The 71,618-nt window shown below is 45.6% G+C and overlaps 3 protein-coding genes and 1 long non-coding RNA gene across 14 annotated transcripts in view; 1 reads left to right on the forward strand and 3 right to left on the reverse strand.

The window, feature by feature from the left end:
• Nucleotides 1-7,001: 7,001 nt before the first annotated feature.
• On the reverse strand, nucleotides 7,002-34,795 carry LOC120699009 (protein disulfide isomerase-like 1-4). 11 transcript variants are annotated; one of them, XM_039982846.1, is made up of 12 exons: nucleotides 15,030-15,293; nucleotides 11,622-14,097; nucleotides 11,283-11,448; nucleotides 11,051-11,169; nucleotides 10,865-10,945; nucleotides 10,583-10,672; nucleotides 9,907-9,978; nucleotides 9,748-9,807; nucleotides 9,589-9,669; nucleotides 9,386-9,517; nucleotides 8,258-8,320; nucleotides 7,004-7,334 (listed from the first exon to the last, which is right to left on the reverse strand). In XM_039982846.1, the coding sequence occupies exons 2-12, from the start codon at nucleotides 11,871-11,873 to the stop codon at nucleotides 7,173-7,175; spliced, it is 1,278 nt and encodes a 425-aa protein (XP_039838780.1). In that variant the 5' UTR covers nucleotides 11,874-14,097; nucleotides 15,030-15,293; the 3' UTR covers nucleotides 7,004-7,172. The 11 variants fall into 11 exon arrangements, with proteins under 11 accessions (XP_039838779.1, XP_039838778.1, XP_039838781.1 ...); XM_039982845.1 differs by lacking the exon at nucleotides 9,589-9,669 and having other exon boundaries at nucleotides 7,002-7,334; nucleotides 10,865-11,169; XM_039982844.1 differs by lacking the exon at nucleotides 15,030-15,293 and having other exon boundaries at nucleotides 7,002-7,334; nucleotides 10,865-11,169; nucleotides 11,622-11,860.
• A 20,924-nt stretch (nucleotides 34,796-55,719) lies between these two features.
• Nucleotides 55,720-60,575, reverse strand: LOC120699010 (LEAF RUST 10 DISEASE-RESISTANCE LOCUS RECEPTOR-LIKE PROTEIN KINASE-like 2.4). The gene is made up of 5 exons (XM_039982851.1): nucleotides 59,826-60,575; nucleotides 58,116-58,157; nucleotides 56,356-57,421; nucleotides 56,116-56,276; nucleotides 55,720-55,842 (listed from the first exon to the last, which is right to left on the reverse strand). The coding sequence occupies exons 1-4, from the start codon at nucleotides 60,568-60,570 to the stop codon at nucleotides 56,165-56,167; spliced, it is 1,965 nt and encodes a 654-aa protein (XP_039838785.1). The 5' UTR covers nucleotides 60,571-60,575; the 3' UTR covers nucleotides 55,720-55,842; nucleotides 56,116-56,164.
• A 2,484-nt stretch (nucleotides 60,576-63,059) lies between these two features.
• LOC120699013 lies at nucleotides 63,060-64,757 on the forward strand. The gene is made up of 2 exons (XR_005685160.1): nucleotides 63,060-63,144; nucleotides 64,539-64,757. It is a non-coding gene; the product is annotated as an uncharacterized LOC120699013 (long non-coding RNA).
• Nucleotides 64,758-67,584: 2,827 nt separating this feature from the next.
• Nucleotides 67,585-71,618, reverse strand: part of LOC120699012 (LEAF RUST 10 DISEASE-RESISTANCE LOCUS RECEPTOR-LIKE PROTEIN KINASE-like 2.1) — a 4,875-nt gene continuing 841 nt past the window's right edge. The window contains exons 2-5 of the mRNA XM_039982852.1: nucleotides 71,179-71,217; nucleotides 70,527-70,866; nucleotides 68,019-68,750; nucleotides 67,585-67,931 (exon numbers count right to left, since the gene is read on the reverse strand). Of these exons, the coding sequence (XP_039838786.1) occupies nucleotides 67,847-67,931; nucleotides 68,019-68,750; nucleotides 70,527-70,866; nucleotides 71,179-71,217 (1,196 nt within the window). The 3' untranslated portion in view covers nucleotides 67,585-67,846. The remainder of the gene's footprint in view (nucleotides 67,932-68,018; nucleotides 68,751-70,526; nucleotides 70,867-71,178; nucleotides 71,218-71,618) is intronic.

Consider the following 71,618-nt stretch of genomic DNA (forward strand, 5'->3'; position numbering starts at 1 on the left):
TAAGCTTTGTCCCATGCTTAGGTCGGAGCTAGATGAGAAGAACGCCTTGATTAAGTCTTTGGGGAAGACTAAGGTCGTGGAGTCTAGCCCACCTATTGACTGCTCTGTTTGCCCTGGTTTGATCTTTGATTTGGATAATCTTGCGGTAGAGAAAGCCAACTTGGAGAATGAGAATACCTATCTTAGGGTGATTCTTAGTTGGATTTCTGCTAGTGAGCCGCATTTGGGCATGATGATTAAGCAGTTCAAGCGTGATGATGGCTTTGGGGTCGGTTACACCTACACGAAGTCAGACTTTGACAGGTTGTATGGTAAGATCGGCAAGGTTGCTAGAGGTTCTAGTGCTCTAAACACTGCCAGTACGAGCACGCAGCCTTCGCTTGTTGACCCCGTGGATGGTGTGCTGAAAGAACCACAAAAAGCACCTCCACAGAAGCAGGTTTGGGTTCCAAAGCCCAATGAGCTGAGGAATCCCCTCGACATGCTCACTGCTACCGCAGCTCAGGTTGCCCAGAAGAAGAGGGCTGCTCCTCCCCGTCCGCAGGCTAGGCCTCCACCTCCCAAGAGAGAGGTGAGGTACCACTGTGAGTTCTGTGACAGAGAAGGTCACCTGGAGGAGTTTTGCTTCAGAAGGAAGCGAGCTGTGAAGCGTGAGCAGGAGAGATGGAACGCGGACATGTACTCTGCTCGGGTGCATGGTCCTCCTCGGCGTGGTGGTAGGCAAGATGCTAGGGTGCGTCGTGTAGGTGGAGGTCAGGGAGACGGTGGTGCTTACCGTGCTACAGCGGGTGGTCGCTTTGCCGATCGTGCTCCTGGTCTTTTTTAGTACGGCTATGGACCACGGGACCGAGGCTTTGGAGGAGGTTTCGAGGCACCACGCTTTCCTCGCGGTGGTGTGCGTCAGACACGCGGTAGACGGGACGAGGGACACATATTTGATCTTGCTAATCCTTCTGTAGAGCAAATGACTCGACACTGGTTTGATTCTCACTTTGCTAACCCCAGTGTTGAGACATTTGCTCACCCGTTGTCTCACTACTGATGTGCAGGTTGGAGGCTTGGAGAACAGGTGGATCATGGACTCCGGTTGTTCGCGCCACATGACCGGAAATGACAAATGGTTCTCCAGCCTCACCCCGATGCGCTCAAAGGAGTACATTGTGTTCGGGGATAATGGAAGAGGAAATGTACGTGGACTTGGCACTGTTCGAGTTTCTGGTCGCTTTACCCTGAGAGAAGTTGCTTTGGTTTCGAACCTTGGGTTCAATTTGCTCTCTGTTTCGCAACTTCTTGATGAGGGGTTTGAGATTCGCTTCAAGGAGGGCTGTTCGCTTGTTTTGGATTCCAGAGGAGATTTGGTTTACTGGATTACACCTCGCGATCGGGTTTTCTTGGTTGACTTCTCTGGAACTGCTCTTGGCCCTTCTCGTTGCTTGTTGGCTGGTCCTTCTTCTGATTTGTGGAAGTGGCATAGGAGACTTGGACATTTGAGCTTTGATCTGTTGTCGAGACTTAGCTCACTTGGCCTAATCCGAGGATTGCCCAAATTGAAGTTTGAAAAAGACCTTGTTTGCCATCCGTGTCGCCACGAGAAGATGATTGCCGCTTCTCATCCGCCTGTTAATCAGGTGATAACCGCTCACCCTGGAGAGTTGTTACACATGGACACAGTAGGTCCTTCTCGGGTGATGTCAGTTGGTGGGAAGTGGTATGTTCTTGTGATCGTGGATGATTTTTCTCGCTATTCTTGGGTCTTTTTCATGAGAACCAAGGATGAGGCTTTCGAGTTTGTTCGAGACTTGATCTTGAGGTTGAAAAACGAGCTACCCCAGGCCATGCGAGTGATTCGCAGTGATAATAGCACAGAATTTAAAAACGTCCGTTTTAACGCCTTTTGCAGTGATCAAGGGCTTGAACAGCAGTATTCTTCTCCCTACACTCCACAGCAGAATGGAGTTGTAGAGCGGAAGAATCGGACGCTGGTTGAGATGGCGAGGACGATGCTCGATGAGCATAGGACTCCTCGCAAATACTGGGCTGAGGCGGTTAACACCGCTTTTTACGTGTCCAATCATATTTTCTTGTGTGCTTTCATGCATAAGACCTCTTATGAGTTGCAATTTGGACGCCAGCCCCGTGTTGACCATCTCAGAGTTTTCGGTTGCCGGTGCTTTGTACTGAAAGAAGGAAATCTTGATAAGTTTGAGTCTCGCTCGTCTGACGGCATTTTTCTCGGTTATGCTTCTCACTCCAGAGCTTACCGTGTGCTGATTATTGATATTAACATCGTCAGAGAGACTTGTGAAGTCACTTTCGACGAGACTACACCGTGCAATGCTTCTGTCTTTGAAGTTGCAGGAGATGATGAGCTCGGCACCTCCATCTTTGAAGATGAGGAGGAAGAAGCTACGGAGGGTGAGGCTGAGGCTACCACGCGTGCTGTGGACCCAGTTGCCTCCGCCACGAGCTTGGACGATGATGACGGCCCCGATCCGACTACGTCTACTTCACGGGGGCTGATCGAGTAGGTGACTCAGGCTTCACCAGCTGCACCTGAGGAGACACCAGATTTGATTGAGGAGGAGGCGACTTCGACAAGGGAAGCATCACGACACATTCAGCGTCGTCATCCACCTCAACTGATGCTAGGTGACCTCAATGAGCGAGTCACACGGTCTAAGGTAACAAGTATCGCTGGCTTTGCTCATTCAGCGTTTGTTGCCTCTTTTGAGCCCAAGGATATTGGACACGCTCTTTCTGATTCTAATTGGGTCAATGCCATGTATGAGGAACTTGAAAATTTTAAAAGAAACCAAGTTTGGGTTTTAGTCGAGCCTCCACCTGCTTGTAATCCCATCGGAACAAAGTGGGTTTTCAAAAACAAGCAGGGTGAGGATGAGTTGGTTGTTCGGAACAAGGCTCATCTTGTTGCCCAGGGGTTTTGCCAAAAAGAAGGGATTGATTTTGAGGAAACTTTTGCCCCAGTTGCTCGTTTGGAAGCTATTCGAATCTTTCTTGCATTTGCTGCTTCCAAGGGTTTTAAAGTTTTCCAAATGGACGTTAAATCTGCCTTCTTCCTCGGGCTGCAGATCAAGCAAACTCCTCAGGGCACGTTCGTCCATCAAGACAAGTACAGCAGGGACTTACTGCGGAAGTTCGACATGAGTGACTTGTCACCTCAGCCCACTCCGATCAGCACTTCCATGGCGCTTGATGAGGACTTGGACGGTGAGGCGGTGGACCAGAAGGAGTACAGGAGCATGATCGGCTCTCTCCTGTACCTGACGGCGATGTGGCCGGACATTCAGTTCGGGGTCGGCCTTTGTGCGCGGTACCAGGCTTCTCCGCGCACCTCCCAAAGGCAGGTGGTGAAACGCATCTTCAGGTATATGAAATTCACCCCTGAATTTGGTCTTTGGTACTCTGCGGATTCTTCTCTGGTTTTGGTGGGCTTTTCTGATGCCGATTTCGGTGGGTGTCGATTGGATCGCAAGTCGACATCCGGCACTTGTCAATTTTTCGGTACATCTTTGGTGTCTTGGTCCTCTCGCAAGCAGGCTAGCGTAGCGCTTTCTTCCACAGAAGCTGAGTATGTTGCCGCTGCTAGTTGCTGCTCCCAGATCCTATGGATGAGACAAACATTGCTGGATTATGAATTGAGTTTTGGTAGGGTTCCCATCTTTGTAGACAACATATCCGCTATTAGCATTGCAAAGAACCCTGTCCTACACTCCAGAACCAAACACATATATATCCGGTTCCATTTCCTGCGAGATAACCATGAGAAAGGCCACATAGACTTGAACCATGTCCCTTCAGAGAGGCAAACCGCAGATATCCTAACCAAACCGCTTGAGCAGGACACCTTTGCTCGCTTGCGAGGGGAGCTTGGGGTTTGTTACCCCTTTTGATCGCTGACTTTTCTTTGGTTAGCTTTGTAGGTTTTATTTGCTTCTTTTCGTTTTCTAGGTTTGGTAGTTGCTTTGTGCATATGCATTGTACATGTTTGCATTTTGCATTGCCTCACTTGCACTAAAATTTTTGTATATATTGCTATGATCTTCTAGTCCCTGCTAGTGTCAGTTGATAAATTTGATCATGTATAGCTTACTCCACTGTGTATATGACATCATCTGAGTTAAGCTATTTTGATTTGAAAATCTGAAAACATGATCACCCTGTCTTGGCTACTAGCATGTTAGGGTGTGTTGATATACTTTGCTATCTTATTCATGCTAGTGTAGCCTTTCGTTCAGCAATTCATACTTGAAATGATCTAAATTTGATAAAATTGCTTGAACTGTTTTTGAAATGGTTTGAAAAGATCCAGGTGGGATTGCTTGTCGCACTGATCGAGCTTTCGGGACGGCTCACTTTGCACTTGTGAGAACCCGGGCAAGGCTGTGCATGACTGAAACGAGTGTCTTAAGCTTCTGATTATTTTTGGCATAGGCTTGGTCTCGTTGCTAAGTAAAGCATGACAAGCTTTCAACCCCTGGCATTAAGAATTTCTTGATATAATTTGATTGAAAAAATGAATGTTTGCAACGTGCTTTGGCTGTTTTGGCTCACCTGTATGAGTATGATTAGCACTGCTTTCCTTTCCCTACTTGTTAGTGCTAGATCACGGGTGATGCTTTTATTTCTCATAAACTGAACTTGCCTAGCTCTAGACTGATTTGATATACCCTGTTGAGCTAGATGCAGGTCTTGTTTATGGATGCACACGTGCTTGTGATTAGATGTTGCTCATATCATTGTATCCCTAAATGCTTTCACTTACACCTCCTGCATAGCATTCATTGCATAGCATCTGTTCAAGGGAGTCTCAGCTTCAGGGGGAGCTTGATGTGTGCATGTGCCAACAAGGGGGAGAAGGTTTTGGGGAGAGAAGTGATCGAACAAAGGGGTGTTTGATTTTTTGAACTTGTTGTGCACAGGGCTTTGAGAGTGCATCATTTTGTGAGCGTTGCACTTGTGAGAGGGAAAAACTTTTCTTGGGGAGTGTCTGCTTTGTTTCTGGCTACTGGTTTTCCTCATTTTCCCTCCACTTCCAGCATGACTGCATCGAGCGTTACCTCTGTCTTTGAGGAGTCATGTTTTGGCTTTTGATCGATTGCGTCGAGCCGTTGCCCTTGTCTTAGGGAATCGATCTGTGCTTGAGTAAGTGACTGTTCTTGCCTTTCTGAGCTTTTTGTCACTTGCTTGAGTTCTTCACTTTCTTGTTTCTATTTTATCACTTCTCTGTTTTCAGGTGGTGTGTTGACAATGCACTCATCAAGGGGGAGATTGAGGAATGAGAGTACTCTATCCTGCTTGTGATGAGTGAATTGTCAACCGTGCGGTGTGATCGTGCGCTTGGTCTTTGGATTGCAGGTACACGGGCATCGAGTGTCGACGGAGAGTTGCCGTGGAGGAGCTCGGGCCGGGCGGCAGCTGTGGCGTCCACTCCTGGATCGAGGGCGCAAGCGGCGACGGAAGGCGGGTTTCTTGGTTTGCGCCACAAAACCAAGGAGGCGGACGACGGTGGAAGACGCCAAGTCGTGGAGGCACGGGCGTCGGTCTCGGGACTGACGGAGGCGACGGGCGTCGACGGCGTCTAGGGCCTCGCTGCAGGCGAGGTGACGGGCGTCGGGCGGCGTCTAGGGCCGTCAGAAGGCCGAGGCTGGAACGACGTCTAGGGCCACGACGTGGAGGCGGGAATCTTCCCGCGCGTGAAGTTTTGACGGTTTTCTCAAAACCGGTCACCTACCCGGGTTTCGCGGACCCTCCAAAACCGCGGACCGGAACTTCGTCGATGTGGCGGCATCGCAGCAAAGACTTCGAGTCGAAGAAAGAAACTCCGCCGTCGATTGAGTCTGTACAGCGGGCTGCTGCATACCCGACCGGTCTGACCGGTCCCATGGACCGGTCTGACCGGTCAGGCCGCGGCAGCCGAGTATTTAAGTCGCCCCTTCTCCAGGTCGTGGGCTTTGAGTTTTCTTGAGTCATTTTCGTTTTTCCTTCTCCTTCCTCCTGCTCCAGGTTAGGGCCAAGGACTCCAACGCAAAACGAGGGTTAGGGTTTAGCTAATCTCTCAAATTAGTGGGTAGGATGATGGGCAGATGGCTCTAGCCTTTGTATAGGTGAATTCCTCTGAGATCAATGAATGAAATTTGTTTGAGATTCACCTTTGTGTGCTGAGTTCTCGTCCTCCCCCTCCTCTCTTGCGTTTTGGGTTTGAATTCTCCTCTTTTGCTGTGTTTTGTGTTTGGAGGAGACAACCCTTTGATTTCGTGCTTTGTTGAACTCTTTGTGACGATTCTGATGCATCTAGCTTAGTGCCAAACCCCCTGGAATCGCGAGTTATCACGGATTGGAGATTTTGAGTTCTTGAGAAAACCCCAATTCTCTTTGATCTTCCCTTGATTTCTCACGATTTGTTAATCTTTTGGGAAAGATCTCTTGGGGATATGTTCACGGGACAGTTGTGAATGTATCCTCCAAGTTTCGTTGGATTTGACATTCATTTGCTCGAGATTTGCCTTTTGAAACTTTGGTTGCGAGCTGTCTGGGAGCAACCGGTCTGACCGGTCTTGGTAACCGGTCTGACCAGTCCGGAATTTCAATTTCCAGCCCCAACCAGTCTGACCGGTCTAAGCTAGCGGTCAGACCGGTCTGACTCAGCAGTGCTACTGTTTGGGAAGTTTTTCCCTGTTTGGGAAGTTTTTCCCGTATTGCTTCCGTTTCTTCCTAAGATTTTTTGCTTAGAGATAGCTAGTCCATAGCTACTCTCGCATCCTAGGTTCGAGGGCTTGTGGTGATTTTTGGATATAGGCCGACGGATCGATTTTGAGAGAAATTTTGATCGGCTCTCATTCACCCCCCTCTGATCGCCAGTTTCGGTACCTCAAAATTTCATCTCCCAACTATTTAGCACAAGTCGAGAGTCAGTAACTAATTAAATGGTTGGCAGCGTACTGAGGTTCCGACTTCCGAGCTCCAGGGATCGCATAGATGAATAGAAGATAAACTGGAGTCCATCTCACAAGCGTGAAGCGTAGAAACATTGAAACAGATGAGGCTACAGCCGACGCAACAGGTAGCATGTCCTCGTCGACGACATGAATTTTCCTTGTTTCATTCTTTACATTTAAAAAAAAAACATTACATCAGGATGTTGCGAATAGGTTTCAGGGAAGCCGTGGGGGCTCCTCAATCTCCGTCTCCGTGGCCCCGTGATCCGGGCCCACTTGCTCCAACGCACTAATCGGCTCGAAAGGGATGCCAGCATGCTTCTTGATAAACTTGTAATATTCTACCACATCAGCCGCCGATGAGCCCTCGAAAGCGATCTGCCGAGTATAGCAAAACAAAATCCAAAAACTGAATCAATGAATGTTCATGCATTCTGCCTCAGGAGACCATATCCCCGAACGTCTCTGATAGAGCACCTTTACGGTACATATTACTATCAGTAATTACTGGTAGTACTAGTAATTACTACCATTGATTACCACCAGTATTTTGAAGTAGTAATGATTTTACTGGGGTATTTTCGGGAAAAAATATTAAATGATTTTGCGAATTTGTAATTTTGCAAATTTTGAATTTGAAATTCGTGATTTTGAAATTGATTTTTGTGAATTTCAAATTTGAATTTCACAAATTACGAATTTGAATTTTCTCGAATTTCAAATATACTGACATATGTGTAAATTACAGTACTACCCTCAAAATTACTACCAGTAATTTACTCGTAGTAATATGTACCGTAAAACTGCTACTCTCATAACCTCAACCTGGGCCTATCAGAGGAGCTAGGAGAGACAAATGGCAAGCAAACACAGAATCAATGGCCCGTCGCACCTCATGCCATTTCCAGATCTGCGCTGGTTTTCTACTGGATTTCCCATTATTCAAACCACTAAAGGGTGAACTATATTTGTAAATTTGAGACTGAGTACTGGTTGTGCTTAATCTCTATGGCTAAGTAAGTTGAAATGATTATGAGCTTGCAGGGCAGTACACAACGTAGGAATCTTGTTAACATTTTAGTACTAGCCTGACAACCATTTGAGTAAGAGCTAGAGATATATTGCAGCTAAGTCAACAAATTACTACTAACCTAGTCGAGTAACAATAGTTTGTAGATAGTCACAACAAAGTATAAAGATATAGATATAACTGCTAAGAATAATGAATGAGATTAATGGCTAAACTTAAGAGATGCATAGCAAAAATGACAAGTGGAACAGTCTGAGTAAAAATAACTTACAGGTTCAAAGCGTTTCCTCCCTGCAGGGTAAAAGAGGATCTTGAAGAATTCCAGGAGTCGTAACTGTAAAACAATGATAAAAGAGTAAATATGAATATATGCATATGGACATGCAGAAATCACATTTTCAGTGCAATATAATTTAGTAACGCAAGGAAAAATACCAAATTACATGGCTACAATAGATCCATGAATTCAAACTTCAGCACAACACTGTTGTGTGAAAACACCGGCCTTTACGTTTTCATCACCACTCTCTGGACAACTCAATCTTCTTGCATACTGTTAACATCTTCTCGAACCTTTTTGGAAGGAATCACTTTTCTAGGAAGCTGAACATTTTTGGGTAATGTGCCCAGGATTTTTTTTCACAACGATCTAATTGCAAGCGCGGAGCTCTACCAAAACTGTCACTCCAAAACTGTACTGTGCTGTTGTGGATAGGTGTGGTTCAGAGAATATTCGAAGGCTCACTTTAATGCTATAGGATTATGTGTAAATGGAAGAATTACTATGTAAACCATGCATGCATTTGTGTTAATGGTGGCGTGAGAATGCAGAATGTGGACCCTACATGCATAGATTAGTGCTGGTGGCTTTTTGGCCATAAGGTGCATGCAAAGTGAATGCAATTTAAGTGTCTTATTGCTTCCGTTGCTTGTCTTCTGAGTTTTCACCTCCCACCCATTAGATGCATGCAAAGTTAAAGCAACTAAAAATATTCAGTTGTTTTAATTTTGCCGTGTACTTCTTCATCACTTGAAGGACTACTTTCACTACTCTATAATGGCCTCTCCAAGAAACGTTGATGGTGGCATTCCCATGGTGATTCTTATTGCTACGCCCACTTAGTCTGCCATCCTTCTCTGCACGTTGTTTCTTGTTCCTTGTCTATCCCTTAACAAAAAATTGACATGGTGATGTGATGTCTATCTCTATACTAGTTCAATTTAATCGCTACTTATCTTCAGTCTTGCTTTTGATTTATGCCTTTAATTTATGGATTAAATTGTATAGAATATTTTTTGCTACATTTCACAGAAGATAAATCAAAGTTAAAAAAATACTAATTTAAAGGAAGCTGGTGGTAAATAGGGTAATCAAGCAAACAAAAGACCAAATACGAACCTTGGCACGTGGATGCCAGTTAGTAGCACCATTCATTTTGGCTATCACAAGGGAGTTGATGTCACGAAGAAGCTTGGCTAGGTTGTTGGTGGTCTTCATTGGTAAATCGGGATGATACATAGGATGGTATATCTGCAATTGAAAAATGTCACAATGGGCAAAAAAAGAAGTGCTATTTTCTCAAATATCTACCAAGATCATACCACCAGAAGGACATCTTTTGATTCATCCAAAACAATTTGATCTATATCATTGCCAACAACAATTTTGAAATCCTCATCATTCTGGGAACATAGTGCTGGATGTTTCAGTGAAGGAGAATGAGTGAAGAAAGCAGATATGAGGTAATTATCGAGACTCACAGATTCAGGTACTGTTCCAGATATAACGAGCTTGTCCTCCAAGAAATCTTGAGCGAATTTCTGTTATAGTCCAGAAATTAAAGATGTGAGTTGGAGAAGTTTTCTTGAATAGATATCCTAAATAAGTTGCCTATTGTCTAGGCATATTTAAGCAATAACCTTAATGGTGTCCAGTGACACCTCACTATCAAGTGGAATTTCCCTTTTGTCCTCTGTAGTATAAGCAAGAACCTACAGAGCCACATAGAGTTGAAATTCATAAAACCATGATGTTACCCAAATAAAGCCAAAAATAAATAGGAAAGCAACGTCCAATAATAATAAGAAAAAGAATAACTATCGGGCCTATGGATTGTCAATCTCAATGTACTCCGATCCTACTCTAGTAGGTTTTAAAAAAAAACTAGACCTGTCGGGGGTAAGACTGCCCCGATGGTATCGTATTAAGAAAGAAGGATCTTTCTCACGCAGGTCTAGAAACCCCCCGAACCCTCCTCCTCGATCACACACAGGGACTCAGCTGGCCGTGTGAGCTGTGGCGCGAGTCTTTACCTATGCTTTGGTACAGAGAGGAGCGAGGGGATTTTTTTTTGCACTGCTGCAGTACAATCGCTGTACTGCAGCGCTGCTACAGTGCCACGCGGGATCGGGGGCTCGAACCCCCGACCTGGGGCTGCCACCACCGGCGCCTTACCACCAGGCCATTGGCCTGTCCGCTACTCTAGTAGGTTTTCAAGGATCATTCTTTGGAATGAAATCAAAGTCAATTGTGGATACTATTTCCATGCAAGAATCTGATCTTGAAACAAAGAAGGCAAGCAAAATGAGGAATTACCGTAGTCTCTTCTCCAGTACAAGGAATATATAGTAATTTGGCAGCTTGTTTACATTCTTCACTGTCTTTCTCCAGAAAGAAAAATAAAAGCTGCAAACGAGTAACACACCTCATCAGCAAGTAGCTAAAACAAAAAGGACGCCAATAAAAGTAACAATAACAACTAGTACAAGGACAGCTAACGAGAAGTTGGACACATGAAGTTCAATATAGCACAATGCAAGGAAAAAGAAAAGAAAATAATTTCATAAATATGTTGGAGAAGTCAACAGAAAGAATTACCTTTCCCGTGAATGATTTTGCCGCTTCCTTAAAGCTGGGCAGAAATTTCGAAGACTCGTTTGCAACAGCAAGCAGTATAATCTGATTTGAATAAAGTGGGTAAGTATATATGTGGAGAAGAAGAGGAAAAGGTATTAGAGAATGCATAAAAGAGATCCAATTGTAGTTGTAGACAATGTGACATGCCAGCTTCTTGATCGGATGACCATCAAGAGATGAGACAGTGTTCTGTGTGAGTGTGGGAAGCAGAGGAAGCTTGTTCGCAGACACAAAATTGGCAATGGCATACCTCTTGAACTCCCCATCTACATGAGACAAAAATTGCATTATATACAACCCAGCAGTAAACATATATGAACAAAAAGTAAATCAAAATTATGGTATTGGAAGCCAATGTAACTTGGATGAAGACATGTACCATATAATGTGAACTGCTCTTCCTCTTTCGTGAGCAGTATTAGGCACGGGAGTTTTGCTGCTGTGTCAATGTGGAAAAGCCTAGCAATTTCAGGATTTGTAGTCCGGTAAAAGCTGACACGTTCTTCCATCTTTGCAGCGGCAGCAAGCTCATCACTGTAACAACCCTGTCGCATTGGGAAAGAACAGTTCCAAGAATTGAAGTATTCTCCAAGGTCTAAACACACAAGAAAAGAAAGGAAGTGCTAGCATACTTGGGTGTCGGATTGAGGCGGAGTATGGTAGGCAGATTAGAAAAGAACAGAGTGTAATGTAAAGAAGAGAAAGAAATGGATCGTACGTGTAGGGAGTCGAGGAATGCGACGACGACGGCATGGTTATCCTCGGTGAGTATATGCTCTTTTTTTTTCCGGAAAAAAGTCGGTGAGTATCTTCTGGGCGTGGTCAATGGCGGTAACGTCGTGCAGGTTACCTGGAAGTTTCCACTCACGGATGCTGAGGTGGCAGAGCAAGGCCCATAGATGGGTGATGAACTCGCCACCCTGCGAGAGTTGCCGCATGTGTGCCTCGGCATTGCCATATGGTGCCGCATAGACTAACATCCGGATCCACACATCTGCCAGCGTCTCCCAGGGGTTCGAGCGACGCATCAAGTCAAGGAGCGGACGGTCTCCACCGACACTAGCATGATTGTTAATGTCCTTGATCACGATGTTGCCACTGTGTAGCCGTGACCAGTATTGACGGTCTAACATTGCCTTAACAAGTGCATCCTTATCCCGAGCTTCCCGTGCTGCCTCCACAAAGTGATCGTACGCCCTCCTCGTATCCGGGACCGGCCCAGGGAGTAGCTCCGGCGCTGACACCACCAAGTAGGCACAATACTTGGACAGAGCATTGGCAACATACCGATGTTTCCGATTCTCCTCTCTTTCTCCTCCTCCTGCTGCTGCTGCTGCTTTCTTTTTGAAACAACCTGCAGCAGTTCCCATGCAGCCCATGCCCTTCTCGGCCTTGCTTGAGGCATTCTTCTTCCTTTCCTGTTCCTGCTCTGCTAGTTCACAGTACCATGTCACAATGCACCATGCCATTACACATCTCGTGTATCTGAAACCATGCGGTTCCGGTTCAAATTGAGGGGTATGGGTGTAGGGAAGAAATTCTTCGATACGTTGATCCTGAGCAAAGGATAACCAATCCCCTTCGGTTCTGTCGGATTTGATGGTACCAAGGAAATCAATAATGGATGCCTTCACATCGTCGTCCAACCTAGCGGAAGCTCTTTTGTTATTGTCGCTGCCGAGCAAGTCCCAGAGCACCTCCCAGATGTAGTCCATTGCAAGCACCTTAACCAAGCCAACACATCCCCGATAGAGATGGTCAACCATGGATTTCCCTCTCCTATTCCTCGCTTTACCTTCTACTTCCTTTTTTGCAGTAGATCTCGCTTCCGGTAGCATTGAATACTGGTACTGGCCGATCTTGCATTGCCAGAGGTACTTGTCGAAGCATTTAGTGCTGGTAGCTACAAACACTTTCAGTCTCATCCACAATACCAGCCAGTATCGCTTTTTACCCCTGCGCATTCTCATGTCATTCCTGGTGTATGCACAGACAACGGCAAGTCTTGCCCAGTTCGATGTCCAGCACCGAATCAACTGCAACAATTGCAAAAGAGCCAGGGACACCAAAATAACAAAAGTGATAACTAGATCTGCAGTTGTGGTGTGCAAAAAGTTGGTGCAGCCACCAGGACCAGAAGCACAATGGCGGCTAGTCCTTGTCCCAGGAATGGCTGTTGCTACCCCGACGAAACATATCCCAGTGAATGAAGCCAGTGCCCACAAACTAGCAGTTTTTGCTTGATAATAATGAAGGAATGCGTTACCAGTGAAAAACACATCGAACAGAAAAGCCAACTCTACCTCAATCACCTTCAATGCCCACTTGTAGTCGATGCCCTCCGGTGTTCGTGGATCAACCTTACGACTGTTCAACCCAAGAAAATATCGTTGCAATCTATGAGACAGACAGTAGGCAACACATGCATCATAACAGGATTGTAACTCATCCTTCTTTTCCCTTAGTAAGTCATTTACGTCACTTAAACGAACATAGGCAGTGTCCGTGCCAGATGGATAATCGACAGTAAATTCAGTTCGTGGCACATCTAATAAACTTGCTGGATCGGTGGAATAATCGTATCTTAAAGCCAATGTTTCTCCAGAGTCATATCGCTCATCTAACTGTTGTACCATGTTTCGCATTCTGCTTTGTTGCATAAGGGCCAATGACATATGAAAGCCTTTGATGAAAGTGACGGCAGCTAGCACGCCGATGGCCGTGTTCCCAACAATACTGGAGATGGCTGAGATACTCATCAGCAGGACATATCCGCAGTGGAGGCAAATCCCATATACCACCTTTGAGAGTGGGCCCTTGTAGTCAAGGCCGTTGTAGCTGGTTACTGGATCAATGCAGCCAAAGATGGTGAACAAGGACACAGTCCATATGGGATACACCTCGCTCTTCACCGATGAAGATTGCATTATACCAATGCTGTAGGTTCCAAGAGACAGAGATAACACCTGTGCAGCAAAGAAGCCCTTCTGGACTATCCAGCGATTGGACCAACGGCGGCACGACCCAAAGGCAATAAGGAAGAAAGTGATGATGATGGCCACAATTGCCAACACTTGGATACGAAGCAGTGTCCCCCTTGGGCTCTTCCACAAATCACTTAGATGATGCTTGGAGGTTATTGATGTTGCATTTTCTAAATGCCACACCATATTTCCCATCCGGCGATAATACACCTAAATAGGAAGGCATGTTGTAAAGCAGCGCGGCAACATAGATATAACCACAAAAAAAACTTTTCAATTGTTGCCAATTTCTTACATAATTACTAGTTTATTTTCCCAGCATGGAATAAGTGCTTATGAGCAGTACTTTTCTCCTATATCTGTTCTGTACAACACACATGCATTTTCAATTATCATGGCTGAGGAAACAAAAACAACTGACGGATCTGCGCAAATGGGTTGTGATACAACAGAATTGGCCATAACCAGAATAAGAAGAAAAATAGCACTGGTACTAAACTACTAGTTGAATGACAAGCTAAAGATTAAAGAAGAACACCGTAGGTGCTGGTAACGACTCAGGAAGCGGTGCTTTCTAATTTCTAAACAAAAAAAAAACTGAAAACCAAAGCAGTATCACCGATGCCTGCCATTGCAAACAAAGTAGTGCGACATGTTTTCAAATTGTATAATCGAGTCTAGTCGTAAGGGCACAGATAAGACGACTAATCCACTAATCGCGATTAGACTGCCCACTGGGACTGACTAGGCTCGACTAATAGGCCTGCTCGACAACTAATCGTGATTGTGGGACCAATATAGTATATAATGTACTGTATAAAAGCAAGCATCAAGGTAATATTGATGGGAAGGCAAATGTAGGATTACTAAAATCACGAACAGGGGGGGTCAAAGATGAGTAGTAAACATGAATGGTGATGTATACATTCAAAATACTTTCGTGATGACATGGGAAAACAAAGAACATGAATGTTTGATAAATCATCAGTGCATCGAATGTATGTGAAGTGGCAGGTTCAGGGTCTCAGGAGCAGAGCATCATGAGCAGAGTAGCAAGAGCAGAGCATCATGAGCAGAGTACCAGGCAGCAGCGCAATAGTAGGAAGCCGGAGGATGGATGGAGGTGTGACTTGTTCACTAACCTTAGCTTCATAGGATGAGCTCATCTTGGTAAACTAGTGGAGCTATGAGCTAACGGAGGAACGGGATCCGGCGGGCGGACGGCTTGGCAGGGACGGGATCCGGTGGGCGAAGAGCCGAATTACTTGAGAAGGGACGGCGGGATGCGGCGGCGCGGGCAGCCAGCCGCTGCAGAGCCGGCGCCCGGCGGTTGTACGGAGGACGGAAACCAGCAGCTGGGTGCTCGCAGACATCAGCAGCACGCACACGTCAAGGATGGTATCTCTTGAATACGGATATGAAAGATTTCTTGCTTCTTTCGAGCACAGGCTTTGGTGGCCGGGTGCCTCTCTCTTGTCTTTCCCCCTTACCCTTTTTCCTTTCGATGGTGCAGTAAGTTTTGACAACCAGTCGTGTCGAATATTTAGACACTAATTAGAAGTATTAAATATAGATTAATTATAAATTAATTACATAGATAGACTGTAAATCGTAAAACGAATCTATTAAGCCTAATATGTGTCATCAGTAGCACATTTTAATGATGGGTTACTGTAGCACAACAATGTCTAATGATGAATTAATTAGATTTAATAAATTCGTCTCGTAATTTATAGTCCATCTGTGTAATTGATTTTTTAGTCTATGTTTAATACTCGTACCCAAATATTCGATGGAACAAGTTTCGAAACTTTCTCAACCATCTGAACAGATCTTCTTGTTGGTATTGGTATTCCTGTACTGTATCCATTGTCTGCGCTCAAGGCGCTTAACATGGGCAGCCCCGGGACAATGACACTCACCCTCGTGGCCAGGGGCAGATCCACGAAATAAGGATAGAGGGGCCGACCACTGTAGATCCGCCAGGATGCTCGACCGCCCGCTACGCCGCGCCTGCGCGCAGCGCCCCCTTCGGTCGTCCGCATGCTGCCATGCCGGTCTGCACTGCTGCGCCCTGTGCTGGACTCGACCGCCGGCCGCTCGCCCTATCGCCCTCGGCCTGCTGCCCCGCTCGTACTGTGCCGTGCGCTCGAGCAGGGCTGCCGACGCCAACCAAATTGCCGCCGCTTGCGCGACCGCCAAGGCCAAGCAACTGAGGCCTGAGGAGCCGATTCGCCAAGCCGCCGAGCAGTCGCCGCCCGCCGAACACCGGTTCGGCCACCGCCTAGGCTAACGCATGCGGCGTGCGGAGCCGTGGAGAGAGCGAGAGGTGGAGACTCGGAGAGAGACAGAGAGTCCGACAGGCGACAGCGACAGGGGAAAAAGGGCCGGCTCGGTCGGCTGGTTGCTGCCTTCTTGGGCTAGTGGGCTTCTTTGAGTCTTTGACCTTTGGGCTTTGGCGGTGGTGGGGGTTCGGGGGAAAGAAAGTTGAGCTACTTTGGCCATGTTTGGTTGGAGCCATTAAAAAAATTTCCTGAAAAGTTTTGCATGCGTTTTGGGAAAATATTTTCAGCCACAGTCAAAAAATGCTACATGCACACAACTTTGTGTCCCCAGAGCATTGAAATTGCTAAGTGCACACCAGTTACACACATGAATTCGCCACACATCATACAAACATATTTAAGTTCAAACAACAAAAATTGTCATCAAACAAAAATTGTCCTCATACAAATATTCCCTCGCAGAGCACAAAGTTATGCGTAGTTTATTGCAGTCGAACAGATATATGACGCTTAGACAAATTATTACAACCATATACATAGCATATAAGTAGCATCCTTCTCAACGCCTCCTTTGTGCCATGTAGCAAGCATGTGCAATTTCATCGCGTACAACATTCATGTTTATATCATCATCAGCTTCATCGGCCTCACGGAGCTCCTGTGCTTCCTCATCATCTTCGTGGACCATTGCCAAATGTCGGAAAGCCGCAGCGACATTAAAGTCCACATCCTCATCATCATTATCCAAAATGAAATTATGCAGCCCACAACATGCAAGAATTATTTTGGTTTGGGTACGCTCCGGATAGCTTGGTACAGCCAACAACATTCTCCACTTCATCTTTAACACCCTAAAAGACTAATCTATGACGGACCTAAGAGATGAATGAGCTTTGTTAAATACCTCTCTTTCACCAGATGGTGCAGGTCCATGTCGCCACTGTTGTTGATGGTACTTGCACCCCTTGTAAGGTGAAAAGGACTGTGATGTCTCCTAGGGGGGTGAATAGGCGCACCTACAAATTTTCACTCAAATGCAGCGGATTAAAATCACTGTATGCCAAACCCGGAACTTCCGGGTTTCAAATTGGGCTAGACAGTAGGTGAACTCGGAACTTCCGGGTTTGTAAATCCGGAACTTCCAAGTTCACTCAGAATAGAGTGAACACAATAAAAGTAGTGCTAATAAATGAATGTAAATTCAAACCCCAATTGTAGAGTCTGATCAGAGAAGTTCCTTGAGCAGATTCACGCAGATCCTACACATACGAAACAACAATTTCTCCAAGATACAAGTGTCTAATGGAGAGCTCCTCAAATCCACAAAACAAATGTAATTGCAATGAACACAAGGATTTGTTTTACCGAAGATCAGATTCACCCCGTGCACCCACGTGTGAATCCTAGTCTCCGTTGAGGAAGTTTATATCGACCCCAAGGTCAAGCTATTTCCTCCTTCCACTATATGACCATGCGCCCTCGTGGCACAAGATCGGTGCTGCAACAAACTTGCCGCTGCTCACCACAATCCTTGAGAGCTAACCGGCGACGCCTAGCCGTCTAGGAGGCTTCACCTCCAAGAGTAACAAATGCGAATCACACAAATCACGGTTAATCTCAAGTGCTCAAGGTTTGCTGTGATCTCTAGTGCTCTCAAGCATTCACTCTCTCAACCCAACTCAAGGATATACACAAATCACACAATCTCACAAAGAGAGGTTGGGGAGAGCTCAACTATGGCTACCAAGTTTCTTGGGACGACCAGCAATGAACAGAATAAAGCCTGTAACAGCAGCCCACCAAGGAGGGGGCTAAGGAGTATAAATAGCCGGTCCCAACAAAACTAGCCGTTTTGTGACAGTTATAACCCGGAACTTCTGGATTCTACAACCCGGAACCTCCGGGTTTTCAATCCAACTAGCCGTTAGTGCCACGTGTGCCAAATCTGGAACTTCCGGATTCCAAATCCGGAACTTACGGATTTGCCCTGGCAGCAAAGTTAAAATGTGCACGTGAGGCTTTTGTGTCTCTCTCAACTCACATGGATTACTTGAGCACTGACACTAAACCAAAGGCCATTGTGATGCATCCCTCTCGATAGTACAGCATACCTAAACTCAAGATCAAAGATAAATTACATTTCAACTTCTTGAGCTTCTCTTTTTCATCCTATGCCGTGTGTTGATCATTCACAATCTGAGGTGTGCATCCAACTTGGCTTCTTAACTCTGAGCACATCTTCCTTGAGCTAGTGACCTTGAACCTTTATCCTTGAATGAAATCCACTTCTAGTTCACGTCACCATCTTCACAATAAAATTCTAGAAAGATTGATACTTGCCAACAAGAACACCACACATGACCAAGATTCTTCAAGTTGAGCCCAAAGAACGCTTCGTCACCCTAGCATTGGTTCCTCAGCAAACCACAATTGCCCTTCTCCAAGCTTAGTACCTAGAACCCCATTCCCGAATTCCAACTCTTCATCCTTGCATCACATATAGCTTCATGTAGGCTTGTATCACATTTAACTTACAATGAAATCCATTTTGATCCTCAAGCTATTTTTCTTCTTCTAATGAATAATGCTTCTCAATGTGAAATTCTCCTTATCTCTTAGAATTCTTGGACTTGATCATTATCGGTTTCCTTGCTCATGCCAAGCCTTTGCTTACATAGCCTCTAGAAACTCGCCTTTCGATCCCATCCATTTATTCTCAAGAGCCCTCTTGAACTCACATTGATTTTTACATTATAATGAAAACCATTTCTTTCATACTTGCTTGATCATCAAATATCACTTGCAATTCTTATGACAATTTTTCAAATATATGAGACTATGCATAAGCATACAACCTTGTCTCATTCTCAATACCTTGACTTGTCATTTTGAGTACCACATACTTCAACAACCTTCATTTAGATATGGGAGTGAATTCTTCACCAATAACACATATCCCAATTCACCCAATACTCATTGCTTGTTATCATTCTCATACTAGATCATGTTGTGGCATTCATATTATCATATGAGTTTTGTCTTGAACATTGATACATTTCATCGCATATATAACAAATATGATAATTAATTTCTGCTGATATACTCAACAAGATGGTTAGTCCTTTAATCGTGTTGTCAATCAATCCACCAAAACACACTAGGGGCCTTGATGCACTTTCAATCTCCCCCTTTTTGGTGATTGATGACAACACCGATTAAAGCTTACAAAAAGACATAATCAATTGAAGTTTTGAATTTTCAGATTTAGTAGGAGTTCCTCCTTACAATGTGTATTGAATGGAATTCAAATAATTTGGCCTCAAATGCCCTTTTGCACATGTTCACAAGAAAACAAAGAGCTCCTCCTAAATCTCATCATCCGTGGAGTGCAAAATACATGTGTGAACATATAATACGTGATGCATATGATAGAAATCTCACAAAATAGCAAGATGAAATAAATTGATCAGTTCTGTCCACACAAACCCGGAACTTCCGGATTTGCCAGGCAGAACTGGCCTAAAGCAACAAAACATCATTTCATCATATTTTATCACACTAACAAGCATCACATCTTAATTTAAAGCATCTAAACATAGTTCACCACACAGTGTCACACATTACAAAAAGTTCTCAAGTCCACATGGGCTAAAAAGAATTTATTACATGGCATGTGGCATACCACACCCAAATCCGGAACTTCTGGATTTTGAAACCCGAAAGCTCCGGGTTTGCCAGACCAGAACCAATGAAATCTGAATAGAAGCTTTAATCTTCAACAATTTCTCCCCCTTTATCATCCATCACCAAGAAGGGTCTATGGGGAGTTCTTCTGGAGCTTCTACTGCTGATCATCATCCTCTGGTGGTGCAAACTGAAGAGCCTGAGGCATGAAAGGAGCGGTGGAGGGGTCAAACAAAGTAGGGTTAACATAGGATGTGGTGCCACTACCATAGAGCTGCCCCCAATAATCTTCTTGCTGATATCTAGCATTCATTTGCTCCATAGTTTCAGGCTCACTTTGCTGTCCTTCTGAGCCAATGGGTGAGGGAGGATCATTGGGCAACATGACTTCTTGCAATTTCTTTAGCCTCAAAGTGTCTTTCTTCCTCCTTTCCCTCTCCTTGTGCACCACATCATTTGTGAACTTGCACATCCCAAAAATCATGTTGAACATCTTTCTAATTGGAGAGGGAGGTTTTCCCAATTTTGAGATCTAGAGCCACCACGCCTAGAATAGGAGCGAGTAGGGACATGTGGTGCACTAGGAGCATGTGTAGGAGCATGTGGGACTGTATCACTATCACCTGGAGCTGCAGCTTGCTCTCTAGAAGCAATAATTTCAGCAAGAGTGGGTCCGGGGTGTGAGTCCATCTTGACATCAACAGGAGGATGTTTGTAATCACACTCAAATCTTTTGTTGGTCTTTTGATCAATCATGAACATGAGATAAGCTCCAAAACCATAACACTTTTGAGGTGATTCAGATATGGACTTGATTTCCTCCCATATGTAATCAAACACACTGAACTCTGGCTCACTAGGAGTTAAAGCATATAGCAAATTCTTTCCATATGATGATATATTGTGAGCATCACCCTCTCTAGGAGCAAGTGTCTTCCTAAAGAACTTGTTAAGATATGCATAAAATGGAATTAGTCCTTTAGACCCCCCAAACTCTGACTCCCTGCCAGGTAAGTACATGCATTTCATTTCTTCTTTGGGGAGAGGAGAGCTAAGGTGAAGTCTAACTCTTTCTGCATCAGCTCTCCCAAATCCAAACATGGTTGCAAACTCAACATAATTAATTTTATACCATTTTCCCTCTGTCATCCAATGGACCCATCTCATATCATCATGTGTTTCAAAATAGCAAGTGGCATAAAATTGGGCAATCACTTCAATGTTCCAATCATATTGAAATGCCATGATTTTGTATATGTGCTTAGCCTTGCATGCACTAATGATCTCATTAAAGATTGGATCTCCCATGCTCTCAAGTTTTGGCCAATTCATAAATTGAGTGCCACTTTGCATTTCTTGCTAAGAATTGCACTCACATAGAAGTCTTGATGGAACTTGGTTTGAAATGTATAATCAACACTTCTTCCTTTCTTAGCATGCAAAGGATTCTTCAATCTTTCTTTTCTTACTTTGTCTGTCATTCCCCTCTTCATGTAATCAGTCATGATATAGTCATGGGGAACACTTGGCTTTCTCAACATGACTCCAGTCACAAAGAGTGGCTGACCGGACTGTTGTACATGTTCTTCTTCTTCCTCATCATCATCATCATCGTGTCGAGCACCACCGCTGCTAATCCCATGGCTACCACTGCTGCTGCTACCCCTCATTTGCCTACCACTCCTCTTTGTCCCATGGGGAGGTGATTCCTGATAGTTTGGATCACTTTCCTCCCCATCATCACTAGAGGTGTTGTTTTCCTCCTGAATCTCTAGCTCATCTGCAATGTGCAAGGTGTCTCTGGGAAGTTGCCTCATGGATCTCCTTGTCCCAATAGGAACATTAGGATTTTTGCTCCTACTCCTCAAAACAAACCTTTCCTCATCTGAATTATTTATGAAAACAATGGAGGAACCTTGGATTTAGGACAGGAATGATTTTGAGTGAAAGAAACCGACAATTTGGAATGTCAGAGCTGGATTCCAGTTTTCTGGGTAAATCCGGAACTTCCAGATTTGAAACCCGGAACTTCCGTGTTTGCCCAGAAAACCCTACATTCGAGTATCATCTAAATCGACCAAGGAAACATGATTCTTTTGCTAGGGATAACAACTATGGTCTAAATGTAGGTGTCCTACCAAAGGAATTGAACAGACCAAACCTAGGTAAAGAGATCGGGCAAAAGAAGTGATTTTGTACCGTTGCTCATGGTGGGAAGGGTTTGAAATCGATTCCGGAGGGTGGATCCGGAACCTCTGGGTTTGAGTCACCAAGCCTCCACCTTTGCCCCTTGAAATCCTTGGTCAAGTGGTCGAATTGCCCCTAAATCGCCTCTCCCAAACAGTGTTTTTGTCGGGCAGTGAGTGGGAGAGAGAATGAGTGGTGAAAGGGTAAGTCACGGGCTGAATAGTGATATACCGGTTGAAATCCGGAACTTCCGGGTTTCACATTACCCCTCGGCCAAGACTTGAATTTGGAGAATTTGTCCGAGATAAATGTGAGTTCCAACTTCTTAGATATCCGTAAAAATTTTGGAACAAAAAAACATCCATGGAAATTTCTCAGAACTTTGGTGGTGAATATTTTTACCCACTAAATCCGGAACTTCCGGGTTACAAACACGGAACTTCCGGGTTTACTGCTGTACCTGGGTAAACTCCAGAGAATCCGGAAGAAAATCCAGAGTATCCGGGCCACCCCAGAGTATCTGGGCTGAAACCCAGAGAATTCGGGAGAAAAGCTGGAGTATCTGGGCCACCCCAGAGTATCCGGGCTGAAACCCAGAGAATCCGGGAGAAAAACTAGAGTATCCAGGCCACCCCAGAGAATCCGGGATGAAACCCAGATGTTGGCGCTCCTTAAGTACCCATTTTACTATATGATTATGAGTTGTTTTGGTAAATTCTTCGGGATGATTCATGTACTAACCCGCCACTTGGCACCCGAACTTGACCGTTTTCGATTTTGTCCTGGATTTTGGAGCATGTTGCATTTTGACAGGAAATTGGACAACTTCGGAGATGTTTTGACGCATGGTTACAACTGGGCTAAGATGAGGAATAAGAGGAAGATTCAACACGCAAAAGATGGGACCGAAAGGGGCCAGAAAAGGCCCAGGCCGGCCGGCCTTGGAGTCCTTGGGCCGGCCGGCCTAGCCCTTTTCGGAGCCCAATCGATCTCGGTTTTCTTCAGCGTGAAGTATGCGTCAACCCTAATCTATGTTTTACCAAAACCACCGACCATATCTTCCTATAAATACCCCGAAGCCGCCGTCAAAGAGAGGGGGGATCGCGGGAGCATCCAGGGAGATCACAGAGATCGCAGAGAAGAGCATCGAGATATACATTCGAGTTAGACACAAGAGAAAGGCGACACCGGATGCGTCATCGTCCCTCGGCGCCGCTGCAAGTTAGAGGACATCAAGGGATCCATCCCTTGCCGGAGATTTCGTCACCATGATCGACTACGCTTCGCTAAGATGGGGTAAAGTCCTCGTTTGTTCATGGGGTTGTAAGAAGATCTTGAGTTGTAATTGCCGAATCCTTTATGAGATTGATCTATCACGATTCTTGTTGATAATGCTTTGATGCCTAATAGTTCGCGACTTGGCTTTGGGTTTGCTTTGCTCTTGCATGGTTTACTTAGATTACATCAACTATCGTGTTCTTGTTGATTCGTTACCGATTATCCTCGTGTAGTGACAGTATGCGGGAGGGAAATGTTTTGATCTTGAAACACACCTTTGGTATATTAGATCCGTTCTTCGTTGCTTGGCGATTACATCTCCAGTGATCCTAGATCCTATGGACAAATGCTCTTCATATCTTGTGCACACATCTATCATTGCTCACTACTCTAGATTAGATTAGATTGGTTAGATTAGATCTATTTCACACTCAAACACTCAATATAGATCCTTTACCAACATCATTAGTGCTTAGTTAAGCATAGTAATACACTTGTTCCGTGGATTGATAAACCTTGGGGGAATACTCTAAGAGAAAAGCTACACGATCTGTACGCTTGCGGTACGTAAATTGGCGCTTTAAGAAGCGTCAACACCAGAGAATCCGGACTATTCTCAAAATTGGGCAAAATATCTCAAAAGTGTTGATAGAGTTTAATTTCTAAATGAGAGGGCCTTGACAAGAGAAAGATTTTGATATTTTGGTTCATTTGTCTTAGATATCCATTTGAAATAGGAACCTAGGCTTGAATTTGATGAGAAATAGCATTTCCAAAAAATATAGCCCTTGAGATGAGATTGTAATAGATCCTATGGACTTGAGAGAGTCTTGTTGCTTTGTGGTTAGCCAACAATCAAACAAGTGTAACTATAACCACAAGGCAACTTGACATGGTCACAAAGACCAAGAACCAAAAGTTTCCAAATAGCACACAACCTAGCATACTAGTTGGGTTTTCGAAAAGTCTATCCTATAACATTCATGTATCAAGTAACTCAAGTCAAGTACCATTCTTAGCATATTTGGCTCATACCTCAAAACAATTTAGTTCTCTTGACACTAAGTCAATCTCAAAAGAAGGTATCAACCAAATATCTAAAGTTACACTAAATGACTTTGAATTACTTGATACAAAACATGCACACACTAGCATGTAGAGGGCCTAGATGCAAATCATAAATACTTGACCCTAATAAAACATACATTGGCCCTTTAGGTTCCATGTCCTTCACAAGAGAAGGATCTCACATACATGACTTGCACATAAACATTATAAACATAACTTGAACTCTTTTCTTTCGATTAATCATGAAAAGCTCAGAAGTCCAAGTAAATCACATTAGTAGTACAAGCCCTAGCTTTGTGCTTGATGATTCTTTAAATGTGGAAGTCAATGAATCGTCAAGCAGTAAAGCCTCATAACATAGGCTGAGTTTCTCAAGAATGAATAATGCACACATGTATATGGAGGCAAGTATATGTGCATCTTTTGATCGATTGAGACCAAATGAGAAACTCAAGCCATATTATGGAGAGCAGCCACACGAAACAATAAACAATTCAATTTTGAGTTTAGATACACCTTTTTCAAGTTGGATTGGTGACCTTGAAGTCAAGTGGCATACTCGTAGTGAAACATATTACCCTTGTGATCATGTATATGTTTTCTACACATATGAAGCCTTGAAAGCAAGGTTAGTAGCAAGACACAAAATATGAAATAAGCTCCCCCTAAATAAGTGCATCAAGGATAGAATTCTTGAGATATGCACTTGTGATCAATAAAGACACTTGAGGATACTCATTTCATATCTTGGTCAACTAATCAAGAAATATGTCTAGAATATAGAGTAGGTCAAGAATGAACTCACAGTCCCTTGAGTAATGTAGAAATCAAGTCGTGGTTACTGTCTCTCCACAGATATTACTCAACAGTGATTCTTTTGAAAATCCGGAACTTCCGGGTTGTAAAATCCGGAACTTCTGGGTTTACCAGACTTTCTTGACTGAGGGTAATCCATGAATTCTTGATTTTTCTTGAATCTTCAATACTTGTAGATGCTCCTGTAATGTTACGAAAGCACTAGCTCGACCAAAGAGCTTGTTAAGAGCATCACAATTGATAATTGCATATATTTTACAAATTAACAAAGTGATATAATCAATCCCTTTTATTTGAAATTACACAAAGCAATCTCAAATTTAAGAACTTGATTAGCACAAGGAAGATGTACGTGTTACCGGAGATGCATTGGAATGATGGATCGGTTTGAGTTCAACTTGGCGATTTTCTAGATGAACTTTGGACAATGATATTGAGGTGAAGCTCTTCTCATGTTCGCCAAGTCCACAATGCATCTCTGAGTACCTGCTAATTCTTTCAAGCACATTTTGGTACCCAAGCCAAGTTGGGTCCACGAAGGTTAGTCAACAAAGATTTGGGAACCCAAATGGCTCTTGGGCGAGTAGTTGATGAACTCATCATCCTACCAGCACCAACACTATTTGAAGGTCTCCTAAAGCATAAAGGTACATTGTTGATCAAGTTTGGCTTAGGAGAGTTACCGTTTGGACAATCCTTACCAAGATGTCCTTTTTCTCGACATGTATAGAAAACTTTGTGCTTGATGTTGCTTGATGGATTGTTCTTATTGTCATTAACTGCTTTCCTCTCCAAATATTTTTCTTGAGCCTTCTTGAAGCCTTTGTTTAGCCTGAAATGCCATTGTGATTTCAAAACTGGAATTTCCGGGTTGTACACTCCGGAATTTCCGGGTTGTACACTCCGGAACTTCCGGGTTTGCTTGACTTGTCTGGGCAAGTTGCAATTCTGTGTCCCATTTTGCAGCAGCCAAAACATCTTCTTTTGGCAAGGCTTCTTTGTCTCTTGGAGAGGGTCTGTTGGCCTTCTATCTTGATTGAGCACACTGAGACATAATGTCCCATGTTGGAGCATTTGTAGCACTTAATATGATCCATATTTTTCTTTCTTGCTTGAGACTTGCTCTCCTTTGACTTGTGTATAAATTTGCATGAGTTTTGCACGGTGGATCCCTTCTCAAGCTTCTTCACCATGGTTTCACTGTTATCATGAGAAGGTTGTACAACACTCTTGCTTTTCAATTTTGACAAGTCTTGGGAGAGCCTCTCAACCTCTTGCTTGAGCACTTCATTTTTTAGGGCGAGGTCATCATTGCAATCTTCCACAATCACTCGCTCATACCAAGATTGTTTCTCTTTGTTCTCATTTTGTGAGCAAGTGTTGTCAATTTGCTTGTATAATTTCACCATTGTAACTATGACCTCATGAGCAACTTCTAGATTGACAAATGAATCCACAAGTTGGTCATTGGAGCACTTGAGTTTCTGATGCAGATTTTGAAGGTCCATATGCTTGCTAGTAGGCTCATCCAATTCAGTCTTGAGAGCATGATTTCTCTCTTCTACTAGAGCAAGACATTTGATTTCGTCATCCTTTTTGTTGAGAACCTTCTTTTGTTTCTTTATTTCTTGATCTTGCTTCGTCACCTTTTTCATCAGCCCAAGGATTGTTTCTCTGCTCTTCTTGCTTACTTTTCTAAGTTCAAGCATTAGCTCCTCGTCATCATCATCACTATCACAATCACTACCACTATCAATATCTAAATTTGAATTGTCTTCAGTTGTGGCCATAAAGCACTGATGATGACCATAATGTGATTGAGCAGTACAATTAGAGGCTGATTCATCATCTGATTGATATATTTCAGCATTATTCTCCAATCCGGAACTTTCGGGTTCTGAATCCGGAACTTCCAGGTTTGCTGAAATTTTTGGAGTTGAGTCAATGCCTTTTGAATCTTTGTCTTCCTGACTCTTGACAGATGATTCTTGATGAGCTGTGCTTGTTACTGATGATATTGAGCAATTTTTGTCATAAAGATTCTTGAGAAATTTCCAAATGAGATAGGCGTTTTCTCGCATTTCTTTATCCTCAAGAATGATATCACTAATTTCTGCGCATACAACACTCAGCAAATAATCAGTGACTAACGCGTTGAGTTGCATGCAAACCATTTCCCTTTTGTTTGTTATGTCAACATTTTTCCAACTAAAATTTGGAGGAAGGATACTTGCAACTACAACTTGTTCAGCAAGCGGACCAAGATTCCGCAAATGATTTTGAACACTAATGGACCATAGAGCATAATTTGAGCCATCACTTACAAGTGGCTCAATGGGTACCTCATAGGACGTCGACATCGTTTCTTCACGGCGGTTAAGCTTTGATGTGAAGTTAGGCTCTGATACCAATTGAAAAGGACCGTGATGTCGCCTAGAGGGGGGGTGAATAGGCGCACCTACAAATTTTCACTCAAATGCAGCGGATTAAAATCACTGTCTGCCAAACTCAGAACTTCCGTGTTTCAAATCCAGAACTTCCGGATTTGGGCTAAACAGTAGGTGAACTCGGAACTTCCGGTTTGTAAATCCGGAACATTCGAGTTCACTCAGAACAGAGTGAACACAATAAGAGTAGTGGTAATAAATGAATGTAAATTCAAACCCCAATTGTAGAGTCTGCTCAGAGAAGTTTCTTGAGCAGGTTCACGCAGATGCTGCACATACAAAACAACCATTTCTCCAAGACACAAGTGTCCAATGGAGAGCTTCTCAAATTCACAAAACAAATGTAAATGCAATGAACACAAGGATTTGTTTTACCGAAGTTCAGATTCACCCCGTGCACCCACGTGTGAATCCTAGTCTCCGTTGAGGAAGACTATATCGACCCCAAGGTCAAGCTATTTCCTCCTTCCACTATATGACCATGCGCCCTCGTGGCACAAGATCGGTGCTACAACAAACTTGCCGCTGCTCACCACAATCCTTGGGAGCTAACCGGCGACGCCTAGCCGTCTAGGAGGCTTCACCTCCAAGAGTAACAAATGCGAATCACACAAATCACGGCTAATCTCAAGTGCTCAAGGTTTGCTGTGCTCTCTAGTGCTCTCAAGCATTCACTCTCTCAACCCAACTCAAGGATATACACTAATCACACAATCTCACAAAGAGAGATTGGGGAGAGCTCAACTATGGCTACCAAGCTTCTTGGGACGACCAGCAATGAACATAATAAAACCTGGAACAGCAGCCCACCAAGGAGGGGGCCCGGAACTTATGGATTCTACAATCCGGAACCTCCGGGTTTTCAAACCAACTAGCCGTTAGTGCCACGTGTGCCAAATCCGGAACTTCCGGATTTGCCCTGGCAGCAAAGTTAAAGTGTGCACGTGAGGCTTTTGTGTCTCTCTCAACTCACATGGGTTACTTGAGCACTGAGACTAAACCAAAGACGATTGTGATGCATCTCTCTAAATAGTACGGCATACCTAAACTCAAGATCAAAGATAAATTGCATTTCAACTTCTTGTGCTTCTCTTTTTCATCCTATGCCGTGTGTTGATCAATCACAATCTGAGGTGTGCATCCAACTTGGCTTCTTTACTTTGAGCACATCTTCCTTGAGCTAGTGACCTTGAACCTTTATCCTTGAATGAAATCCACTTCTAGTTCACGTCACCGTCTTCACAATAAGATTCTAGAAAGATTGATACTTGCCAACATAAACACCACACATGACTAAGATTCTTCAAGTTGAACCCAAGGAATGCTTCGTCACCCTAGCATTGGTTCTCCAAGCTTACTACCTAGAAACCCATTCCCGAATTCCAACTCTTCATCTTTGCATCACATATAGTTTCATGTAGGCTTGTATCACATTTAACTTACAATGAAATCCATTTTGATCCTCAAGCTATTTTTCTTCTTCTAATGAATAATGATTCTCAATGTGAAATTCTCCTTATCTCTTAGAATTCTTGGACTTGATCATTATCGGTTTCCTTGCTCATGCCAAGCCTTTGCTTATATAGCCTCTAGAAACTCGCCTTTCGATCCCATCCATTTATTCTCAAGAGCCCTCTTGAACTCACATTGATTTTTACATTATAATGAAAACCATTTCTTTCATACCTGCTTGATCATCAAATATCACTTGCAATTCTTATGACAATTTTTCCAATATATGAGACTATGCATAAGCATACAACCTTGTCTCATTCTCAATACCTTGACTTGTCATTTTGAGTACCACATACTTCAACAATCTTCATTTAGATATGGGAGTGAATTCTTCACCAATAACACATATCCCAATTCACACAATACTCATTGCTTGTTATCATTCTCATACTAGGTCATGTTGTGGCATTCATATTGTCATATGAGTTTTGTCTTGAACATTGATACATTTCATCGCATATATAACAAATATGATAATCAATTTCTGCTCATATACTCAACAAGATGGTTAGTCCTTAAATCGTGTTGTCAATCAATCCACCAAAACACACTAGGGGCCTAGATGCACTTTAATAAGGTGATAGATACCCCGGGCAGTTCGGGTAGCCCGCATCAACCAGATAAAACTTGCCTGCATGCATATTGCACCAATCACATGAACTAGTATACATATTAGTTGTACAAAACAAAAACTCCAGAAGTACCTATATTGTACCTTGGGGTGGATGGGGGAAACTTGGCCCATACTTGATAATGGCCTCCTGCAGGACAGTCCAATCATGGGCTGAGCCAGGAACTCCCGCAGCAACAAATGTGAAGCGACGATCAAAGTCACAGATGGCTAGGACATTCTGAGTTTTTTATTATTCCTATTGACATATTGCCCGACTTTACTAAAAGGAATCATCACTTTCACATGTGTTCCATCTATTGCCCCAATTGCATTGTTGAAGAAAGGAATCATCACTTTCATATGTGTTCCATCTTTGGCAAGCTTGGTTAAACAAGACAAGACATGGTTGATTTTGCGGCTAACAGTTTCCATGAACCTCTCAAACCTATTCTCCACTTGCCTTACTGGTTGTGGAGGGCCCACCATGTCCAAGAACATTCCTAAAGCCTCTCTAGAGCACATCTTTGAAGTTAACGGCAACCCATATTTGTGAACCAACTGCTCATGTAACAACTCAAAGACATGACGTTGCATCCAAAACATGTTGTAGCAAGCTATTGGAATGCGTAGTGTCCTCTCCACCCATTGAATTCCAGTCTCGACAGGTATCCTTCTAGGTTGTTTGCACAAGTAAGTGTTATGGTACATACCTAGAAGGATGGCAAATTGTTATAGCAAACAGATACAATAGTAAACACTAATAATCATAAAAAGAATGGTACAGTAATTGTTGACACCGTTTTTTGACACGTGTCAAGAAAGGTGATTTTTGTGAAAGGAAGGTGGCCGATTTGGAAGAAACCAAAAGATGCACAGGGTTAGAATTGGCCGATGGAGTCCGTCCGATGGACCAGAGGAATATGCTTTGAAGATGCTGATTTGCCCGCTCTGGTGCTCGGCCGATGGAGAGTTACCGATGAAGTCAGGGAAGGAGAAGAGGACCCGGACTCTACGAAAATCATGATGATTCGGTTGTAATATTTAAAGTAGGTTATCTTTAGTAAGTCTTTTCTTTTAGGTCAATTAATGTTTGCCGTGATCGGTTAGGACTTGATAGCGCTAGGCTATATATATCAGTTGTAAGAGACCGGAAAAACTTGATACACATCCAATACAATAACAATTTACAATTCCTTTGCACTTTTTCGGCGACTTCGCCTTTTCTTTTCTTTTTCGACGAGTTCTTTCAAGTTGATCAAGGACACCTTACATTCGAGCGACTTAGTTTACTGGTGTGTTTTTGTTTTACCAAGTATATTTGAGTTTTAGCTACCGGGCGCATCGCTGTGGCTTCGTTCAAATCTATTCAAAAGTTATCGAGTTTATCTAGGCTTTGACTTCCGGGCGCATCGCTGTCGTCTCGTCTAGATTTATTCACAAATTATCGATATCGGTTAGATTTGTAGGTTTTCCTATAATTTTTGGCCATTATCATACATATTTGCTAAAAACATATTAGATCAGCTTTAGGTTTTGCAATAACACTTTTGTTATCTCAAGAGCCGGTTTAGATCTATTTTTAGTTTACATCATCTAAGTTACATATTCGTAGCTTAGATCTTGTTAGATACGTACAATCGGCTATCTCAAGCCGGTCTTGTCGTTTAGTGCATCGGCTGATCCTGCTGACGCGCTCGTTTATTACAACCTTGCATTTAATATCCTTTAGTCGTCTACTGTATCGGCAGAGCTTGCCGATACGCCTGTGTGTGAAATATTCGGAATCCCAGCCGATACGCTCTCAAATTTGACTTTGTTTTCCCCCTTATCAATTTCAGGTCAAATTGACTGGCACGCTTGGTTGACTTTCCGGAGCTTGGCGAACACTTGCCATCGGATTCCATTGTGTTGATTTTTACATCAACAGTAACCTTCTAATATGGACAGGCTAAGCACCCTATGAAATGGGTTTCTAAGAACAAGAATAAGCTGTACCTGTATTTAGTTTGTCATGTAAACTTATGCAGCTCTTTGGTCTTATATGGAAGTTTATAAGGAAATACGTTTTTTCATACCTAGAAGGATGGCCTTCTGCAGCAGTTTTGTTGTCCTTCTCGTACTCTCCATGACAATCTTCATGCCCTGGAACACAGGATTTTCTTTTTCAAACAAAATTTCCCAATCCTTGTACACCTCTTCATCAACCTCCGAACTGGAGTTACCTTCACTTGCCCAACTTGAGTCTCCTTCGGAACTGCTGCCGTCCGCTTCGGATCCCGAGTTATCCCCGTCGCCTTCCTCTTCTTGCACGCCTGCAGTGTTTCCAATAACGCCTGCATTGTCACCGCTACTGGAGGCCTGCATAAGAAATGAATTCGAATCAGCAAGAAACATGCAATATACCACAATGAAGGTAAATGTCCATCATAAAAAAACTTCAGTACGACCTAAACAATGACTGAACAGAACATATTACATTCACAGAGCGAGTAGCAACATCACAAAGTTCAGATATCATGCATACAACATTACAGCTACATGAATACGCCATCGGTCATTTCAACATGTTCAGATATCATGCATACAACATTTCAATAGGTGACAAGACTAGATCACTAAGACATCCTACATCCACAATGGACAGGCTAAGCACGCTTGCGGTGCTGCAGGAATGCTCTCTGGATCCACCCCCATCTAGCTTCATTTGTTTGTAAGAGGAGGAATGCCTCTCTGCAAGTCTTGTTCTCGAACTCGCTAGTAAGGAAGAAGTACTCATCACTGTTGGGGTCGATCCCACAATCTACAGCCAATTGTAAGCATTGCCGATAAGCCTGTTTTTCCTCATGTTTACGCTGGTTTTGGTCCACCGATAGTTGCGCCAGAGCCTTTGTAGTTAGCTCCTGTTGTGCGGCCACCTTGCCAAGAAACTTACTCAGCAGAGTTTTCTTTTTTTTCCGGCGTAATGCTACTTGAAGGTGACATTGGTGCTTGTGCCTTCTTAGAAGGGCTGTCGGCAGTCGATTTGGTAGCCTCACTGCTTCCCCTCTTGCAGCTACCAGATGTAGTACGTGGAGAAATGCTGTCTGCGGCCGTGGTGTCATGCGAATCCACGTTATCTGTGTTTGGTTCGCCCGCCGTTGCCAACATTGTGGAGTAGTCAATGGTCGCGTCCCTGAACATGTCGTCAAGCATCCAAAGCCAACTTGGCTCTTCCCTCTTCAAGCGCTCGACCTCACTAAGCTTCTGCTCACGAAACAAGGAAAACAATTAGCTAACATGAATTTCAATGTAGTACAATACAACGTAAGACAGGCAAATAGAACATGTGTCATCCGGCAGCTTACTTTTTTCAATGCATCCCAAATATCTGGCGCTGCCTTGAACCCGCCGTGTTTTCTTCTACCGCCCCCTGTGCCCCTTTTCAATATTTTCAATACACCATAGTACTTCTTGAGCTGTCGGTACCGGGTATGGAGCTGGTTCTTACTATGTGCCCACCCCATTCGTTCTTTGAATGCGGCAACCATGTTGCACCACCCTATAGCACTCATTTTACCCTGGAGACAGTTGCCTTTCTGTTGTTCCTCCAGCCATAAATGACAAAATATTTCTGTACGGACATCGTCCCATTTCGCTCTAATGCTCCCCTTCTAAGACAACAAAGGAATAAACAATGCACACATAAGCAGGCATACAGCACTAAGATGTTTGCACGTTAATATGCACAAGCATAAATTTTCCAATGCATCTTACAATGTTCAATCACAATTTTGCACAGAAAATAGGACAAGTGACAAGTGCAGCTAATCTATTGCTTCCAATGTCACATGCACCTACCAGTGCAAGTGACAAGTGCAATGGAATGATAAGAGGTCAGGTTGCCTCACCGAGGCCAAGTCGTCATCGCCACCATCAGATGCCATGGAATCGTTGTTGCTAGACCGATCAGGAACGGGGGACGCGGCCTGCCGGCGGGACTGGCTTCGGGTCCTTGGATGTCCGGGTACCGCAGACGAAGCGGGGTCATTGCCCATAGGCGGCGCATACCATGGGGCATACCCACTACAGCCCTCGCTATAACCTCCTGCGCGTATGAATTGAACCAAGGTAATTACATATTGTTGCAGCTGTGAATATTTTGCAAACCTATGAAGGGCACTCACCATATGAGCTTGGAGCTGCAGGTCTCGGAATCGGCGGAAGGGATGCATATGGGCCACCTTGCCATGGTGCCGAGGAGGATGTCGAATGCCTTGGGGGGTTCGGAAATGGGGCGTACACCGGCGTTCGGGGGAAATTCGAAGAACCCCAAGTTGAGTCCGTACCCTGAGTACCCATGCGCCGGGCCGGCCATGCCTCCGGCGGCCGCCGTTGCGCCACCGGATGAGGCGAAGAACGGGGCGTTCTAGTTGTACCCAGAAAAGGAATGGGCCGGCGCATTCATTGCTCCGGAGAACCCATGCGGCGGCGCTTGGCTGCCTCCGACGCCTCCTGGTTGGGTTGAGGAAGAGGGGAACAGGGGGTAGTACCCGGAGGCAAACCGGGAGTCCGGCTGGGAGTAGGTACGAAATGGGTCCTCCCCTCCTCCGGCCATGGGGCGGCCCTGAAGAAGTGGTGTCACGGTGGGATGGCAGGCGGCAAGCAGCCTAGAGGGCCGGGGGGCAGGTGAGGCCGGCGGCGGAGAAAATGTTAGCGGCAACGGAGGCGCCGTGCGGCATCCGGGACGCCAGCAACGCTGCGTCAGAGCAGATCCGGGCCGCCCAGCGAGGATGGTGGCGTATGCAAGAACCAACGGGGGCGCCGCGGTGGAAGGGGTTCAAGGGCGCACGGGGGTGGAGTGCAGAGGGGGGCCCGATGCTAGCGAACAGAGGAAGGGGAAAGCAACGGAGGCAGAGGGTCGCCGGCCTCGCGGAATCGGGCCCATGGAATAGGAGGATGCAACCAAGGGGGACAGTTCACCGAGCGAAGCAAGGAGCCAGCGGGGGATCTAGGGCGGACTGACCTTATGGAGTGGAGGGAGCGCGCGGCCGCATGTACCCCAATGGCGGATGGGGTGCCGCCGCGGCGGATTGGGTGCCGTCGCGAGCTGGATTGGGAGCACCCGCGGCAGATTGGGGTGGCGCCGCGGCGAATTGTGGGGCCAGAGTGGCAAAGAGGCGGATGTGGTGGTTTGGGGCGGCGGAGAGGCGGATGTGGAGGCGGATTTTGGGGCCAGAGTGGCGGTTTGGGGCGGCGGAGAGGCAGATGCGGAGGCGGATGGGCGGAGGCGGAGCGGCGGATTGGAGCGGCGACGAGCGAATGCGATGTAAAGGCCTGGAGGGATAACGGGGGGAGAGAGAGGAGGGCGCATCGCGGCCGGGGATGGGTCACGGGGACGCATAACACGCTCGCCCATGGGTCCCCCGCTGGCCCCCCTCCTTGGGCCCATTTCTTCAAAAATTTCTCCCAAACACGTGAAAAAATTTTCATTCCTCCTCCCGACCAAACATGGCCAATGAGAAAGTTTTTCAAGAGGTTAGACCTCGCGTTATAAACCCTCCTGAATTCCTATGGGACAAATCATTCTATAGAAATTCTAGATGTCCAATCCTTTATAATAAAGAACCCCGTATAAATATTTTTTATAGGATTCTAATAATATGAAATTCCTTTAGTTTTTCCTTTTATTAAAATAGGCCTAAGTGATGCTTAGGTTTCCACACCTAGCTCGCCGGTGAGCAGCTTGAGCTGGTGGCTCTTTGCTGCGTGGAATTTCAGTATTTTTTTTAGATTGGGCAAAGTGGAATTTCAGTTTTTCTGATCACTGAATGTATGGTTCAGACTTCGGACGATCCGTGGGGATGGGGTAGAAGGGAAGGCCTCCGGCTCTTGATCGTCACATTTAACTAAGAATTTCAGCGTAGAGGCTCCAAAAATTCATACAGTTCAACTGACATGCCAAGAAGGAATCAAGCTATCCCGTTCTCAAGATCATGCAGTGGAGAATTGGAGAGCAGACGAAAGACTTGCTTATACTTCTTCAGGAGTTTAACACTTTTTTTTTGAAAAGCCATGCCGGCAAGCTTTATTCATCAGATAAAATTGTTACATCATTTGCTAATAGAGCTGTAATAAAAGTGGGTTGTGAGTCAACCCAAATACATGAAACTTTCTCTTCTAAAGCCTGCCTAGCTAGCTCATGTGCGACTTGATTCGCCTCTCTGTCACAATGCTCGATAGTGGCCAATGGAAGATCCCTCCATAAATCATAACAAACCTCCAGAATTGGCGCCGCCACTGAAGCCGTGAAGCCTGCATCCTTCATGATATCAATCACTTCTTGGCAGTCCGACTGCAGCATGAAATTGGTACATCCAATTTGATTTACCAAACACAAGCCTTCTTTCAATGCATACGCTTCTGCCATTGGAGCGTCCAGCACCGACTATAGGAAGCTTGTCGAAGCAGCAACAAATCCTCCACTTGAGTCTCTAATGACCACCCCCGTGCTTCCCATTCCAGCAGCGAAACTAGCATCCACATTTACCATGAGTTTGGCCTCAGAGGCTTCTTCCATCCTTTATGAATTATCGCAGCTTTGCCCTGAGCTCTCATATAGTTGCAGGTCAGAGCTACGATTGACATATCTGGGCGGGATGGATTCTGTACTGACTCGCCATGGACAAAACTTCTCCGTTCCCACCAGATATACCAGCACCCGGTTAGAATTAACTCTGCTAGGCCAACATTATTGAGCGATGGTACCTTCCTCCTATCGTTGATCACTGCTGCAATTATTTGTTGTCCCGAACTATCCCCATCAAATAATTCCAAGATCCATCGCCAAACACCCAGCTGGTTCCAGATTGATTTTGCTCGGTCCCACATAAATAACATATGCTGTAAATCTTCCATCTTTGATGGGCACAATGGGCAGTCCGCATCCTCTGCAATGTGCCGATTGAATAGAATGCCCTTACATGGAACAAATCCTTTAAGTACCCTCCAGTACCCTCCAGCCGAAGATCTTAATCTTCCCCGGTACTGCTAGTTTCCACATGCCCTTCCAAACATTGCTTGTACTAATTGTCCTCAAATTGAGCCGACCATTGACTGTGGTATGCAGACCTCACTGTGAACATTCCCGAGTGGTTATAATGCCAAGCCACCACATCCTCTCTTCCTGGGACCAGCGGAATTTGGAGAATATTTTGTACGTCCGCCGGGCAGAAGACTGATCTCAACAGATCTATATCCTAGTTTCCATCTATCGGATTTATCAGCTCGTCAACCGTAGTCATCAGGCATCGACCCCTAGGGGTTTGGATTCTTAGGTCCAGACTACCTGGTACCCAATTATCGGACCATATATTAATTTGTGATCCATCACTCACTCCATATATAACCCTTCTTAAAACATTCCAGTCCCGCAAGAACACTCTGCCAAGTGAATGAGCTTCCTGTCTTAGCCTTGGCTCTGAGAAGCTGACCATCTGGGTAATATTTAGCTCTAAGGACTCTGGCACAGAGCGATATTTAGCTCTAAGGACTCTTGCACAAACCGAATTGGGTTCTAATAACAGTCGCCACACCTGCTTTGCCAACATTGCAAGATTGAAACTATGCATATCTCGGAATCCCATTCCTCCTTTTTCTTTTGGTTTACAAAGCTTCCACCATTCCTGCCAGTGCATCCTCCTGCCGTCATTGTCATCACCCCACCAGAACTACGAGATCGCATCAGTGATTCCTTTACAAACTTTTTTAGGAATTTTGAACACCATCATCGCATAAACTGGTATAGCTTGAGCAATTGATTTAATCAATACCTCCTTCCCGCCCATATTCAATAGTTTCCCCTGCCATCTTGAGATTCTTGCTCTCACCCGATCAATGAGATGGCAAAAACATTCACTCCTATCCGCACCAATTAGTGCCGGTAACCCCAAATATTTGTTTGTCAGGGATTCAGTTAATATATTCAGAATCTCACAAACCTCAACCTTCATCTCTACTGCTGTGTTCTTGTTGTCGGTCAAAACCCACCGGCGAGTAGCGACAGGCAACACGAAGAGCCGGGAGGTCGCCGGGGCGCTAGCAGGCACTGCTCCCTCGTCAACGGCCCGCAATCCTGGCACACGCCGCGGCTTTCCAAGACGCAGGGCATGCCACCTGACCTATACCTGATCAGGAAGGTGCGGACGTGCTTGCAACTATTTGCACATACACAAACACGTGTAAACATTAGTCCGAGCCGTGGTCGGCTTCCCGGGACGACTCTTGCATCGGCTTTAAAGAGCCGATCGAGTCCCGGTGTCAGATTGGATCTGCATATCCAGATGATAATGGATAAAGCAAATAACTATAAAGCTACTTCAATTGAATCTAGCTAATCTAATCCACAACGGTAAAAGCTTCACTGCTAGATCGGAACATCCTACACGTAGTTAGGCCTAGCGAGTGTAATAAACAACCAAATCTTAACCAGAATAGAGGCCTAAGAATAAGCGAAAGCCGATTCCCGGATCAATTCCCTGTTAAGACTAAAGCAAAGCATCTAATACGTCGCTGGATCATCCAACCCATTTGCAAGGCCTAACCTAGCAGATATTACGCCAATTCTTAAATATAAGAACAAACCAGTATAGATCAGATCTACTAGATAGAAAAGAAGCAGGGTGTTGTCTCCGCGTAACTAATTCTATGCAACGAGAATTAGCATAAGATTAAAACGTGACTGCATAGAAACAACATGATATTCGTAGATGATAAACAACCAAAGCATGAAAGATCTACTAAAATCCATGCTACGAATTTCAGGATAACTAGCACTACACGCCATAAAAAATGCTTCAGTACGAGTAATACCAAGGTAAAAAACAAGAACAACGCTGCCCTGATCGCAAGAAGCGATCAGGGCAGCATAGCGCTTACTTGGACGAAACCCTAGAATTAGGGGTGGCGGTGCGCCGAGAGTTGTTGTCTGCGAAACGTGATGACGTTCTTCTTTTACAAATATCATAGGGTACATATTTATAGTCCGGAGACTTGGAAAACAATCTAAACTAACGTGTCCATATCAGACTCTATCTCTAACTCATACTGAACTAAATCTAAGGATACATGGCCCACACGGCCCAAATGCTCACACAGGAGCCGATTCGCAAGCCTCCTTCAATTTCTTCATTAAGCCCAACTCACTCGCGGCCCATTAATTAACCTGTTAATTTATGGCGATAACACATGCCCCCCGGGTTTTGGCAATGATAATTCCAAAACCACTCCGTCGCTTCACCTTCCCATTGATGCTTCATTAAAACGCACAACAACCGCCATGGAAGACACAACATCTCTGCAACTGGCTTCTCGTAGAATGTGAAACTATCGATCCGTCTTCCATTTTTTACTATTTAATCTCACCCCGAATCGAATCCTTTCACCACAAACTTATCTTCTTCCCGAAGCCAAACAACACAGAAAACCCCAAACCTTTAGTAGCCATGGCGATCTCTTCCTCATCCGGCTCCAACTTCATCGACTATCCTTCTTCCCCATCTTCTTCAAGCTCCTCCGTGTCCTCCCTCGACTCTATTTCTGAGAGCCGGGAACCGACTCCGGAGTACGACCCGACGGTAGCGTACGAGGCACTCGCTCCTCTGCACTGGGATGTAGAGGAGTTCGACTTCAGGATCGTCTCCGAAGACGACGAGCCCAAAACTGATGGCGAAGACCTCCGACTCCTGTTCCAGGAGGAACCGGAGAGCGGCAGTGACGAGGGCTTCTCCTGGGATGGAGCCGATTCCTCCTCGGAAGAGGAGATCGGCTCCCCCTCCAACGGCGACGACCAGACGGATGGGAACAACTTCCTGTTCCTCGGGTCCTCTGAAGAGGACAGTGAAGAAGAACGCAGCGGCGGCGTCGGTCGGAGCAGCGACGCCGAGACCGGTGACGGCAGCAGCGCCGCCGCTGATGACGACAGCGACGACGGAGACGGCGGAGATGCACCGGAGCGAAGCCCCAAGCACCGTAGGTACTAGGTACCTACGAGCGGTAGTTGTAGGTAGTACTGTAGGAGTAGTACTGTAGCCGAAGGATTCATCCTTTGTAAGATCGGCTATTCTCCTTGTAAAAATCCAACTTTTAAATGAAGTCTTTATCTTTCAACTCGTCTGCTCGGATTTTTCCCAAAAAAGCCGATGGCATCGCACCATGCTTTACTAATACCCAAGAGCCGACGAAATTCAAAATTGGAAACAACCCGCATAAGAACATAACACCACTTCCACTCTGAATCCAACTCGAAATAGACACTCCAAATCCAAGCGTAATTCGAGAATCCTGCTCCATAAGTTCGAGCAAAGACTCGCAAAGCATCCAGAATTCGAACTAGGGCCCGCAAAACGACCAAACCCTAAGTCAGCAGATCTGAACCATGGCGGACTCTGCAACTCAAACAACGAATTCTTCAATCGACGATGCGGCAGTCTATGGCCTGATGGTAATATTCAGCCTACCCTTTTAACTTTCTTCAGTCATTAAGCCTCCAACAAATTAAACTCTGAAATATGACACCATATGTAAATTTCTGAATCTCTGAACTCCAGGTGTCAGAAATCCTTCTGCCGCATCCTTCCAATCCCAAATCCTTTTGTCTTGTCCCACGAACTTATGAAAATCCCACTGATCTGATCTCTTGTGAAGCGAATAGAATCCCTTTCATGAGTCAAGACATCAATTTAAATTCCTGGGCCGACTGCTTAAGAGCCTGGCCTAATCCACCTGAAAGTTGGATTACATGGTATAGCAGAGTAGCAAAAACCTATATGCCCTTGTGGCAAGAACTGAACATAGCTGATGCGCTCAGTCTATCATTATCCCCCCTAGATAAAGATGAAAACCTTTTGAAGACCATCGGCTATTTCTGGTCTGACGCTCTGAGCTGTTTCCTCTTTGGTCATGGACCCATGACCCCTACTCTGCTAGATGTTACCATGATTATTGGCCTAGACATTAGGTCCCCTGATCCTGCAGCTCACAGAATGGTAGAAGTCCCCTTCAAACTTTCATCTAAAACAGACTGCACAAACTGGAGCACTTACATAAACCAGCACATGAAAACGAAAGGTCTAGTAGGTAAAAAGGAACATACAGCCTTTCTAAATCTTTGGTTAGAACATTTCATCTTCTGTGGTCCTTCCTTAGCTCCAACCAAGAATTATCTTCCTTTGGCTTACCATCTGGCCCATGGCAACTGCACCAGCCTAGGCAAGCTTTTGCTCGGAGAAACATACAGATGTCTCCATTTGATGACAACTAGCTTGCTCAGCCAAAGGAAACTCAGAACTGGAGGCCCTTGGTGGTTCATTCAGTTATGGGCACAACTCTACTTCCAGCATCAGATTCCAAACTTTCAAAGCTTAGCCAAGAATTCCTTCCCTGACGAGAATGGCAAACCAATTAGATGCACCAGCTATGGCCAAGCCCTATTCAGCCTCCCTGGCAGTAAACTGAACTCAACAGATGCAGCAAAATGGTTTAGAGTCTTCTACAAAGGCCTAGAGAATCCCCTCTTCTTTCCATTCATTGAATCTGAAGTCTTTGAAAATCCACCTACCTTCAGGCTGGGTAGCTTTGCCGATGACAACAGCACTCGGCATCTATATTCTCTAATGATCCGACCTGGCTTCCTTCCTGTCGGCATAAGCACTTCCAACATAATCATTAAACCAGGTTATGAAACCTATCAACTAGTCATAGCAGCTCGGCAATTCACCCTAGGACAAGTTCCTCCCCACTTCCATATTCACCACTTGGTAGAGAGTAGAGCCGATCTACCTGACGGTCTTACCTGTTCAAGATGCTACAGCATGTTTGACAATCTCCACATTCCAATACCAGCCGATCTATCCTTTACTCCCTCATCAATCGGTTATAACACTTGGTGGGAAATGTGGAAAACTCATGTATTCGGAAGAGCTTTAGGCCCTATACTACAGCAAATTGATCCTGAATATGCAATCCCTGAAGCAGAGGTGCTGAATCCATGCACCTATTCTTTCTAAGACTTCTATTGCTTTACTTGGCTAACCTTGCTCACCTTGTTTACAGCAACAAGATGGTCCAGAACCCATGACTAGTAACGGGGAGTCATTCCACTTTCTCCCAACCGCCCCTGATGTTCTTTTTTGCAAGGGATCACCGCCAATGAAGAAAGTGATAATGACTGTTCAGCCAGACTCACCCCAGTCGGCCTCTAAGCGGAGACAAACCTCTGGAAGTGCTGCCCCCCGAGTCCCAACTAAGAAAAGGAAGATCTTCACGAGACGGGTCATCAAGAAGACAGCACATCCTTCCCCAAGTCCATCAGACTCCAACACCAACCAGGTAATTCATCTCTCTGAAATCTCCTGAATGTTTTTTTCTTTTTTATATATTTGCACATATACTCTGGTTGATTGTAATCCTTTCTCTAGGACGCAACTAAAGAAATCCTTAGCACTGGAAGCCCATCAAAACAGGGAACCGCCGTTCATGAAGTCAATACTGGAACAACTGAAATCCCTGAACAGCAAGAACCAACCATCATCCAAGCCGAAATTCGCAGTGCAGAAACTGCAATGGCCGATGTCGCTGTTGTTGCCCCAACTGAGCCGATCATACTCGGACCGACCATCGCTTCTTCCTCACGACAGGTAACACCGCATGAGCCGATTCTAAATCAGCTGATAACTCTGTTGTTACACATTGCTCCCAAAACTAACTCTGTTATCTCCACAGGGCTTCAATATTTCAGATTTGCTCTCCTTTGACCCAGCATCAATGGGTCTGATCGCCCCTGGAGCGAAGGTACCACCACCACAGCAGCCGATTGACCTCGCGGATTAGCTTCAACACATCAAAAAATCTGCTATCTACTCCAATCAGTACCCTGGTTGATGACTCCAGCGTAATACAGAAAGTCTTCAAGCAGATAGAATCCCAACTCCCAGAGTCACTTCGGGTCAAGCTCTAGCCAGCCGGCCATCTTCCCTTCTTTCGGGCAGAGGTGAAAGCAGCGCAACAGAGGATAGAACTAAGGCATTCTCAAATTCCTCTGAAAGCCGACATCGCTGAAAAGTGCAAGATGCTAAACCAGAAGAAGGCAACTCTGGATGCCAAAGCCGATATCTCAGCGAGTACAAGGCAACTCAGCCTCCTGGAGAAAGAACTAGCAGAACTCGAAGAAAAAGTCCGCACTACATAGAGACTGATCCAAGAGGAGAAAGCCTCGATTGCAAACTCCAAGCAAGAAGCTCAAGAAATAACCGAGCAAATACGGGCAGAGTTTGCAGAAATCAACACCTTGAGTCAATAGATAGCAACAGGCGATGACAAAGACGACGAAGCAGTCATAGCAAGAGCCGACGGCATACGCGCAGAAGCCATCCATGCCATAGAAAGATTCCTGAACTAGTAGAATAATTCAGAAAACATTTAGTGTTGCTTGTTAATCTGAAACTCGTAACTATTAAAAACATCTTAAGTCGATGGTTACACATCGGCTGCCTTGCTTCTCATATAATTTTTACTTGCTGGCCAACTCAACGTGTTGGCCTCTCTCACTTTTGTTTTTTCTCTTTTTTTTACTGGCCAACTCAACGTGTTGGCCTATCTCATATTTTTTTTACTGGCCAACTCAACGTGTTGGCCTATCTCATTTTTTTACTGGCCAACTCAACGTGTTGACCTTTTATAATGCAGCCAGATGGATCTCATCGGCTCTTGTTAGTCGCCTTCCCACATGCTCGGAAAATATTTCTTGAGGTGTTGGCCATTGACGGCTACAGGAAACTTGACACCATCTAATTCTTCAAGCATGTACGCATTTCCAGGCAGGACCTGATCAACCTTGTACTGTCCATGCCAAGTAGGAGACCACTTACTATACTTCCTGTCTTTAGTTCCCAATGGTAGCACTGCCTCCCAAACTAGGTCTCCAACGTGGAATTCTTTTGGCTTGACCTTTTTGTTGTATGCACGAGCAACTTTAGCCTTGTTTTCCTTGATCTTCTCGAGTGACCAAAGTCTTAGCTCTATAAGATCCTCCACATTATCACTCATCAAGGCTGCATACTCTTCAGCCGATAGATCATTCTGAAACTCAACACGCCTTGATCCGGCCGTGATCTCCCATGGCAACACAGCGTCTTGACCGTAGACCAGATGGTATGGTGACGTCTTGATGGATCCGTGACACGAAATATGATATGCCCACAAAGCCTCTGACAACACCTCATGCCAGCGCCTAGGATATTCATCGATCTTCCTTTTGATCAGCTTGATAAGGCTCTGGTTGGATGCTTCAGCCTGTCCATTAGCCTGGGCATAATACGGGGATGATCTGGTCAGCTTGAACCCCGTGTCATCGACAAACTTTCTAAATTCCTCTGATATAAAGACCGATCCTCCATCGGTCGTAATGGTCTGAGGAATCTCAAACCTATGAATGATGTGCTCTTTAACGAAACTGATCACATCTTTTGATGCCACCGACCTCATGGGTACCGCCTCCACCCATTTTGTGAAATAATCCATGACATCTAACAGCCACTAGTGACCTTTGCTAGATGGCGGGTTAATCTGGCCAATCATATCCATGGCCCAACCCTTGAACGGCCATGGCTTAATGATAGGATTCATTACTGATGCCGGCACCATCTGAATCTTGCCGAATTTCTGACATGCCTGACATCCCTTGTAATATTTAAAGCAATCCTCAAGCATAGTAGGCCAGTAATATCCCGATCATCTAATCAGTCATTTCATCTTATGAGCCGATTGATGAGTACCGCAGGCTCCTTCATGAACCTCATGCAAGAGCCGATTCAACTCCGAAGGCCCCAAATATTTAAGCAACAGTCCTTCCAAAGTCCTGTAGAACATGTCGTCCCCTACCAGAACATACTTCATAGCTTTGAGTCTTATCCTTCTGGGTGCCCCCTAGCCGAATCCTTCAAATAATTGAAGATATCGGCTCTCCAGTCTCCATGTTCTAGAAACTGAACCTCCACATCGACCCCATCGGCTATTTCCTTGTATCCGGAAGCCATCTGTGCCAAGTCATTGGCTTCACTATTCAAAGTCCTTCGTATCCAGTGGAAATTAATGTACCTGAATTGTGACATCAACTCACGGCACTGCATCCATATCGGAAAAAGAGCCTCGCTCTCACATTTATATTCCTCCGTGAGCTGAGAAATCACCAGTTTCGAATCCCCAAATATTTCCACTGCTTCTGCACCAGCTTCCAGGAGTAATTCCATCCCCTTGCGAACAGCCTCATACTCTACTAAATTATTGGTGCATGGAGTAGCCATCCTGATGGAAAAAGAATAAGTCACCCCACGAGGCGATACCAAAAGAATTCCTACGCCGCACCCATCATCACAAGCCGATCCATCGAAAAACATGGCCCAGGCACGTACAAAAAGTGCGGACACATCAGTGTTGACCCTATCAGCAATGAGATCCGCCAGTGCCTGTCCCTTGACTGCCTTTGCAGGTTGATATCGGATATCGAATTCTGACAATGCAAACATCCATTTTCCGAGTCGGCCTTTTAGCATAGGAGCCGAAAGCATATGCTTGATGACATCCGATTTACATATGACAATCGTTTCCGCCGAGAGCAAAATATGTCGAAGCTTTGTACATGTAAAGAATAAACAAAGGCAAAGCTTTTCAATCTCAGGATACCTGGTCTCGGCATCCAACATGCGCCTGCTGAGGTAGAAGACAACCCTCTCCTGATCGTCATGTTTCTGAATCAGAACCGAGGTGATGGAAGTGTCACCCACGGACAGGTACACGTAGAAAGGCCTGTCCTATTGAGGCGGAACTAATACTGGAGGCTTCGACAAATATTCCTTGATTTCATCAAGAGCCTGCTGCTGTTCTGCCCCCAGTGAAACTCATCCTCGGACTTCATCTTCACCAGACCCATGAACGGTTCGATACGCCCAGACAGATTGGAGATAAATCATCTGACAAAGTTGATTTTGCCGATGAGCTTCTGTAACTCCTTCTTCGTAGTAGGCGGCTTCATTGTCTTTACCACTTCTTGGCTCTTCAAGCCGATCTCGATTCCTCGCTCATGTACCAGGAATCCTAAGAACTGACCGGCCGATACGCCAAAGCCACATTTCTTCGGGTTCATTTTGAGCCCAAACTTCCAAGTCTGCTCCAAAACCTTACGCAAATCTTCCAGATGCCCCCAGCCGATGTGGACTTGACTACGACATCATCAATGTAGATTTCTACCAGCTTGCCGATGAGATCATGAAAAATGTAATTTATGGCGCGTTGATACGTCGCGCCGACATAATTTATGACTCTGAACGCGGTCTTGCTTATATCCTCTAGGGCCATGAAGATCTGGTTGTAGCCGGCATTACCATCCATAAAGCTCAGCATTTTATGACCGGCAGCGGTGTTGATCAATGTTTCTACCACGGGCATCGGATATTCATCCTTTGGCGTCGCTCTGTTGAGGTATCTGAAATCCACGCAGACCCTCCATCGGCCATCCTTCTTCTATACAGGAACCACACTGGAGATCCATTCTGCATACCTGCATGGCCTGATGAACCCTGCGTCCAACATCTTTTGCACCTCTTTGACCTCCTCCAGGACTTCAGCCTTCATCTGCCTTGCTCGTTGTTGAAACGGTCGAAATCCTTTCTTAAGCGGGAGCCGATGTTTGACGATGCTTCTATCCAGACCAGGTATTTCAGTATAATCCCATGCGAAACAATCCCAGTATTCCCTCAACAGTGCTATCATCGGCTCACGCAGGCTCGGGTCTAGCTTGCTGCTGATAAATGTTGGTCGCGGCTTATCCCCGGGACCAATATCAACTTCCTCCAAATCATCAGCTCATGTAAACCCGTACCCCAACTTGCCGTCGCCTGTGAAATCGACTGTGGACGCAGGCGACTCGTCATCATTTGCCACGTCGACAGTAAACACGGGGAGATGACAAAATAAAATTTTTGGCCGACCGCACGGGCCGGCCGTCTCTATATTACCCCTCGAAACTGAATGCTCATTAACTAACCAACTGCCAGAGCAGGCTAAAGTCTGTCCGCAATGTAACAGTTTCGACTCTAAACAAGAATTGTCTATTTTTTGGGGCCGATCGCTGGGACCGGCCTCTCTAAACCTGCTAGGCTCCGTAGCGTGCCAGGATGTATTTATTCTATGAGGCCAGTGGATAAGACTAGCATCAATCCGTTTTTTGTCGTTTCGATCCGATTACAGTCTTCCAGCGCGATCCCTAAGATCGGCTCTTGCCCTTCCGCATCCCAGGCGTTCATGTCTGCGAGCGAAACCTCACTGGAGTCATCTGCACGGACCACCTCCACTTCATCGCCATCCCATTGGACCAAACACTGGTGCATCGTGGAAGGAACACAACAATTGGCGTGAATCCAATACCTCCCAAGCAGCACTGTGTACGTACTCTTACTGTTGACGATGAAGAATGAGGTTGGGACGGTCTTGCGGCCAACTGTCAACTCCACATTTAGGATGCCCTATGCCTCCGACGGCTGGCCGTTGAAATCATTGAGCATCACATTGGTCTTGATAAGATCGACAGCAGACCGACCCAATCGGCGCAGTACTGAGTACGGCATTAGATTGACCGCGACGCCAGTGTCGACCAACATCCTGTTCACGGGCTTGCCGTCGATGAGGCCCTTGAGATATAATCCCTTCATGTTCTTGTAGCTTTTCTCCTTGGGCTTCTCGAAGATAGTCGGCCGTGGGCTAAGATCCAGCTGCGCGACAGCCAATTCTTCCGGTTGGGGCGCCCGAAACTCCGATGGGAGCATGAACACCATATTCACATCAGCCGATGGCTTTTCATCGGTTCTTGGCTACTTGGGGCGCCACTCCCTCCTTGGAGGGCGCCTTTCCACCCTTCGCGGGTGCCTGACTTGTTCCGCGAGATCCGGACGCTCTTTTCTCAGCCCGTCGAGGTACCTTGCTTCTGCCTCCTCGAGATTGCGTAAGTGCTGCACTCTGCGCTTCTGTGAGCGGTTGAGCCCGTCAGGACACCATCATGGACGATGATACTTATCTTCCCCTTCTAGCTCAAGATCATCCCTGGATGGCTGCTCAACATGGTCAGCGTGACGTGCTCTGGGCCCCAAGCACTGGAACACCGACGTCTCGCCTGGCTAGCGTCCCCAAGGCCTGCACTCCAAGCAATCATCGATAGTAGGCAATCGGCTCATGCCGGAATTCCAACAGTACCTAAAGAATGGGCAATACCAGTGGTCGCGTATAGCCTGGCGCCTGCCCAGCGTCCTCCCTGTGCAGTGCTCATACTCTTTCTCTTCCGATTCATATCGGCGGCGCAACTTGTACTGATACTAGTATTTTTCCAGAAGCCGATTGGAAGCTAGGAGTTGATTGCGGATGTGACACACTTGTTCTTCAGTAACATGTTGCTGCTCTGGCTCGTCTTCATCCTAGGGCCGTTTGCCAAAAGCAGCCTCTTTCCTCTGCTCGTCACAGCGGTGCATGGGTCCCGCCATGTTAATCTGGAACGCCAAGTTCTGGCCCTCAGGTCTAAAATCCGACAGCTCCACCACGTTAGCTTGTGGGAACGGTTGACTGTCCACCTTCATCATGTGTTGGGCAAGAATTAATCGGCCTTGCTCGATAGCCGATTGGATCTGCCGACGCAGCTCCTTGCAGTCATTCGTGGCATGGGTGAACGAGTGGTGCCACTTGCAGTACAGCCTCCCCTGCAGCTCTTGCGTCATTGGCAGCTTGTGATTCTCTGGGAGCTTCAACTGCTTTTCCTTGAGCAGTAAGTCGAATATCTGCTCTGCCTTGGCCACGTCAAAATCAAAGCCCTTCACAAGCCCCTTCTGTTTGACCCACTTGCACGGGACGTGGTTTGCCCCTGGGTCCACTCTGCCACAGCCACTTCTTGTTCCCCGCTAGAATCATCAGAATCATCTACTTGGGCCATATTCACATGGCGCTTGAATTTTTCCTGGTACAGCTCAGGGTGATAGTGTTCATACGTCGTGAGCTTCTGTACCATGTGCGCCAGAGAGGTGAATTCCAACTGAAAAGACAGATCCTTGATCGGCTTAGCGAGCCCCAGAACTGCCAAATCGACTGCTTCCTTTTCTGTGATGCGCGATGAGTAGCATTGATTCTTAACCTCTCTGAAGCGCTGCACGTACTCCGACACACTTTCCCCTCGCTTCTGCTTGACTTGGGCGAGGTCGGCAATCCCGGCTTCAGCAGCCTCTGAGTGATACTGGGTGTGGAACTGATCTTCCAGCTGCCTCCAAGTGCGGATCGAATCTGGGGGCAGTGACTTATACCACCCAAAGGCTGAACCCGTGAGAGACTGGGAGAAGAAACGGACCCTTAGAGGATCCGACACTGAGATCATCCCGAGCTGCGTTAGGTATCGGCTCACATGCTCGATAGAGCTGGCCCCTTCTGACCCGCTGAACTTGGTGAACTCCGGGAGCCGATACTTGGGTGGCAACGGGATCAAGTCATATTCGCTTGGGTATGGCTTGGAATAGCCAATCGCCTTTCTCTTGGGCAGAATGCCAAACTGATCCCTTAGTATTGCGCTGATCTGATCCACACTATGAACTCCTGGGGCCGAGGGTTCAGCACTCGGCCTGGTAGCGTACTTCACTAGCCATGCCTGTTTCTCCGTATCTGCCCCTGAAGCTCCAGTACCCACCAGATGCCCCACGCACGTTGGACTGATGCTGTCAGGTATGTACACGCACGTGTAGCTGTGCGGGATCTCCTTAGGCGGTTCGTTCAGGAACTGGCCCTCCCCGGGATCACCGCCGATCTTGTAGACGACATAGATCGGCGAAGCCTGCGGACCTGGATTTGTGAGCGAATACAATATTGGTGGCCTAGACTGAAGTGAGTTCTCTCCCCTGTGACTCCCTAGGATTGGTCCTGATGGGGAGTACTGGTTCTTGATTACCTCCTGGACGACACGATGTGCCATACGCTCGAGCTCGTTCACCAGGCTTTCTGAGTGCCGATGAAGCGTGTGAGCCACCATGTAGTTCATCTCCTGGCGCAGGGCTCTGGTGCGCTCCTCTGAGGGTACGGACAAGTCAACGTTGTTGAGAGCGCCTTCGGGTGAGAACCCCTTCCACCTGATGCCGTGGTTGCGGGTCCTCTCGAAAGAGCCGATGAGATTGGCTTCGAACTGAGCTTTGACCTCATCGTATTTCTGCTTGTGCTCGGGGGTCAGCTCTTCATACGTGACAGGGCTGGTGACCAGCACTTGGCTCTGAGGTCCAGTCATTCCGGCGGTGGACGTTGTTGCTGATGAGGGTCCCACTGGGCGTGCCAGAATGTGTTGTTGGTCAAAACCCACCGGCGAGTCGCGACAGGCAACACGAAGAGCCGGGAGGTCGCCGGGGCGCTGGCAGGCACTGATCCCTCATCAACGGCCCACAATACTGGCACACGCCACGGCTTTCCAAGACGCAGGGCGTGCCACATGACCTATACCTGATCAGGAAGGTGCGGACGTGCTTGCAACGATTTGCCTGCATACACAAACACGTGTAAACATTAGTCCGAGCCGTGGTCGGCTCCCCGGGATGACTCTTGCATCGGCTTTAAAGAGCCGATCGAGTCCCGGTGTCAGATTGGATCTGCATATCCAGATGATAATGGATAAAGTAAATAACTATAAAGCTACTTCAATTGAATCTAGCTAATCTAATCCATAACGGTAAAAGCTTCACTGCTAGATCGGAACATCCTACACGTAGTTAGGCCTAGCGAGCGTAATAAACAACCAAACCTTAACCAGAATAGAGGCCTAAGAATAAGCGAAAGCCGATTCCCGGATCAATTCCCTGTTAAGACTAAGGCAAAGCATCTAATACGTCACCAGATCATCCAACCCGTTTGCAAGGCCTAAGCTAGCAGATATTACGCCAATTCTTAAATATAAGAACAAACCAGTACAGATCAGATCTACTAGATAGAAAAGAAGCAGGGTGTTGTCTCCGCGCAACTAATTCTATGCAACGAGAATTAGCATAAGATTAAAACGTGACTGCACAGAAACAACATGATATTCATAGATGATAAACAACCAAAGCATGATAGATCTACTAAAAGCCATGCTATGAATATCAGGATAACTAGCACTACTTGCCATCAAAAATGCTTCAGTACGAGTAATACCAAGGTAAAAGCAAGAACAATGCTGCCCTGATCGCAAGAAGCGATCAGGGCAGCATGGCGCTTACTTGGACGAAACCCTAAAATTAGGGGTGGCGGTGCGCCGAGAGTTGTTGTTTGCGAAACGTGATGGCGTTCTTCTTTTACAAATATCATAGGGTACATATTTATAGTCCGGAGACTTAGAAAACAATCTAAACTAACGTGTCCATATCAGACTCTATCTCTAACTCATACTGAACTAAATCTAAGGATACATGGCCCACACGGCCCAAATGCTCACATAGGAGCCGATTCGCAAGCCTCCTTCAATTTCTTCATTAAGCCCAACTCACTCGCGGCCCATTAATTAACCTGTTAATTTATGGCGGTAACAGTTCTCTAAGAAAAAGATACTGGACTTTGCCTCGCTCAGCATCTGCCCTGAGTTGGCGCAGTATTTATCCAAGATTCCTTTGACACAGTTTGCATTTTTGGGATCAGCTTTCATTAGAAGAAGAGAATCATCCGCGAACAATAGATGGGATACTTGAGAAGCACTTCGACACACAGAAACTCCCTCTAGTTCTCCTCTCTCCTCAGCCCCTTTCAGCATAGCGGATAAACCTTCCACCACCAATAAGAATAAATATGGAGACAAGGGATCACCTTGCCTCAGCCCATGACTAGGCGCAAATTCCTCAGTTTCTGACCCATTGAACCAGACCCTATATGTCACCGAAGAGACACACGCCACAATAAGTTCCACCTATCTCGAGTCAAAGCCCAATTTCAGCATAATTTGTTCAAGAAACGACCACTCCACCCTATCATATGCTTTGTGCATATCAAGCTTGATTGCACACAAGCCTGACTTCCCTTTCTTTCTTTTTATAGCATGAATGCATTCGTATGCCAACATGACATTATTTGTTATTAGGCGGCCTGGTACGAACGCACTTTGGTGCTCACTAATAATTTCTTGGAGAATACCTCTTAATCTAAAAGCCAGCATTTTTTATATCACTTTATAAACTACATTACAAAGACTTAATGGGCGGAATTGTGATACCTTTTCTGGAGTCTCCACCTTCGGTATAAGAACACTAGTTGTCCTATTCCAACCTTCCGGGATCACGCGCGAGTTTACAGCATGCAGCACCTCTTTGACAAGATCATCTCCCAGCATGCTCCAGAATCTTTTATAAAATACAGCATGTAACCCATCTGGTCCTAGAGCTTTCAGATCACCTATACTGAATAAGGTTTTCTTCACTTCCTCCTGCAAGAAAGGGCTAAGAAGCTGCTGGTTCATACTCCGAGAAATCTTCCTTTGTACATCTGCAAACATCGATGCATCCACTTCCTGTACTTCTGCAGTCAACAAATTTTCAAAATATCCTTTGACCACAGTCTTCATAGCATTTATATTGTCATGTCGGCCTCCCTGATCATCCACCAATGACTTGATAGTATTTCTTCTCTTACGGATTGTGGCAAAATTTTGAAAGAAATTAGTATTGCGATCTCCGTGTTTAAGCCAGTTCAGCTTTGCACATTGAACCCAAATTAATTCCTCCTGTTCCAGCAGCAACTCAATTCGCAATAAAAGTTCTTTTTGCGCCGCCAAATTATCATCCGACAAAGGACCCCTCCTTTGCTTCTCCAATTCACGTTTCAACTTCTTCAGTTTGTTAACCGGGCCCTTCAGCACTTCTCGGTCCCAGATATGCAGCTCTTTGTGTACCGCTTTTGTTTTACTCATCAAGGATGATTCTCCCCCGTAGCGCAAGCACGTGCCCATGCCGTAGAGACAATCTCTTGGACAGTCTCCTCCTTCAGCCATATCGCCTCAAACCTTCTCAGTCTCGCCTCAACTGCATTGAACAGAGCCCCCGATGCCTCCGTATCAATGATCAGGGGTCTGTGGTCTAACTTCAACATTTCACTATTTCCCAGTCCCGCTCCTGGGAACATCACATTCCACTGGTTGTTTGTGACACCACGGTCCAAACGTTCCCTCATCTTTCCTCTTTGCCATGTGAATTTGTCCCCAATATATCCCATATCAGATAGTTCACAGTCTATTAGAGCATCATGGAAAGCCTGCATAAACCGCTGGGGGCGCTCGCCCCCCCTTCTCATGACTAAATAAAATCTCATTGAAATCCCCCAAGGCTAACCATGGTTTCTCCATCATGCCCTTGAGCCCTCTCATCGCCATGCACGTCTTATCTTTGTGGTCCCACCTTGGCTCTCCATAAACACCCATCAAATGCCATTCGACTTCACCTTGGACCAAGACGTCAATGTAATTTTCAGAGACGCCTTGTTCCACAATCCAAACCTCCTTCTTCCACAACAGCATCAAGCCTCCACTACGACCATCGCTCTCAAAGATGATGAGGTGGTCACAGCCCAACCTTCTTCTCAATTTTTCTGCCTTTGCTTTTCCCAGATGCATTTCAGACAGAAAGAACACATCCGGCTTTACGCACCTCTGGACTTCGAGAAGTGCACGAACTGCCCGGGCACAATTAAGCCCGCGGCAGTTCCATGCTAAGATTTTCATTGCTTTCGGTCACCCTCCTTCTCAGAGGGTGTCGATCCTGAGGATTTTGTCGCATTGTCACCTTTAGTCTCACTTGTTCTAGGCCTTTTCTTGTCTTGCTCCTTCTGCGGACTCACCGGTGGACGAGCAGGCCTGTTCTCCAGGAGCTGGACCTTCCCCGCCACCGTGCCCGAGTTACCTGACTCGCTCACATCCCGCTTCCTTCTGAGAGAATCTCTATTCGAGCCATCCACATCCACCTCATAAACCTCCATATCCTCAGTGTCAACTTCCTTCCCATTATTCCGGCCACTACCACGGCCCCTCCCGCACCATGCCATACCACCTCTTGTTCTTGCATCTCTACCTTCCCCTCTACCCCCCCATTCTGAGTAAAATTAGCCAGCAACCAATCTCCCCATTGACAATCTTCTTTCTTATGCAGACCATCCCCACACTCCGTCACGTCATGGCCAATAATACCACAAAAGTGACAGAAGATAGGCAACTTCTCATACTGCACTAGGAACTTCCTTTTCTCCTTCAACGTAATAGGCACTACACGGACCAAAGGCTTGCGAGTATCCACGAACACCCTTGCACGCAGGTATGTAGATGGGTTGTTCTTCCCATCCGTCACTACCACCACAATGGGTGGTTCCCCAACCTTCTGAGCTACTTTCTTTGCCAAGTCTTTCCTCTTCATCAGGCCATCAGGGACACCTTGGATCCACGCCCAGACCGGGATCCTATCTAGTTTGTAGTTCTTCACATTGGAAAACCCGTCATACTCCGAGAGCACGACCGGCGCACCTCTGAACAGCCATGGTCCTCCCTCCATCATACGATTCCAATCTCCCAAGCAGTGGAATTGCACCAAGAACAGATTTGGCTCCAACACCTTGAAGGTGACATCCTTCGCCGCCGCCCATGCAAACCTCAATGCAAAGAAGAGGGCCGCATTGCTAAAGGGTTTAGTAGTATGAACCCTAAACAAAGCAAGCCAACGCACCTCCTTAATCAGTTCATCCAGTTCCTCCGAAAGATCGAGATCTTCCTCCGTCTCCCCCACCAGATTCATTTTTTCCAACCAATCTTCAATGGAGGGTTGCTCCTCCCTCGCCCCGCCTTCCGATCCATCCACCGACGCCATGAGGACACCCCCTAGCTTTCCTGGTCATGCACTCCTTCTTGCGATCCTGCCGGACCTCCGATCTCTACGATCGTAGGTAGATTAGTGGACTCCGACGTGTGCCGCCGGAGGAGAAAGAAACCCTAACTTGTGTTGAACTTCGGAGCTACTTATCTCTCCCCTAGGAGTTTAACACTTGTAAGCCTGTGGGTTCATCAATCGGACAGCAGCAGAACAGAAAACTGCAATCGTGACCTGAGGCGAAGCGGGGTACATTTTGGGCGGGGTGCGCACCCTTTGGGGTGGGACTGGAAGATCATGGGCTTTGAGCCGGCCCGGGTGCCCCCGCTTTATAGCCCCCTTCGTGCTTGGGCTGAATCTGACCAGGGTTGACACGCGTTTGTTTACCCATTTGGCCCCGGGGATCTCGGTGGGGCCTGTCTGGAGGCCACTGCACACGTCTCGCCGTGGTGGGGGCGCGCCGGCGGAGAACATCGGCGAAGAACCCCCCATCCCCGACCGCATGATTGTGGCTAGCGGGAATCGCCGTACAACCTTCGAGGGGCGCGTGGTGGGTGTCTGTTGTGAGGGCGGCCGGTGGCCTGATGCAGTCTCGCCTCGCGCCGCCGATGGCGCAACGTCGCAAACCCCGGGCCTTTGGGGCTGTGCGCCTGCCCTAGCCTCGCTACCGAAGAAGCGGACAAGCAGCGGCATCCATGGAACCAGGTAAGTAACACTTGATCCGCCGTAGTTTTACTAGTTGCTGTGATAGTGTGCCACTCTCAGTTGTCACCCTCGTAGGTAAATCTGATTAGGCGAAGTATATGGAAAACATGCTCTGATTTTGAATTGGATTGTTACCTGTACACTGTAGTTAACCCGGGGGGGGGGGAGGGGTTGGGGGGTGTTTGGTTTACGATTTATGAAACGGGGGCTTTCGATTTTGTGGATTTTATTGGAATTCAGCTTGTATGACACTTGAAACGGGAGTTGTACAGCCTTAGGAGAACTAACTAAGGAGAACAAACTAGACTTCAGAAATTACAAGGGAATTGAAAATAGTGCTCTGATCAACTTCATTTTATACGGTGTCACATGATCAGCTTCATGTTTATATTCCTCCATGCCTGCATTGACTCCAGTATTGCTGATCGCCCGTTCATAGGTGCATTGTTCTGTAATTATACATACAAAAACATGAGATTGAAGGAAAAGTGAGTAATTGAAAATGAGACACGAATATAGTTTTTTTTTATAATTTTCTCGAACAACCTCCCCTAGGGTCTTAATATATATGTCTGAATTCCACTTCCTATATATGCAAGATATTATAGTAGGCTAGTAGCCTTTTCTTTTGGAAAAAAGTATCATATAAACTTACGATTTGAACCCCCTCACTTATAAACAGTAGCTAAGGTAAAGTGCCTGATTTGGATGCCATTGCTTACTCTAGAGTAGTTTGTCATTTCACAGCGCTGATGACAGTCATGATGTTCCTCAAGTCACAAGGTTTATCTCCTCGATCTTTAGCACTTCACTAGAACCTTGCGTTTTGGCAGAACTGCTGGGAGTGGTGCTTGCTGTATCAAAGTTGTAAACTGAATCCTCACTGAAAAAAGAGAAAGCAATTGTATATATCAACTTAGTAAAAATTACAATTACAGAGATGTCTAGAGAGAACATCTTACAGTATTTGACTAAATTTTTGCTTCGGTGGCATGTCTAGTGTATCTACGCCTCTTTCAAACATTTCTAAAACCTTGGTCATTGTAGGCCGATGCGTTGGTAAGACTTGTATGCACCACAAACCAATTAAAATCATCTTTCTGGCAATTTCCTCTACTTCACTTGTGACTTCACAAACTTGTAATCCGTCATCCTGGGCAAAGTGTTCATGGATCCAATCTGGAAAATACTTTTCACTTGACTTTTGAACCTCTAAGTTAACATTTTTTCTGCCTCCAACCATCTCTAGCAACATCATTCCATAACTATAAACATCTGATTTTGTTGACACAACTCCAAAGGTTCGAGAGTGAACTTCAGGAGCAATGAATCCAATTGTTCCTCTAGCACCAGTCATTGAAAGCTTACTTTCCTTAGCAAGACACAATTTAGCTAAACCAAAGTCAGCAATCTTTGGGCAAAAGTCCTGATCGAGAAGTATATTTTGGGGCTTGATATCAAAGTGGACTATTCGTGTATTACAACAATGATGCAAGTATTCTAGGCCACGAGCAATTCCAATTGCTATGGTGTAGAGCTTTTGCCACCCTAAAGTTTCTTTGGGATTCTCAGAGTAAATGTACTGATCCAGAGAACCATTATGCATGTACTCGTATATAAGAGCTCGTTTTGAGTTCTCCAAACAAAACCCAAATAAGCTAACGATATTAATATGAGATGTCCTTCCAATGCTCATAACCTCATTCACGAACTCCTCCCCATTTCCTTTGCACTCATGCAAAAATTTCACAGCAACTAGACGACCATCATGTAGTCTTCCTTTGAAAACTGTTCCATAACCACCTTCTCCAAGCTTATTATTTAGAGAGGAAGTTATAGTCAGTACCTTTGAGTACCTGTACCTTTTTGGAGCTAGGGATCCGTATGATAATATTAGAGCCTCAACGTTCCTTTCATTGGTGCTCCTAGTCTTTTCGCCAAGTAGAAACCATAGTTTTTTCACCTTCCTCTTGCGTATTAGCACACAAATACATGTAAAGAGTAAGCTTGAAGCTGCTGCCATCGAAACTGAGATTAAAACACTGTGTTATTTACTTTATAAAATCGAGATTATATAATTATTATTAGTCTTTTATAAGGAATGATTCCATTCATGACCCCTCAACTCTTTTCATGGTCTTATTTTCATCGCGCTCTACAAAACTGGTTAGGATACATCTCCTTATGTTTAAAACGCTGCAAGTCACATCCCTAGGCTGGCATCTTATAAGGTCTGTGCCATGTTAATCACCATGTCAACGACTTTGGTTCACATTAATGATGCTTTCGCTTGCTTGTTCTGTAAATGGAATAGGGGGCAGTTCACTCTTCAAGTTTTCATAGCGGCATATGGGTGTGACTACTAGATGTTTTTTTTTTGAAGAAACAGAAGGAGGTGGAACAAAATATTATCGCCTTGGTTTGACAGTTAGAGTCATTTTGGCTAGCAATGTGGGTCAAGCTTAGTGAAAACCATATTTTATCTGTGCTGGGGGTGGGGGTTTTAGATGGATCAACTGTTGCAGAAGGTGTTTCTCCCATCACCGCATACAAGGAACCAAAATTATATCAAGCTAAGAGTTGAGGGACTATGGACAGACTTTTTCTTTTTTACATGGATAACATGTTATGCTCCAGATGAATCAGTCGTTAATGAGATGTCAGCCTGCTTAATTTATTTTTCTTTTCCGGATGTACATGAGCCAAAGTGAGAGTTATGTACCTATTAATATTATCATCGCCCCTCTGTTCTTCCTCTTGCTTCCTGCAACAACCATAATTTTAATACAGTATTGATGTCAAGGCAATAGATTTGACTGTTACTCAAGTTAAGAGAAAATATGTTTGGCACATCATATTTTAGAGATATCTGTGGTAAAACTGCTCTGTTACTTTTACTGGGCTGCATATTGAAATTCGTTGCCTTGAATACGAGTGGTAGCAGTAATAATCTTTTTCCATCAACAAAGCTGCAGCTAATGCAAGGTTTGCCTTGTTAGTTGTTACTGAAAAATCATGTACAAAGATTCCACAAGTTTATCAATCATGTAAGCATTGGTGGTTATCCTGTCTATTCTAGTACTATAGCAATAAGCGTACGAGTTGTTGCTTTCTTTTCTAGGTTTAGGTTCACCATAGCCAGCTAATACTCCAAAACCCATCTATACCTAATTAACTGTTTATAATACCACTGGGCCTGCTCGGAAGAGATTCGACTTCTGCTGTTGCTGTTTATGCATGTGCGCCCCGCCAGCACAGCAAAAGCGTGTCTCGACTCTCGCCGGCAGCCACAGCACTGTCGTTGTCTTTAGCCAATAGTTAATAATACCAGCGGCAGCCGGCTGGTGCTGCAGAGTTGGCTAGGCCAAGTCTTCGGTCTCCTCCAACACTGGTCAATCCAAACGTGACAAGTACATGTCATAGCGTATTTCAAAGCTAAGTATTATGTTGTTGCTCGAGTAGGACCTTCGAATGATTGGTGAGGCAGTAGTTAGACAACGCCAAATGTGCTGCCAGGATGCTGCCAAGGATCAAGAAAGTATTCTAGATAAAATGCACGTGTGAAATCTTCTCAATTATACATGGACTATTCTTACGAAGCCAGCATCATAGATTTAATTAGAAGTGGCTACATCACACGGGGGGCTATTCATCGCGCGCGCGGCTGCCAGCCGATGCGTCGCAGAAGAATAGCCCCGCCCTGTTCATCTTCCTCCCCGAACCAGGGGAGGGTGAAGTGGCCGGCGAGCCAGATGAGAGGGAGGGGTGGGGGAGGGGGTGGCCGGCGAGGGGTGGGAGGTGGGCGGGGCGGCCGCCGGCGAGGTCGCCGGCGGCCGGTGTGGCGGCGGGAGGCGGCGGAGCTTATTATTCCGGGTTGCCGGAGGGCTCCATGGCCTCCGGATCTAGAGGAGGGCCCGGCGGCGGCGGCAGCCCGGCGGTGGAGGCGGCTCGGCCGGCGAAGGGCGCGGCGGCGCGGGAGCGCCGCCGGCCGGCCGGGGCCGGACCTCCGGTGGGCGGTGCCGGCGGCGGGGGCGAAGAGAAGATGACGCGGCGGTGGCTAGACGGCGGGCTCGGTTAGCGTGGCGGCGATGGAGGGCGGCGGCGGAGGCGGCGGAGGCCGCCGGAGCCGGGGGCGGCGGCGGCGGCGGCGGCGGCGGCGGCGCAGCTCGCTTCTGCGATTGGACGAGTTCCAATCGCAGAAAGCGATAAATAGACGCCCCCACATCACAACAATTGACATTGGTGGTCAACAAGTTTTTTACCCGGGCATACGAGGGACGGTCTAATCTTAAAATTGATTGTCACTAGAGTGTTTGCTACTACTATTTCGGATTGTGCATCTAGCTATGCAGTGACCGCGGATGTTTTCTAAGACTATATCAACTTGATGTAATGTTCTTTCAAAAAAAAATGTATGAAATCTGGAACTCACCTTCGGTGGCGCATGTCGACCCTTGCTGATTGCCGTTGGGGCAGACGCAGGCGAACACAGCGTTAACGTTCCGGCACTTCCCGCCGCTTGCGGTACAGGCAGAACAGTCGCCGTCCGCAGGCGCCGGCCAGTCGACGACATACCCGTCCTTGAGGAGCCGGGTGTAGTTGGCCGCCGACATGGTTTCCGGCTCCTGCTCGCGCACCGGGACGTACGAGAGCGTGCACCCTCCCATCTCGATCGCCGACATGTCCATGCTCCCGGCGAGGTACGCGTAGACAGGAGCACTGCAGGTGGAGGTGGCGTTGACGTAACCGGGCCCCGACGGCTCCGTGCCGTTGCAGTTGTAGAGGAAGCACAGGGCCCGGTTCCGGTTGCTAATCGTGAAGACGCTGAGCCCTATGATGGTAGATCCGTTGACGTCGGCGCGGCACACGCCATTGTTGCCGGCGGCGACCCTGGTTTGGGAGGCGACGAAGGAGCGATCGGTGTAGTTGATGCTGAGGATGTGTATGTCGGTGTCGGCGCCCTTCAAGGAAGCCACGGTCCCGTCGTCGCTGCACTGGATCTTGAAGGCTGGGTGGCCGCAGTTTGACCAGGGCTGGTTGCTGCTGCCGAGCCAGAATGGGTATCTGATGGTGAGGTTCCCGCATGCTGCCGACTCGCAGTCATCGGCATGCGCGTGGTGATGGAGCTGGAGGAGCAAGAAGGCCAAGAGCGGGAGGAGCTGTAACGCTGGGCGCATGTCGACTGGACAGCTGGGAATTGGCGGCAGGACAAGTACTATATATATACACATCTGATATTTCATTTTGTGTGTGTTTAGGATGAGGCTCATTGAAGATTAGTATTTTGTTCAAATCATACGAAGTTTTTAATACTGCTACAGCGACTATCAAAATTTCCCTGGGTGGAGAACTGACAGGACGTTTCTATGGCGGTAAACAGAAAAACTGTTGCCTCAGTCAGAAAAAGAATCTCCGTCGAGCCGACAGAAAAAGACTGGTTACTACCCAGCACTGCTTGCAGAAGCTGACAGGAAAATTGATCACGCTGGGATTGGTTTAAAATTGAATTTCTTACCAAAATGACAAATCACAATTCGCATCCATCATTCAGAATAAAATTACAAACGAGCAGACCATATCAATCATTACATATATTATCAAAGCAGAGTCATAATAGCAAATTCATACAGATATGATGTCAAGAAGCATAAGTAGAGATATTGGTAAAATATGAAGCACCATTCCGAAAAAAAATAATATATGAAGCCCACAAAAGCAATAACCTTCTAGCACAGTACTAACAAGAGATGAGCACAATTACTCCAAGTGATAGTTGTACTGTCACATAGATGCATTGTTTCCACTTTGGCGACTGCTAGCATCTATCAATTTGGAAGGTCCTCACCGCCATGGCCATCAACAGCAATGAGTGGACTTCGAGTCAACACACAATGAACCAGTCATCTGCATGTGATGTGAGTGATAGTTAAACAAGCAGCTGAATCAGGCCTCTAGCAACAAGCATAGAATCACACCATTATAAAAATGAAACATGTAGAGGAAGATGTTTATTACCTTTACCAACAAGGGCAATCACTAGGCCTGAAATATTCTTGACTACGTTGAAAGTGCAGGCCAGCCTAATGCCAGACTACTCCGGTCCTTGTTCAGCCCCAAATCCTAACTGCAATACATGAAGGGCAGGAGATCAGAACATCCAGTGTAATAATATCATTCTCCTTATCCAATCGACCCTAGAATTTGTCCCGCAAATAATGAAAACATGGAGGCCCTTTGCATACTACTACAACACAAACATAATAAGTGAAATAATGTGAAATTTAATACTTTGAGCAAATTAGCACACATTAAGTTGGTAGAAACCTAAAATAATGAAAGAGTAGGTCAATTCTATACTGTATCACTACTACAGAAACCATCATCGCAAACACCTTATCACCGTTGGTTCAAATCAAACCGGCGGTGCTAGTTTATCACCGTCCAGTGAAAACATCATCATCGGGTCATGATACGAACCGACGGTGATGCGCACCATCACCGCGGTGATACCTTCACTACCTATTTTTTTCATTATCCCCACCCCCCTCTCTCTCTCCGGTCCTTAGATTTTTTTCCTCCTCCCCTGCCGGACCTTATCCTCTCCCCACTGCTCCCTCTGAGCTCCTCTCCCGGTCTCCCCCTCCGAGCTCCTCTCCACCGGCCTTCTCCCCTCTCCTCCCTCCCACCCCCATCTCCGGCCTCCCTACCCTCCTCCTCCCCGCCAGTGCGGGCTGCGGCGGCGCGCAGCTGCGCAGCAGCGGGGCTTGGACTGCGGATGCGCGGTGGCGCGCGGCGCGTGACTGCCAGCGGGCATGGCCGCGGCGGTGCCTGTGGCTGCGGCGGCCGGCGCGGCTTCCCCATCCGGGCGATGTCCCTGCCGAGCCACGCAGGTCCTCGCCTAGGCGCCGGCCACAGTGGCCGGCCATCTCCGCACGGGCGGCCCTCCCCGCCGAGCCACTGCGCGTCCCCGCCCCGCCACTCCTACGGTCGTACCTTCGTTGAGGCACCGATCCCCTCCCATGTAATTTCTTCTTCTCGGGCCAGAGTGGTGACTGTAGATATGGTCCTCGCGTTTCTGATTCCCCTACTAGCAATGTCACCCTTGCCTCCGTTGGCTATTGTTGCAACTGGTGGAAGGACGACATCGGTTCTCCTCGACATGCCGCCCGTGTCCCGAGCATGTCTCTGACTATCTGTCTCTGGTATTTTGATGTACTTCTGGTTCGACATTGATATATGCTTAAAATTGTGAAGTCTACTACCTGTCTCTAGCATTGTTCACATTTTTGGGAATTTTGCAATATATAGCCAGAACTTGGTTCGTAACATCCGTCGTAGATATATAATTTTCACTTATTGTCTGTCCGTTTGCTCAATTCACTTCCCTTGCAACCTGTGAATATATAATTTTTGTCCGTTTATGCTTCACATTCTGATCTTAAGTTCTTAACCTCAATAAGAGGTAAAATAAAAGGATTTAGTGTTCTACTACAAACCTTTCTGACCTATAGTGGATTTCTGTTGCTGCATGTTAAGTAATTTTGTTAATCATATTGACTGACAGTTATTTGTTGTGGAACTAGAAGTTCTGAACAATTTAGGCTTTGTATTTCCTGCTAACGAAACTTCTTTTAGGTAACACTTATCACAGTGCAAGTTTTCATGAGAAGCCCCTATGACTACTTTTAGGTAACACTTATCTCTGAATGGTTGTTATTTCCCTCCTAATGGATCTTTTTTCTCAGGCACAGGTTGAACAGTTCCTTTTCATCTCAATGTATTTGATTAACCATGTAGGAAGTATCTACTGGTATTCCTTTCTTTTCATTTTTCGTCGGTAAGAAATCCTCTAGCTTGGACCCCTTCTTTGCTGCGAGTGATCTAGTCCAAACTTGTATAGATACTCGAATCCATCAGTACACTCTATTGCATATTTGCTTGATATATGTAAGCAACCATTTGCCTTGATGTATCTGTTGTCTGAACGTGGCAAATTGCCTATGTTGCACATTGATACACTTAAATGCTTCATCAATGTTAGAGCATTCCTATTTGTCGAAGTATATATGCTTCTGACTTGTTTGACACAACAAATGCAATCAGTTGCGGTGAAGCACGGTCAAGACTTTCTAAATATTGTAGCTCTAGTTCAATGCTATTTGTGCTTGTATTATTAAATTAGATGCATTCAGATATCCCCTGGAGATATTGTATCTCTTATGCTTGTTATGTGAGCTTGTGGATATTTTGGTTTCAACTGACATTTTATGTTTTTCACCAGCTTGTTGGTGGAGTGGATTGGATGCAGTAGGTGTTATCCATTGGAAAATGTTGTCATATTGTGGTGAGTGTTGTAGATTCCATGATTTTCTCTACATTTATCCAAGCTAAAGACCTAAAGTTGTTTTCCCCATTTATATAGCAAAAAGTATTTTTTTACTCAGTATGTTTCCAATATGTATTACGTTGAAACTTATACATTAAAATGACTTCTGAAAAGCCACCACAATGGCATCGGCATCCTTATGAAATCGAGTTTCTCCTCCCGCTGGATTTAGCTCGTGGAGCTTTTAGTATGCCGTATAAACCAGTAGCAACAAACATATAAGCTTTGATTCTCTTTGGCTCCTCCACGCTTCCATGACACTGAAAATTCTATCACTGAATATTCTGTTAAGACAATTTGATTTTGCATATTGTTTGTCTTCATGTGAACTTACGTAATTCTCGTAATATTTTCTTCAAAACATAGAGTGTACTGATGGATGTGTGTTGCAACCATTTGCCTTGATGCATGTGTGTTGCATGCTTATTTGAATAATAATTCAGTGCCAAGTTCCTACATATAGTATCATTGTTGTCATTGTGCCTTGCTTGCTTTTTTTACTGCTTTGCCACTGATTGAGCTGAGTAGGACCACAGACACACTAAAAATAGGACAATGTTTTTTTTACTGCACAAGCAATTAGGTGTCAGCAATACAACAATCTTGCATTGATATTGGTAAACTGGAAATAAGCAGACTGCCAGTGCAAAAGGAGACTGAGTAGGGCTAGGATGGATGGTATTAGGCTGTTTGAATACCTGCAGCCTGACAAAATGGATGGATGGTCTTAGGCTGATTGTATCAATTTGTGCAATGCAGGTGATTGTTGAGAAGGCTGAGAAAAGTGATATTCCTGACATCGACAAGAAAAAGTCAGTTCTCAACTTCTCTACTAGATATCTGAAAATTATTTCTACTTAGGCTGAGAGAAGGCTGAGAGGTGATTGTATGGACTCTTTTGTTTAATCTCGATGTATGAGCTCATATGGTTGAATTCTTCTGCTATAATTATATATTATATATGTTGTACAAATGATGTAATATTATTATATGAAAATATATTTTTTGATGGGAAAAATGTCTTCACCACCGGTTCCAGATACGAACCAGCGGTGATGGGTGCACATCACCAACGGTTGGTGCATGCATCACCGCCGGTTTATGAACCGGCGGTGATGAACCCCCTCCATCACCGCCGGTTCTGGAACCGGCGGTGATGGCCCCGCTATCACCATCGACTTAAATCCAACGGTACTCAAAACCGTTGGTGATGCACTTTTAGAACCGGCGGCTATAGGGGTGGCTGTAGTAGTGTATAAACAGACCTAAGTGCACAGATCCACAATTACCATATATTCATGTGTATTTATTTAAAAGTATACAGTAGAACTATAAGAATATGCATATGAACTTGACAGAGATGTGTCGCAAGGGGCCTTAATATCACCCTCTCACAATATATGCCACTAACACACTCCTGCACAGCTAAGCCCTTAGAATAAAGAATAAAGCACATGCATACATTCACATATACATCATACTTAGGTACATCAGACCAGGCAAAAACAATGGTGGAAGTAGCACTTATATATACATATCAACGCTTGATTATCACAAAACACACACACACACACACACACACACACACACTCATAAACCACTATATATCAAAACTATTAAGTCAGCAGTATTCACATCAACAAACTGAAAGTAATGTTGTGCAGCAGCCAAATACTACTATATCATCCTATCAAATCCTAAAAGTAAAAAAGACAAGTTCACCGCATAACTATCTCTACCCAAACAAACAGAGCATTCGAAGTAGAGCATTCATTGTCCAACATTATTGCCCACAAACTGCAGTATTGTTCTATATACGAGTATAAGAAAGGTAGAAACAAGCACTCTATATACTAGTACAGGAGATTAGGCATAATGTGAATATCATGAGCCTAATTTAGTGGACATCTTACAGCAAAACTGGGTTGGCAAAATAGTACCATGGGAGACCGGCTTCATGCGCCAAGGGGCAGAAGTGGGTAGATAAATCTTTGCTATGGCATCCCTGGGCCGCTAGATCTGGACCTGGAGAAGGGCGTTCTGCGTGAGGATGGAATGACGGATTGATGGTGGCCGGCACAGGCGTGTGGGCGGACGGCGGCCAACGTCGAGGATGGCCAAGGCTGAGAGCGACGCAAGGCCGTCGAGGACGACGGCCGGCGTGAGGACATCGAGAACGGTGAGGACGGTAGCCGGCACGACAGAGGGTCGGGGGCGGCAGTGGTGGCGGCGTTGCTAGTTTTTTTAATAATAATTATTATTATAACTCGCGCTGCTGGTATTGGAGCCTTGGAGGGGAAGAGATGGAAGGAGAATGAAGAGCAACTGTGCTTTAACCCATGAGGACGCGATTTGAACCGTCAGATTGAGGATGGACGGCTAGGGAGATTTGGGCCAAGTGAGCAGGCGAGAAAAACCGCCTTGGCCCAAGTTTTTAGGCCCGTTTTTTTTTAAATAACATGTGTTATTATTGCTTAGGCAGGAATAAAATTAAATTATCAAAAGGAATAATATTGTGTAAAAGATATAAAAAATACATTCCAATGAACAAACATATTAAATCAATTTTATATTAAATTTTCATGTAAAAATTAAAGTTACCTATTGAGCACCTTGAATTTTGCTATACACAATATAGTTGACCATATACATGTGCTCTCATATGAACATCAAATGAATCAAATGTTACCTCTTTTCGATTTTTCTAGTGAAAACTTGTTTGAAGATGTTATATGGATGCATTTTGGTTCCTAGCCAAATTTTAGAATTTTCAGAGAACATTTTGGTATTATTAAATTTTAAAAACTATAAAATGACTATGAAAACTATGGTGCAGAGTATACAAATAATTAATTCTTTTCTTTCAGTTTTGTACGTGGCATTGAAATGTGAGAATGTAGTTGCATATAAGTCCGCTTACAATTTAAAGATAATTTGTGAAACACATGCGCGTCTTATCTCTCTGTTCCGTGAATTTTCCTGTGCGTTTTACTTAACACGCGGGGAAATGGGTAATTTCTTTGTGTGGTTTGTGAATTTTCCGGTGTATGTATTCTGCGACCGACAGGAAAATTGTGCATTTCCTTGTGTGTTTGGTCATTTCCTTTTGCGGTATTTTAGAACCAGCAGAGATATTCTTATTTCCTTGTGAGTTCGTTTATTTCCCTGTGTGTTATTTAAGAACCGACAAGGAAATGTTATTTAAGAACCGACAAGGAAATTGCTCATTTCCCTGTGGGTTTCGCCATGTCTATTTTAGAACCGACAAGAAAATGCTAATTTCCCTGTGCAAGAAAGAAAAAACCCACAGGAAAATTGAGCACACACAAGGAAAAGACGGTTTCCAGTTGTTGCCGTCAAAGATTTGAGCTAAATATTTTCTTTACATGAAAGATGAACTTGTGGAGAATTTTCGATCTATATATGCATCAAATTGCACGTGTATATGTAGCATTGGCTATCAATATTTTTTCTTGACCGTGCCTTAGCATGTATTTCATTAAGCGAAAGCATTGGCGATCAATATATATGATATGATCGGTCTTGTTTAAATATTTGTGTACATGAGTGAAATAGTACCTTCAGAAATTATGAGGGACTTGAAAAAGGTGGTCTGATCAACTTCTTTACATGGTGCACATGATCAGCTTCATTTTTGTATGCTGACATGCCTGCATCCGCTCCAGTATAACTATATTGATGCTGCTCACCCGTTCCTAGGTGCATTGTTTTGAAATTATACATGGAGAAATATGAGATTGAAGGAAAATTGAGAAGGATTGAAGGAAAATTGAGAAGCTGTAACGAAGGAAAGAATATGATTGTTTTATAATTTTGTTCTATCATTAGACATGAACTTCAGGTTTGGACCCACTAACTTATGAACTATATTCATGTATACAACTTCATTACATGTCTATGATATGGGCTTAAGATAAAATGCCTTATTCAGATGCCAATGCCAAATTGCCATTGTTTACTCTAATAGACTAGGTGGTCAGTTCCAGAGCTGGTAACTGTCATGATACTCTTGAACACATGAGGTTTATCTCCTCGATCTTTAGCACTTAACTATAACCTTGTGATTTGGTAGAACTGCTGGGAGTTGTGCATTCTGTATGCAAATTGTAAACTGAACCCTCGGCTTCCTTTCTGAAAAAAAAAGAAAGCAATTGTACATGCCAATTATCAACTTAGTCAAAGTGATAATTGCAAAAATGTCTAGAGAGGATTTCTTACAGCATTTGACTGAAGTTTGGCTTCGGTGGCATGTCCAATTCGTCGGAGCCTCTTTCAAACATTTCTAAAACTTTGGTCATTGTAGGGCGATGCATTGGTAAGACTTGTATGCACCACAAGCCAATCAAACTCATCTTTTTGGCGATTTCCGCGACTTCCGCTGTAACTTCACAGGCTTGGAACAATGAATCATCTAGAGTAAAGTGGTCATAAATCCAATCTGGAAAATAAATTTGACTTGACCTTTCAACCACTAATTTCACATTTTTCCTGCCTCCAATCATCTCTAGCAACATCATTCCATAGCTATAAACATCTGATTTTGTTGAAACCATTCCAAAGGCACGTGAGTGCACTTCAGGAGCAATGAATCCAATCGTTCCCCTAGCACCTGTCATTGATGATAGCTTGCTCTCCTTGGTACGGCACAGTTTAGCTAAACCAAAATCAGCAATCTTGGGGCAGAAATTGTGATCAAGAAGGATATTTTGAGGTTTGATGTCAAAATGCACAATGCGTGTATTACAACTATGGTGCAAATACTCTAGCCCACGAGCAATCCCAATTGCTATTTCATAGAGCCTTTCCCATCCTAAAATTCCTTTGGGATTCTCCGAGTAGATATACTTATCCAAAGAACCATTGGGCATGTACTTGTATATAAGAGCTACTTTTGACCCCTCCAAACAAAACCCATATAAACTAACAACATTAACATGAGAGGTCCTGCCAGTAGGAAAGGTAGGATGCGTATAATGTGGTCGATTGTATTGCAATGAGCCCCTTGGGCGGTATATATAGGAGTACAAGACTTGGAGGGCAAGGCACCTCCCCTAGAGATAAGGAAGGCTATCACGGGATTACATCAATCCTAAACTACCATATCTGGAGTTGCCTAATATACTCTAACATCCCCCCGCAGTCGTAGCGGTAGCAACACGAACGGTCAGACTGAGAACAATGGAGACGTATCCCCCCTGCAGTCGGAACGCCGGTGCGAAAGGTTTGACTGGAGACTCATGCAGATGATAGCCCTTTAGTGCCGTAGTAGCCAAAGTCGAGGTGGACGTGGTCGAAGCCGTGGAGGGGGCGCGGGTCGAAGCGTCGTCGAGGTGCTCGAGTACACAAACTCAGTAGCTTCTTGCTGAAGATAGCAGCAGGACGGTGCGGCGGATGACGATGGTAGACGGCGCGGTTTGCGACTTAGGTCACGCTCAGGACAGGGGTGGCGACGGCGCATGTTGCAGCAAGTGTCGCGCTCAGATCAGGGGTGGCGACGACGTCTTCCTTCAGGAACATCGGCGGCGATGTCCGCGCGAGAAAGGCTGGAGGCACGGAGGCGGATCGAGCGCCTGCTTGACGAAGACCGGCGGTGAGTGGCGTCACCGCCTGAAAAGGCGACGACACCGGTAGGGTGGCTTGATCACGAACGTTGTTGCTGCAGCCTAGAGGGCGCAACAATAACCTCGTCCTTCGGGAGGGTCGACGATGGATCGAAGACGAATGGCAGCGCGACGCAAACCGATCTTAGATCGGAAAAAGGGAAAATCAGCAGCAGCATCAAGACGAACCTGCGGGTACAATCTCGGGTGCACCAAGTAATGCCCCCAAACCTTATCCTCATCTGCCTGTTGGCCAGAGGACAAAGGAAGGGGCAAAAACAGAGGGGGCGAGACCCGAGCGACTTCTGCTCCAGCTGCGGGGTGGACCGGCGGCCCTGGGCCGCCCTCGCAGCCGCATCCTCGCGCACAAGGCGGCGGCGGAAGCGGCACTGAGGACGAAGGGGACACAGGCTTGACTGCGCGGAGAGAGCTGGAGATGGAAGGCGGGAGGGGCTTCGCCCCTGGGCGCTACGGCCCGGCGGCGACGTCGATCGGCGGTGCGGTGGCCCAACGGCCCCGATGGCGCAGTGGCCTGGCGTCCCCGCAGTGGTCCTCCGCAGCCACGCACTCGTGCTCATGGCAGCGGTGCGGTGGCGTTGGTAGGAGTCGGGGTGCCTGGCCTGATGCGCGGGAGGGGCGGGCGGATCCGGATGCGGAGCCGAGAGGGAGGACGACGCGGAGGCATGCAGGCCCAGTGGCGCCCCCATGGCGATGTGGTACCCGACGGGGACGTCGAGCGGCGCCGCCATGGGGCGGCTAGGGAAGAGGTAGGTCCTTCTATTGTGCTTGACGACGACGGCGGCGCGGATCAGAGGGATCCGCGGCGCATCCTAGGAGGGCGCTGCCCCCCGGCGGAGATCAATCTCGATCTCCCCGGGGGCGCGCGGGTGCATCGGAAGCGGCACAGCTAGGGTTAGGATCTCGTAACCTAGGCGTCTGATGCCATGTAGGAAATGTATGATGCGTATAATGTGGTCGATTGTATTGCAATGAGCCTCTTAGGCGGTATATATAGGAGTATAAAACTTGGAGGGCAAGGCACCTCCCCTAGAGATAAGGAAGGCTATCACGGGATTACATCAATCCTAAACTACCATATCTGGAGTTGCCTAATATAACACTGCCAATGCTCGTAACCTCGTTCACAAATTCCTCCCCTTTAGCTTTTGAGTCATGCAAGAATTTCACAGCAACTAGACGACCATCATGCAGTATTCCTTTGAAAACCGTACCATAACCACCTTCTCCAAGCTTATTATTGATGGAAGATGTTATCTTTCTTGCTTCTGAGTACTTGTACCTTTTTGGAGCTAGTAATCCATGCGATGCTATTAGGGCCTCAATGTTCCTTTCATACCTGCTGCTTTTCATTTTGCAAAGGAGCGAATATAGTTTTTGCCCCTTCCGATGCCATATCAGCACATAAAAACTTACAAGGAGCAAGCTTCCAGCTACTGCTGTCAACACTGTTATTGAAGCACGCGTTATTTTTTTTCTCTTTAAGAAAGTAATTTATATTATGCACATGTAACTCTCCGTGTACATCAATAATTATTGGTCCCCTGTTCTTTCTTTATAAAAGAGTTACATGGTTTCAAAAATAGTACTAGAAAGCTAGAACTCCAAAGTTGTGCTCCAAACTGGTAAGTCTTTTATCCAAATGCATAAATTGGGATTCCTTGTTCTAAACTTTAAAATAATTTGTTAAGATAGAATAACTATTTCTTACAATTGAAATGGATGATTAGAAATGCAAAGATGTATAAGCATAACCTTACCTATCAGCATTAACATCTTTCTGCCAGTCCTCTTGCTACCTGGAAAAGCATGGACTATTTAATCATGTAAAGGCAATGTTTGTATAGTAGTGCTAGGTGATTTTGCATTCAAAAGAAAACATGCACTGCATAGATAATAGTAAATACTAATTGTGTCCGGAAATGTAATGTTCATGTTAGTGGAACCCACAGTATCAGCAGTCTAGTCAAAGTGTCCCATCCTCTGCTTACTGCCTTCTAAATAGAACTGATTGAGAAGTGGAAGTGGGAGTCCCACTATGATTTGAAGTGGGAGGCCCACTGGTTTGCAATTTTGCATGGCAATTATTAATAGATCTGTGAAATGCTTCTCTACGAAATTGTACAAGTTAAGGAATCGTTGCTTGATTCTTCCTTAAAAAAAACCTGGACTATGGAGTGAGTGTAACTGTGTAAGTTCT

The sequence above is a fragment of the Panicum virgatum genome, chromosome 3K, assembly GCF_016808335.1.
Source record: "Panicum virgatum strain AP13 chromosome 3K, P.virgatum_v5, whole genome shotgun sequence".
NCBI lineage: Eukaryota > Viridiplantae > Streptophyta > Magnoliopsida > Poales > Poaceae > Panicum > Panicum virgatum.

Coding starts and splice junctions, on each gene's coding strand:
- LOC120699010 (XM_039982851.1), bottom strand. CDS start 60,570: ATGCGCCCAGCGTTACAGCTCCTCCCGCTCTTGGCCTTCTTGCTCCTC. Junction 57,422..58,115: donor GGCGATGATAATATTAATAG/GTACATAACTCT, acceptor TTTTAATCTCAG/TTTCGATGGCAGCAGCTTCA. Junction 56,277..56,355: donor CAAAAATTTAGTCAAATACT/GTAAGATGTTCT, acceptor CTCTTTTTTCAG/TGAGGATTCAGTTTACAACT.
- LOC120699009 (XM_039982840.1), bottom strand. CDS start 15,053: ATGAGCTCATCCTATGAAGCTAAG. Junction 14,098..15,029: donor GCTCATCCTATGAAGCTAAG/GTTAGTGAACAA, acceptor CTTCCTATTTAG/GTGTATTATCGCCGGATGGG.